The 67,460-nt window shown below is 56.8% G+C and overlaps 4 protein-coding genes across 5 annotated transcripts; 2 read left to right on the forward strand and 2 right to left on the reverse strand.

Annotated features, from left to right (window-relative positions):
• Positions 1-7,788: 7,788 nt before the first annotated feature.
• On the forward strand, positions 7,789-26,920 carry FAM131C (family with sequence similarity 131 member C). Of its 2 annotated transcripts, none has more exons than XM_058718956.1 (7): positions 7,789-7,896; positions 21,023-21,138; positions 22,132-22,167; positions 22,427-22,520; positions 24,673-24,855; positions 25,128-25,238; positions 26,044-26,920. In XM_058718956.1, the coding sequence occupies exons 2-7, from the start codon at positions 21,055-21,057 to the stop codon at positions 26,325-26,327; spliced, it is 792 nt and encodes a 263-aa protein (XP_058574939.1). In that variant the 5' UTR covers positions 7,789-7,896; positions 21,023-21,054; the 3' UTR covers positions 26,328-26,920. The 2 variants fall into 2 exon arrangements, with proteins under 2 accessions (XP_058574939.1, XP_058574938.1); XM_058718955.1 differs by lacking the exon at positions 7,789-7,896 and adding an exon at positions 8,188-8,513.
• A 505-nt stretch (positions 26,921-27,425) lies between these two features.
• LOC131505420 (chloride channel protein ClC-Ka) lies at positions 27,426-40,001 on the reverse strand. The gene is made up of 20 exons (XM_058718957.1): positions 39,931-40,001; positions 39,212-39,318; positions 38,367-38,495; positions 37,420-37,548; positions 36,679-36,818; positions 36,248-36,325; positions 36,070-36,148; positions 35,411-35,536; positions 35,011-35,095; positions 34,807-34,908; positions 34,138-34,222; positions 33,706-33,879; positions 33,186-33,255; positions 32,906-33,016; positions 32,349-32,562; positions 31,359-31,492; positions 29,275-29,363; positions 29,059-29,142; positions 28,213-28,299; positions 27,426-27,863 (listed from the first exon to the last, which is right to left on the reverse strand). Exons 2-20 carry the CDS (start codon positions 39,309-39,311, stop codon positions 27,816-27,818), a joined length of 2,064 nt encoding a protein of 687 aa, XP_058574940.1. The 5' UTR covers positions 39,312-39,318; positions 39,931-40,001; the 3' UTR covers positions 27,426-27,815.
• Positions 40,002-44,496: 4,495 nt separating this feature from the next.
• HSPB7 (heat shock protein family B (small) member 7) lies at positions 44,497-47,968 on the forward strand. Its single transcript, XM_058718958.1, has 3 exons — positions 44,497-44,778; positions 45,346-45,479; positions 46,756-47,968. Exons 1-3 carry the CDS (start codon positions 44,583-44,585, stop codon positions 46,933-46,935), a joined length of 510 nt encoding a protein of 169 aa, XP_058574941.1. The 5' UTR covers positions 44,497-44,582; the 3' UTR covers positions 46,936-47,968.
• A 7,261-nt stretch (positions 47,969-55,229) lies between these two features.
• SRARP (steroid receptor associated and regulated protein) lies at positions 55,230-58,314 on the reverse strand. Its single transcript, XM_058718960.1, has 2 exons — positions 57,758-58,314; positions 55,230-56,070 (listed from the first exon to the last, which is right to left on the reverse strand). Exons 1-2 carry the CDS (start codon positions 57,837-57,839, stop codon positions 55,643-55,645), a joined length of 510 nt encoding a protein of 169 aa, XP_058574943.1. The 5' UTR covers positions 57,840-58,314; the 3' UTR covers positions 55,230-55,642.
• Positions 58,315-67,460: the final 9,146 nt, after the last annotated feature.

Consider the following 67,460-nt stretch of genomic DNA (forward strand, 5'->3'; position numbering starts at 1 on the left):
CCTCTGTCAGCAACATCGTGACCTGGTTGCTGCCCCCACCCACTGGGGGGGAAAAAAAAAAAAAACAACCTTTCCCAAAGTGTGATTTCTTCCCCACCCGCTTCTAGGACTGGGAAAGCAGGAGTGGGCAGGGCCGGGCTGGGCAGGGCTGGGCAAGGGAGACCAGCGGCGTTGTGCTCGTTTTTAGGGGTTTTCCTCTTCGGCTGGTTCCTAAGCAGAATGCCTGGGTGACTATGGGGACAGAGCCTGATGCAGCCCCTCACGGGGCCCTCGTGGGGCACAATAGGAGATGATGGGGGTGCGGGCTGCATTTACGCTCCTCCCAGAGCCAGGTCAGGGCTTGAAAAATCTTTAAAGTCCCCTTCATGCAGGAGTTATTCCCCCATTTTACAGAGCAGGGGTCTGAGGCTCATCAGGGCCCAGGGGTGTGCTCAAGGGCACACAGCTGAGGAGGGGGTCAGAGAGGTGACTCAGCAAGGGAGTTTAATTTGGGGCCGCACAGGGGCTTGGCTGCTCTTTCCTCCTCCAAACTCCCTCCCTTGCTTCACTGTACCCTCCCCCAACTCTGCACCCCTCCCCCCAATCCCTCAGGCTGTGTGTCCTCTCCTCCTTCTTCCCTAGGCGGCCCCATCCTCAGCCCTGTCCTCATCACCCTCCCCCAAAGTGGACACAAGCCCCTCATGGCTTCAGCTGCCAAGATCCAAAGCATCAACCTGAGGTCAGAACAGCAACATTTAAGGAACTTGCGTGGATCAGACCCTGCCTTAGAGGTGTTCCGGAGGTATCAGCCAGCTGGTTGAACCTCACCACAACGCAGCGAGTAGATGCTGTTACACGAGGAACACGAGGCCCAGAGAGGTGAAGTAATTTTCTGTAGGGGGCAGAGCCAGGGTTCAAACCCAGGCATCTCCCATACTTCCCTTCCCCTTGTCACCCCTCTGACTTCCAGCCCAGTCCTCCCACCCTGGCTTCAGGCTGGACCACTCCTCCCAGTTTCTCTTGAGCCGCCAGCAAGGGGGTCACCAAGCCTGTCTGGCTCCTACCATAGCTCCCATCTCGGTGTCAAGAATTGTTTGTTCCAGGTCTCCCGCTAAACCTAGACTGGGAGCATCTCAGGTCCCCTTCAGTCACGGCCATGTCCCCACACTCAGCTCGGCAAGCTTGGCACACAGTAGGGCCTGAGTCCCTGTTCTAGAAGGAACAAAGGCTTTCCATCTCAGAATCTGGCCAGAGCCTCCCCACAGTGCCCTCTGCTGATCAGACCAAACACTGCCCTGGGGCCTTCCAAACATCAGCGCGCAACTGATCCCCATCACCCTAATAACCCCCTGGGTTTAAAAAGCTCCTTTCTTCCTCTGAGCTCAAAGCACTTTCCCATCTGTGATCTCCCTGGCTTGGGACCAGCTGCAGCATTTCTCTCCCCACTTTACAGAAGCAAACCGAGGCCTGGAGAGGGCGAGCCCCGGCGTGCTGCTGGCAGATCCAGAAAAGAGCTTGTAAGTTTGTTTCTCCGGCCCTCTCGGTTACAGGTGAACAGACTGAGGCCCAGAGGGGAACGGACTTGCTCACATGAGTCCTGGGAAAGAACCTGGTGTCCTAAATACCGTCTGGGGCTCTCCCGCGACATCGAGATCTCTGCAGCTCAGCAAGGGGTGGCCGCGTCATTAAACATGAGGAGTCTCTGATGTCCCATTTGTAAAAGGAACAGAACTTCCTGCTCTGTTCTGTCCGCCCCCCCCCCCCGGGGGGGATGGAGAACACAGAAGCTGTGAGGCGTGAGGCCAGGCGAGGCTGGGTAATGGGAGAATGAGGGCCGTGATCCAAGCCGCAGACATCAGCAGGACCCTCACCCCTGTCTGGCATAAACACAACCCAGGAGGCCACTCCTCTCCAAAACTTGACCTTCCGGTGGGCTGGCACGTTGTGTATGATGCCCATGCACGTCCTTCCCTGGATGACCTGGTCGGGGTATCAGAGGTGGAAGGTGAAAAGCAGTGGTGTCCAGTCCAACCCCACGTCTCAATTCCTGCCCCCCTGTTACACCCCTCCTGGCTCTTCTCACAATCCGTCAATATCTGTATTTATCTTAGTGACTTGTTAATATCTCTTCGCTGCCAGACTCTTAAGTCAGACATTGGCAAGCTTTTTCTGCAAAGGGCCAGATAGGAAATCGTTCTTGCTTTGAGGGCCATACCATTTCAGGCTGTTGGTTTGTTTTTTTTTTTTTAATTTTTTTAATGTTTATTTATTTTTGAAGGAGAGACAGAGTATGAGTGGGGAAGGGGCAGAGGGAGAGAGACAGAGACAGAGAGACAGAATCTAAAGCAGTCTCCAGGCTCTGAGCCGTCAGCACAGAGCCCGACGTGGGGCTCGAACTCACAAACCGCAAGATCATGACCTGAACCGAAGTTGGATGCTCAACCGACTGAGCCACCCAGGCGCCCCCCATTTCAGGCTGTTGTAAGGTGAAGCAGCCATAGATAGTAGGTAAACAAGTGAGCATGGGTATGTTTCAATAAAACTTTATTTACAAAAACAGGCCAAGGGCTGGATTTGGCCCAAGGATTATAGTGTGCCGACAACTTCTCTAATCCCCAAGACAGCTGAGACTTGCCTGATTCCTCCCAAGTGTATCCCATTGTTTGGGCAGACAACACATGGCAGGCACAGGTTTAATAAATATTGGATGAATGAGGGAGAGAAACAGGAAGACCTATGTGGTGACACCGAGGGACACGTGTGATGTGGACTGATCAAGCGGGGAGCAGAGCTTGTGCAAACATCACGAAGCAGGGTTGGAGGGGATGCTGTCCGTCCCCAGGAGTTACCAGGCTCAGAATCCCCCCAGAGGTCAAGGTAGAGGGGAAAGTGAGGGGTCTAAGGGCTGCTGCAGTGTGGCCAGGACTCGGATCCACCCCTAGGGTTACTGGGAGGATTAACAGGATGGAACCAGAAAGGATCTCGGCACAGCAGCTGGCACACGATTATGTTGTCGCTGTTATTAACCCAAGCACCCGAAACTGCCCTCAAGTCCTCACCAGTGGCCCCACTTGGGTCAGCGGGACTCTCCCCCACAGAGGATGTGATGAGCACGAGAAAGCCTGTCCGTGGAACAACTGGGGGATGTCTGTCCAAGTGCTAAGGACACACACCACCTGCTTGCTCACAGACCGGAAGCTTCTCCAGGGCAGGGTTTGGTCTTGCCCCAGTCTCCCCCACGCCCAGCACAGTGGCCGTGTCTCCTCCATCAGACTGGAGGCTTACCTTTCTCTCTCCTCATCCCACCTAGTCCAGCTTGTTGCCTAGGGGGAAGTGGGGTGGAGGGTGGGGGGTGACTCTGACCTGTCACCCCACTCCAGCTAGAAGCCCTCAGTCCCAAGCCTGTGCTGGGAATGCACATAGTCTGAGCTCAGCCTGGTCTCCAGAGGTAGCACCCAGCACCTCAGTGGGAGGCTGGAATCCCACTGGCTGTGGGGTTCCAGTCCTGGCTCTGCTCCTAACCAGCCTCGGTTCCATCTTTCCTGGGTCTCAGTCGCCACTCTGCACAGTGGGGGTCAGGACCAGGTGATGTCCGAGCTCAGGAGTGTTGCTAGCCTATAGGAGACTTTGTGCAGATCTGGGTGGAGACAGTGCTCCTTAACAAATAGGTGATACCTTTGTGTTAAGAAAAAGGCACCCCATATGGAGGCAGGCACAGCCTGTGCCAGAGCTCAGGGCTTGCTGACCAGAGGATGGGAAGGGTTCTAGTGCCCTCCCCCTCAGCTGGGCACCCTTGTGCAGGTCGCACAATGCACAGCCTTGAACTGTGGCTGGGTCTGAGTCGCCAGCATGATACTTTCTGGGTCAGTTGGCCAAGGGAAGATGATGAAGGCAATAAAGATGCTGTCTTGGGCTGCCCCCTGGTGGCCACCTCCTGCATGACACCCACAACTCAGGAAAGCCAGCTCCGGTGTCTCACCTGTCTCTCTTGGTCCAAACAGGGGGGCCTCCTCCCTGCCTGCAGAGATCCAATGCCCAGGGAGTCAGAATCTCAACTTCTGAACCCTGAGAAAGGGATTCTGTCATGAAGCAGCCACTGCGGACCAGGCCCGGGACGGGCACGTTAGAGATAAATTTAGCACACCTGTTTCCTCACCAGGCTGGGAGCGTCTCCAGGACAGGGGCTGGTCTCTTCCCAGTGTCCCTAGTGCCTGGCACAGTGGCTGTGTCTCCTCCGTCAGACTTAGAGCTCCCTGAGGACTTTGCCTCCCCAATCAGATGGGGGGCTCACCGTCCTCTCTCTCTCCCTCCCTCCCTATCTCATCCAGTTCAGCTTGTTGCCTAGAGGGTTACAGGGGGAGGGCTCGGACCTGTCACCTCACTCCAGCTAGAAGCCCCCAGGCCTGAGGCTGGAGCTGAGAGCGGCTTTCTTTCTCAGGCTTCCCGGAAAGGCCCCAGGCAGGGCTGGGCCTCCAGCGAAACAGGACTGGGGAGGCTGGTCCAGGTCTCAACAGCACCTGAGACTGGGAGACTGGAAGGAAGCTCGGTGTGCAGAGGAGGAAACAGGATGGGGCTTTCTGTTGCCCTTTGGATAAAGGGCAGATTTCCGTGTGAGACCCTGTGGAAACCGGCTCCTTTAACCCGCTCCTCCCGCTCTGTGCTCCAGCCACCACCACAGCCCTCTCGTCCTCCTGGGAGTCTGTCCCTCCTCCCACCTCCCGACCCTTCAGACTGTTGCCCATGCCACTCAGGCTGCCAGGCCGAGTCCCACTCCCCCTTCGGCTGTGGACTCGGTCACCATCTCTTCCCCCAGATGCCTCCTGAGGCGCCTAAAGCCAGATAAGGCCCCTCTCTTCCACAGCTCTTTCCTAGCACTTCTCAGGGTTGTGATTCTCAACTTACCTGGGTCATTACCGGATTAATGCCTCCCTCCCTCCAGCTCTTCTCCCTCCTCCAGTGAAGAGGAACCTCATCTGTCTCATTTATGCTTAATCAGTGCTACGCAGGGCTGGGCACATACTAGGTGCTCAGTAAACATCAGCTGGATGAAGGAAAGGTTGCTTGATTCAGTCCTGGCCCTAATCAGTTTCTAGATGTGTGACCTTGGACAAGTCTCACTTTCTGTCATTCAGTTAACGAATACTTACCAAGCACCCACTAGGCACTGTTCTGGGCATACCCGTCAAACGCAGATCTGCTGGGCTTCCAACTGCTTTCCTGAGAAACCAGTACTGAGATGTGTGAGGCCTGGAGATGGGCAACCCGGAAGTCTTGTCCGCTCCCACTGCCCCCCCCCCCACCGAGACATCAGAAAAGCCAGTCCCCCGTACGCCCCACAGTATCCCTGCCTCGATACCTTTGTGCCCACAGAGCACTCCCCTATCTTTGCCTGCCGAGGTCCCGCTCGACCTTCAAATTCCCACGGCAGGGTCACCAACACCTTGAAGGCATCCCCACGATCCTTGGCAGAAGCAGTTCTGTTCTTACAACACTTGGCTGGCATGGGGATACCATTGTCCACACTGACCCAAGCTCTTTATGCACATGGCTCCCCCCGCCCCCCCCCCCCGGCCATGCCACCCCCGATCCCAGAAGCACCTGGGCTTAGACTGAGGGTGATTCATCGCTGTAAGCCTCCGGTTGATTGATCTTTCTCTGGTCAGCCCCTGCAGCCTCTGCTCTCCATGCTCCAGCGCCCAGCCCAGGGCCAGGCACTCAGCGCTGGCTAGTGAATGTCTGTTGCTAAGAACAGCAGCGGCAGGCCATAGAAGCAGGGGCTCTGGATAGATCCCCAAAGTCCTGATGGGAGAATGGGATTCAGGGCACCGCCTGGGCACTCTCTCCCCTGGTCCCCTCACTCATGAGGGCCTCTTTCTCTCCCTGCTCTCCCACAGATGGTGAAGCAAGGAGGGGACTGGGGGGAGGGTAACAGAAGGTCACAGGGCAGATGGACTGTAGGCTGCTCTGGGAAAGGACAGCTTGCCCCCGGGGAAGGACAACCACACATCTTAGAGCTGTCTGGGAATCTGGGAATCGTCAGCTTCAGCAAAATTCCAAGGACTAGGAAGGTGAATGTGGGCGCACAAGGGGGAGCGGCCCATCCCTGCGAGGCCCTGTTTGCAGTGAGTGCCAAGCTGGGCCGACAGGCAGGCGACCCCGGTTCGACTCTCTATCAGTTTGCTGTGTGACCTTGGGCAAGCCTGTGCCCCTCTCTGAGCACCAGTCTGCACACGGACAGGATTGAGTCAGTGTGGAGCTGAGCAGCATGAATGCCAGAGGCTGGGATAGCCAGGGCCACCCCACCGCACCCTGGCCATATCTCTGAGACGGTGAGCGGGGGACTCTGCGTGGGGCCACTGTCCAGCCTCATCCACCTGTCCCTGTCTTAGGCTGAAGGGGCACAGTGGGCTCCCCAGGCGTCCTCTCCCCTGCGAACTGCCCCGTTCTCGGCTGGGGTCCCCCCCCCCCGTCCCTCCCGCCCCCAGAGCTGCTAGGCTGCCAGCTGGGAACATCAGGAGCTGTGACCAGCGTCCTGCGTCATGGTGAGTCAGAGCCATCCCTCCAAGCCAAGCCCAGTCACCCCACGACAAGAAGAAGAGAAAGGACACCTTGCCCCCCAGCCCCAGGCCATACAGGAAGGGTTCCTCTCTTCTTTCCTTTTCCGCACCGGGGCAGGCCCACACCTGGCACTGTGCAAGGCCCGGAGGCATCCGGGGTGACCTGGACAGACTGTCCCTTCAGAGCTATCCTCCCTCAGGCCAGAGTTGGGGGGCGGGGGCTGCTCTGACAGGGGCAGCACATGGGGGGCTCTGAGCACACGTGGCTGAACATAGCACTGACTCTAAGGCTGGCACATCTCTCTTGTTCACACCAGCACATAGTAGGCACTTCACGCACATTCATTGAATGAAGATTCCTCAGGCTTCCCGTGGGCGTAGAGAAACTTGGTGAGGCAAGAACACATCACACCTGTGTTCACCGTCACTGTTACTCATTTTTAGCCCTGACTACCTACTATGTGCCAGTCATTCTGCCTATATTTCTCATTCATCCTTACAGCAATCCTGTGAGGTGAGATTTTTTTTTTTTTACCCCCCAATTAACAGATAAGAAAACTGAGGCTCAGGGAGGTGAGGCAACTTGCCCAAGGTCACACAACTTCGTGTGAACTGAGCCAGCATTCACACCAGGTCTGCTGACGCCCATGGTTAGAGCCACTCTCCATCCACACCCTCCTTCAGACAGGGCGCCAGGCCTGGGGCTGGGGGGGGGGGGGGAGACAAAAAGGTCAGCGCCCTCCCCCACCCCCCTGGCAGTCCCGCCAGGCCCAGACCCTGCCCTGCCAGAGGCCTCCAGCTCCAACCCACGCTCATGCCTCAAACCTTATTCATGCCTCACAACCCTGCACGGCCATCGCCAGGTGTTGGAAGGGAGCCAGCGAAGCTGGCTTCCTCACCTGAAAAAGGTGCCCAGGTAGGTGTAGGTGTAAAGATGGGGTGAGATACGAGTGCAAGTCAGCGCTTCAGACACTGCAGTGCTGGTGCAAGGGAAGGTTCGCTCAGGAGCTGGGTGTGTGAGTGTGTAAGACGTGTGCAAACGCGGATGGCTGCATGTGTGTGCTAGTGTATGCGAGCTCGTGTCTATGAGTGGGTACGGACGCGTGGGACACGCGTGAGCGTGGGCGCGTGAGTGAGCCGCGGTTGCCCCATGAGAAGGGACCCAGGGCTGAGAAGAAGCCCCGCCCAGCCTCTGTGCCGCCAGTGGGCCCGGAGGAGGAGCTGACCCTCAAAGTCGCCTCCCAGCCTAAGGGACCTCAGGCAAGCCTTCGGTGAGCCTCAGTTTCTTCCCCTGTTCAATGGGCGGAGTGGAACTGGTGTTACTGCGCTGCGCCAGGCGTCTGGTCCCGATTAAGTTAAGGTTGTGTGCTTTGTGCCCCAAATCCTGGAATCTCCGCGTCCCCGCTGCCGGTCCCCTTCCCTGACCTTCAGCCCCGGTCACCAGGTGGCGACGGGTGAGGGTCAGAGGTTCCATCCCCTCTCCCCGGCTCCCCGCCGCTCGCCGTGGCTCCCTCCCTCCGTCCAGCCCGGGTCACCCCGCACCCCCGCCGCCACGCCGGCGCCGGGCACCCCCGCTCCGCCCCGCCCCGCCCCGCCCCCGTCCCGCCGACCCCGCCCCCCAGCCGGGGCTGCGGCCACAGGTGCGCGCGGCGGGCGGCGCCGGGCGCTGGGGAAGGGGCGGGGCGCCCTGCGCGCGGCTCTGCGCTCGCGGGCTCGGGGCGCGCGGTCCCCCGGGTCCCCCCGCCCGCCGTGCTGCCCGCGGCTGGCAGGAGCGGGCGCGGCGCGGGAGGCGGCGGCGGGCACGACCCGGCGGGAGCGACGGGGAGCCGAGCGGAGCCCCAGCCCCTTCCCGCCCGCTGCGCCGGCGCCGCGCGTGAGCCCCGGGCCCGCGGAGAGATGAGCGCCCGGCGGCCCGACGCACCCGAGGCGCAGCGGCCCGGCCCCGCGGCCCCGTGATGGGCTCCTGCGTGTCGCGAGGTGAGGGGGCTGCCGGCCCGGGTGGGGGGTCGGGGGCCCGGGGCCCCAAGCCGAGGACGCTCGCACGTCCGCTCGCCGGCTCCCGGGAACCTGGGGGGTGGGAGCGGGGGCTGGGGGGCGACCCGGCCTTCGCGACCGGTACCACCCCGCGCCACCCCACCGAACCCCAGGGGACGCGGTGCCCCGGGAGGACGGGGGAGGGGGGCAGCGCGGGGAGAGCACGGGGAGGTCACCGCATCCCCAGCCCGGCTTGGAACCACACCCAGGCAGGTGGCTCGGAGCGGGGTCGCTTCCGAGCCGGCAGCCACACACCCCCTGCCGTGTGCTCTGAGGGGAGGGAGGCTCCTGGTTGCTCCTGGCTTCTCTGGAGAGGCGGTGGGGACACCAGGAGAGCAGGCCGACTCTCCTTCCCACACTCCCCCAAGGCACAGGCCTTACTTGCCCGACGCGGGCACTTCTGCCCCTCACCCCAGGCCCCTGTCTTCAGGGTCCCGGAACCCCACGGACAGCAATGGGTTAACGGACATGCACAGGTTATAAAGAAGGTATCCCTCCCCCACCCTCATCCCTACGCCTCGTCCCCACCCCCATTCGTGGTCAGGGGACTGGAAGGGACAGAGACAGCTGATGTTCCCAGGAACCCCTGGGCCTTTCTTTCTGCCTCTGAGCTTTCGGCCCTGCCCTGGCCCCCTCTGCTCTCCTGCACTTCCCAAGGTGGTACCCCAGGAGTGGGGAGTGAACTGCCCGGAGGGGGTGGTGGTGAAGTTCTGCACAGAGCAGGGGGGCTGGAGATGGGGGAGGGGGGCTTAGGGGGGTGGAAGTGACTGAGGCCAAACCCACTGACCCCAACCACACAGCCAATAGCTTACTTTCAGGGGTTGAGGAATGAACATGCACTGGGGAGGGGCCGCACAGGCCCTGGAGGGGGTCTTGTCCTGGGGGGGGGTGGTGCTGAGGAAGGAGCGCAGCACCCCTCCCCCATCCTCTGGCCTCTAAGGAGCTCATCAGTCCAAGTGGGACGTTCAGATTAGTAGCTTGGGGTGTCTCAGGAGGGTGTCAGGGCTGGGATCGTGGGTGGGACTGAGGTTGTGCGAGGTTCACAAACTTATTCATTCATTACGCTGATGTCAGCGCGACACCTACTGTGTGCGTGCTGGGTGGGCATCTAGCGGAGATGGGTCCGGTACAGCGTCTGCCCTTGTGAGGCCTAAAGCTGGCCAGAGGGGAAGGTAGCTTCAAGGGTTCCGGGAGAGTATTTAAGATCCTTGAGGACTGACAGCCTCTCAGTGTGTTTCAAGAAACCAGAAGGCTCTGGGCAGGCTCTGGGTGTGGGGCAGCTGGGATCTAGTGCTTCCTTGGTGACTGTGTCCCTTCCGCATCACTTGGCCATCCCGCGCCAGGGACCCGAGTGGACCTGTCTGTGAGCTGGAAGGCTGCAGACCCACTGAACACAGCACAGGGGCCAGAGAGGAAGAGATTCCTGCCAAGGTCCTCTGACCCCCCCCAACCAGGGGCTGGCACCCTCTGCCGTGCCTGTCTGAGGTCACACAGGCACCCTTCCTTCTGCGGCTTGGGCTCCCCAGTGCCCCCGCCAGATCTAGTTGTGTGTTCTAACCTTGTCTGCTTCCTGGGGCTTACAGCCCCAACATGCATGGGGCCAGCTGGATGAAGGTCCGAGACCACTTGAGCAGAGGACAACTGTGGTCCCAGGGACCGAAGCACTAAGTGGAGGCCACCCAGCCTCTAATTGTCATTACAGCTTACCAGGTATTGGTTGGAGCATTTTAGGCACAAGTAGCTAATTTGGGGTGGGTACTATCGCAGAACCCATTTTGCAAATGGGGAAACTGCTCAGAGGGGGAGTTGCGTGACCTGAAAATAGCTGACCCTGTGCCCTTCGCCTCCTGCACCACACCCCCAACCCGTAGCCCGGGGGGCCTGGCCTGCTCCTCTCCAGCTACAGGCTTCCATGAGCTTCCGAGTGTTGTTCTCTACACCTGCACCCAGCGCCAATAACAACCACTGTCTCCAAGCACTTCACTGTGCCTGCTGCGTAGCCCTGAAGCCAGGCCAGGGATCGCAAGCCTCGTGCTATGCCCATACTCAGCCCAGAGCCTGCACCCAGGTGGGGCCGCCCTAGCCAAACCCGAGCCCCGGGTACAGGCCACACCTGGCAGAGCCTCCCCATAGCAGCATGGGGCAGCACGTCCCTTCTCTGTGCCAGGCCTGAGAGGTCAGGAGTGCAGTCTCTGGAGCTGGCCAGCCTAGGTTCCCATCCACACCATTCACTAGCTCTGTGACCTCAGCAAGTTATTTCACCTTGGATGTGTGTCTCAGTGCTCTCATCTCTAAAATGGGACTAATACCAGTATTGATGTCCTAGGGTTGCGGGGCGGGGATCAAATGACTTAATTCCTGTAGAGCACTCAGACCCAGTGCCTGGCAGGAAGCAAGCACTCATAAGTGTTACTATTTGTTTCATTTGAAATGTTTTGTTATCACCGAGATAACAAAGAGACCCTCTTGTCTGGGAAAGGGGAGGCCTCGGAGGCTTCCAGCCCCGTCCTGCCCTCATGACTGCCCTGTGGCAGGCATTTGAGGTACTGAGGACTTGGGGAAAGTCATGGGGACCAGAGTAAGGCAACAAATGCTATTTCCAGGAGCTACTTTGTATTCATCATCTACTAAGCTACCATTTATCAAGGGCTTAGCCTCACCCCGGCTGAGCCTTTACTCCTCTGACCTAGTTTGTCCTCATTCAACCCCGGCAGGGGAGACACGGGGCTCAGAGACAGGAAGTCTTACCTGAGGTCACACAGCCAGGACACTGAGAGGCAGGATTTGAATCCAGGTCCGTGGTAGCTGAGCACCTGAGGAGGGACCCCTTGCCCTTTGCTTTCTGATGTGCCCCTACGTGAGAGAGGTACCCAGTGCATGGCCAGTGCTTAAAAAAAAAAAACAACTCTCGAATAACTCACGTGGTTGGGGCTTTGCTGCCACCACTGGTGACAAAGTGTATGGAGCAGGGGGAGTTAATATCTACCTCCGTCTCTCCAGCTGCAGGTTCTCTCAGGGCCGCCCCATGCCCCTGGCGCCCCTCCGCCTGCCCCTCCTGCCCCAGCCGTGTCCTCCAACCAGCCCATCAGCCTCCTGGCCTCACCCTGGGGCTCTCAGTGCCCTGGGCCCTGGGGTGAGGGCAGAAATTGGAGACTGAAGCCTTTCTTCTGGAAGGTCAGACATCTATTATGTCTGGGAGAAGGCTCCAGCTCTGAAGGGGCCGGCCAGAGCCACCCACAGTGCCCAGGGCCCACTGACCACGCCCCCGTCCCAGCCCCTCAGCTCTTTCTCACCCTGGCCCTTGCAGAGCCAGTGAGCAGTCCGACATGGGCACTGGGGGAGACTGAGGAAGGAGTAGATCGAGCCTTGTTAGGAGCTCACTGTCTGAGGAAAGAAACACAACCTTGCCCGTGGAGTAGTCTAAGTGGGGAGGCAGGGCATGGGCACAGACACATACACACACACACATGCAGAAAAACTGCTTGAGGAGATCACCACTGGTTAGTGGTTTGAGCACAGTCTCTGGAATTTCAGACTGATCTAGGTTTGAACCCCCATCTCTGTTCTTATTAGCTGGTGACTTTGCAGAAGTGATTTAACTTCTCTGAGCCTCAGTTTCCCTGTCTGTAAAGTGGACATAATAGTATCTACTTTGCAGGATTTTAGTGAGGGTTAAACAAGAGATAATGGATGAAAAGGCCTAGGACAGTCAAGGCCTAGGCCCTGAAAAATAGTAGGTGTTCAATAAATAATGGCAGCAAATTACTGCAGGCCAGACTTTGCTCATTAGGGCTAATACAGCCGAGGCCAATCTAGGCAGGCTGCCTGGAGGAGGTGAGGCTAGCACAAAATGAGCTCTAGGATAGCTCATCAAAGAGACTGAGCCACAGGATGGCTGAGGAAATGGAAAGGAGTTGAGGTATGTGGGAGGTCCTAGAGAAGGGCCCGTTGTCTCCCTCCCATCCTTGGTTGGGGAATGGAAACGGACCCCCTTGCTCTGCATCAACTCACTGATGAAGTTACCGCTGTGGTCCTGGTGACCTATAAACAAATGTCCTGGGGAGCAGAAGGGCACTTTGTCCACTCGAGGCCAGGCCTCTGCCAAGCTCAGAGCGACAGCCTGCTGTCATGGCAGTGACTCACCAGGCAGAGAGGCCAAGGGCTCACTCCCGGTGGCCTCCCTCTGCACAGTCCCGACGGTAAGCTCCAGCCCTAGGGGCAGGACCAGAGGTCACTGGTGGTGACCGCGATCTGTCCACCCGCTCCGGAAAGAGGATCTCAGGTCTGAGAGGGGAGAGGGACAGAGCAGCCACCGTTTCCGGAGTGTTTGATGTGACGGGTGCTTCACCCTCGGCAACCCTTTCCTGAGGATGTGCGGACTCTCAGCTCACAGGTGAGAGCCCACAGCTCACAGGGGCTGTGACGCATCTGGGATTGGACCCGGGGCAGGGACTGTAAAAGTGTTCTCCTCAGAGACTAGGACAGGGCCTGGACCTCAGCCGGCCAGCAGCACGCACCCGGGGAGCCCCTGGCTGGAGGATTGCACTGTGCGCTCAGCCACAGGGGTCCTGAGGAGCTTAGAGCCCAAGCTTGGCGGCTGTGGGTGGGTGGGGGGCACGGTGAGGACCTTTGCACCCCGGCTGCGTATCAATTACTGTGTGCTTGCTTGCTTGCTTTTAAAGTTTATTTTTAGGGGCGCCTGGGTGGCGCAGTCGGTTAAGCGTCCGACTTCAGCCAGGTCACGATCTCGCGGTCTGTGAGTTCGAGCCCCGCGTCGGGCTCTGGGCTGACGGCTCGGAGCCTGGAGCCTGTTTCCGATTCTGTGTCTCCCTCTCTCTCTGCCCCTCCCCCGTTCATGCTCTGTCTCTCTCTGTCCCAAAAATAAATAAAAAACGTTGAAAAAAAATTTTTAAGTTTATTTTTATTTATTTTGAGAGAGAGAGCAAGTGGGGAGACAGAATCCCAAGCAGGCTCCATGCTGTCAGTGCAGAGCCCGATGCGGGGCTCGAACCCACGAACCGTGAGATCGTGACCTGAGCCGAAACCAAATTGGGCACGCCCCTCCTGTGTGCTTTCAAGAGGAAGTTTACCCTCTCTGGGCTGCTGGGAAAGAACGGGGTTACCTTGGGCCCTCCCTGCCCTCCCGGGGTGCAGAGCCCTGGGAGACACTCCAGGGGCAGATGGCAGCCACAATGACTAATGGGCTGGGACGTGAGCACCAAAGAACAGCTCAAGGGGCTAGATGGCTCCGAGGCATGTGTGAGAGGGAGCTGAGCTGCAGACGCACCCAAGGAGCAAGCAGAGACAACCAGGGTGGGAGCTTTGCAGCAAGAGGGGCTTAGGTTAGACATCAGGAGGAACTGTCTGCAGAAGATTGAGGAGCTGGTGTGAGAAGGCAGGAAGCATCCTTGGTAGGCAGGAGAGAGCGCTGGCTGAAGGCACAGGGACAGAGGACACGTCTGGATGACACCCCTCTCCTTGCAGGATCAAGATGGCCCCTTCCAAGTTGCTAGGGCAACCAGAGGCTTGTCGCTGCTGTGGCCAGGGGAGGTGGGGGAGGGGGCAGGTCTCCAAAGGGGCCTCAGGCCTTGAGGTCAAAGGAGTAGGGTGTGGACCCGGAGAGGAAGGAGGGCCCCACCACTGCCTCGGAGAAGGAGACGCCCACGGCCAGGGGTCCCCCCAGGCTGTCCCCAGCCCCCACCCCACATGAAACACTGTGTTTTTCCAGTTGCTGGTGGTGACGAGGCTGCCGGTCCCAGCTGGGCGAAGAGCAGCCTGTGACTTCACCCTGGGCTGCTCCATTACCTGACGTCTCCATGGCAACCAGCCTGTGACATCACGGGGCCAAAGTCCTCAGGGGGAGAAGGCAGCTTTGGAGGAGGCTCCCAGACGCCAACTGAGGCAGGGGGCAGGAGAGCCGGAGAGGGGCTGAGAGCCAGCAGCCCTCCAAGTCCACCTTGGCCAATGACCTTGCTCAAGCCATGTCTGCTCCAGGCCTTTGACACGGCCTAGCAGCTTCCTCAGTGCTCAGCTCCCCTTACCAGACCACACAGTTTTAAAACAGCTTCAGGGACGACCAGGGACCCCTAGAAATATTCCGGCACCTCTCAAAGTTCCCCGGGACAGCCTGCAGCCAGCACAACTCTGCCTGCACCCCGGCAGGCCCCTGCTTATGCACTCTGGAATCTTAGGAATGGCCACTCTCAGACGTTTTTGACTGGAACCCGTAGCAATAAATATATTTTGCATCACGACCTAGCACACACATAGACAATTCTTACCACAGGTGCGTAGGCACACTTGTGTGGGCACATGCGTGTCTGTGCAATTTAAAGTTTCATGGGGCGCCTAGGTGACTTGGTTAAGCGTCTGACTTCAGCTCAGGTCATGATATCACGGTTTGTGAGTTCGAGCCCCACATCGGGCTCTGTGCTGACAGCTCAGAGCCTGGAGCCTGCTTCCGATTCTGTGTCTCCCTCTCTCTCTGCCCCTCCCCTGCTCACACTCTGTCTCTCTCCTTCAAAAATAAATAAACGTTAAAAAAATAATAATAAACTGAAGTTTCATGAAACAGTACTTAACCTGACTCCTCCGTAGGTTCTAGTATTTTCTGTCTTATTTTATCACTTTTTCAACAGACTCTTTTTTTTTAGTTTATTTATTTTTGGGGGGGTGGGGAGTGTGTGTGAGCAGGGGAGGGGCAGAGAGAGAGGGAGAGAGAGAGAATCCTAAGCAGGCTCCATGCTGTCAGTGCTGAGTGAGACACGGGGCTCGATCTCACAAACCATGAGATCATGACCTGAGCTGAAGTCAAGAGTCAGATGCTTAACTGCCTAAGCCACCCAGGCACCTGTATTTTATTTTATTTATTTTATTTTTAAATGTTTGTTTAGTTTTTGAGAGAGAGAGAGAGCGAGAGCGTGCACACACAAGCAGAGGAGGGGGCAGATAGAGAGAGAGAGAGAGAGAGAGAGAGAGAGAGAGAGAGAGAGACAGAATCGGAAGCAGGCTCCAGGCTCCCAGCTGTCAGCACAGAGCCCGATGTGGGGCTCGAACCCATGAACTGTGAGGTCATGACCTGAGCTGAAGTCGGATGCTTAACTGACTGAGCCACCCAGGTGCCCCTATTTTATTTTATTCTTTAAAAATATGACCTAGTAAGTGGCTTGCATGACCCACTGAAGGATGTGCCCCTGCTTGAACGCCACCTTGGAACACGGTCTTTGTACCCATGGAGACTCTGAAACCCAGAGAGGGGCAGTCCCAGCTCAGGGACACACAGCCGGGACTCGGGATAAAGAGCAGGATGTGTGGAATGTTCCCGTGTGCAAGCACACGGCTCGGCCCACGCTGCTCTTGGCTCCTGGGTGATTGAGCTCTGAGTTCAGGGCGTGGGAATGTCAGTCCTGACTCTGCCTTCCTTTTCTCCAGTCCTGCTTCAGACAGGCTCATTCAGACCTCCCTCAGCTGCCCGCCTGCACCCGCCTCTGGGCCAATCTCAGGGGATCCTGAGTCCCGTCCAGCGTGGATGGAAACTTTCACCTCACACCCTACTTGGTGTTCCCTTTGGCCGTCCAGTCAGGACTGGCCGCACCTGAGGGCCACAGCCTGCTTTTTCCTCTGCTGGCCTCCCTCCTCTCTCTGGGTCCCATTCTCCTCTGACACGTTGGGGTCTGGCATGAGGAACTTGTAGAAAAGTGGCCAAGATATTTTTATCCATCTGGAGTTCTAGTGATCTCTGTTGGCTCAAACTGGCTCACTGTTGAGGCCAAAAAAAAAAAAAAATTGTTTTTAATGTTAATTTCTTTTGAGAGAGAGAGAGAGAGAGAGGGAGAGGGGCAGGGAGAGAGGGAGACAGGGAATCCCAAGCAGGCTTTGCACTGTCAGCGCAGAGCCTGATGTGGGGCTTGAACTCGTGAGCCATCAGATCATGACCTGAGCTGAAATCGAGAGTTGGACGCTTAATCAACTGAGCCACCCAGGCACCCCTGTTGAGGCAAAATTTAGTGAGCAATGTGCAGGCCCTGTGGCAGGTGCTGGGGCTGTGGTGGTGAATAAAGCTGACGAGGACCAGCCTGTAGACAGCTGATGGTCTACTGAAAGACTGTGAATAAGGAAAGGGACATATAATGTGTGGTGATGGGCACCATAAGATCACGGGGTAGGAAAGGACAGGTGTCATTAAACAAAATGGCTGGAGACCTCGCTGAGGTTCTAACATTTGAGCAGAGACCTGAATGCAGTGTGGGAGTGAACCTGCGGCTATGTGGGAGGAGAGAGTTCCAGCTGGAGGAACTGAGCAGCCAGTGCAAAGGCCCTGAGGCAGGAATGTGCTGGGCATGTCTGAGCCATCAGTGTGGCTGGAGTGCAAGAGGGAGAGAGAGGGACGTTGAGGTGGCAGGGGGACCACAGGTCCCAGATTAGCATGTGTGAGTTCTGCCAGGGGCCACCTGGGGGGCCTGCCCACTGCAGGGAGATCTGACCCGGTTTGACCTCTTCCATTCTCAGCCCAACTCCCTTGACCCCTAAAGTTGCCCACCTTCCAGCCTCTGAGGCCTGGGGTCCCCTTGTCCTTCATGCAGCCCTCTTAGGGGGCACCAGCAGAAGTCAAACACGGCCCCTTCCTCAGTGTCCTGTTGACCCTTGAGAAACTCATAAGGCAGGCTGTTCCACTGCTCTTCCCGGCCCAGCTGTCTCTCCCCAGCTGTGCAGACACCCAGCCAGGGGTGTGGCGGGTGGGTAAGGATGCCGGCCTCTGTGGTGCAGACATCCCAGATTTCTGAGAGCCCCCTCACTTCACTTGTGAAGTCAGCAGCGTCAGAAGGGTGGTGGATGGCTGGGGTAGAACAGCCTGTTTCAACCACCTTGAAGAGGGTGTTTGCTTCCCCTGCCCTTGACAGTGGCTTTCTTCCAAGTGGGGTACCCGGTACGTCTGTTCTGCTTTGGATCCTGGTAGGCAATACCTAGAGAACAAGAGCAGTCAACTGTCCATTCTACAGATGAAGAAATGGAGGCTCCAAGAGGCAAAGTCAAGGTCCCACAGGTAGTAAAGGGCAGAGTTGGGATTTGAACGGGGTGATCTGGCACCAGAGTGTCACCCAGTTGTCTCTGGACCAGCTCCTCAGGAGCAGACCCTGGAATGAGGATTTGGGTGCAACTGGTGTATGAAGGAGATCTTCCAGAGGAAACCAGTAAAGGAATGGAGAGAGCAAGGCGGAGGAGAGGGGCCGCAAAGGGTCTGCCGCCCTGCGAGGGTGGCTGCAGCCCCATCCCGCGGGGGGGACTCTGAGCTTTTCAACCCCAAACAAAGGGTCATAAACTCGCCTCCGGTTGCCAGAGAGTGGCTCACCCGAAGGAGACATGGTTGCTGCCAGTTGGGAGCCAAGCCCATGGGGCAGGGGCTGTGAATGCGCAAAAACAGGAGGAGAAAGCCATCCAAAGGCACAAGTGAGGCCAGTGGAGCACTCATGCTGTCCTCCGGCTCCCCATCCTCCCCTCCCTGCCAACACCTCCGAAAGCCCCCTAGTCACACTTCAGCCCACGGCCCAGCCCTGCCTCTGGGAGCACCTGATACCTTCCACCTCCGCTTCCTCCAGGAAGCCCTGCTTGCTTCCACGCCATCTGCTCTTGCAGACTAAGCCAGAGAAGGGTGGTGGGAGCCAGCGTCCAGCACAGGGACGCTGCAGGCTGGGACCAGCGTCCTGCAGAGATCCCCCTCCCTGCCACGGCCCAGACACCCCTGCTCCTCCAGTCTCCCAGACTCCAGGGTTTTGTGCAAGCTGCACACCCCTCCCTCTGCCCACAACACCTTCCTCCTGGCACCCCCTCCTGGCTAGCTCCCCCATCCGCGTGAGGAGTCCGTTCCATCATACCAGGAGAGGGGGTGAAAAACAGGAGCACTCGTGGGTGCTCCTGCTCCCCCCCCCCCGCCACCGCCCATCAGCCTTGTGTTTGAACGAGGGGCTTTGGGACTGGTTTCTATGCAACTGGGAGCTCCCAGAGGGCAGGGATGAAGTCTTAATCCCGCCTCTGTGCCCAGGCGCTTGGATGGTACAGACATGTATTAAATGGATGCTTAGTGGGAGAAGAAATGAATGGATGCATAAATGAATGAACGAATGAATGAATGAATGAATGAATGAACCAACTAGAATATCAGCTCCATGAGGGCAGAAACCATCTCCGTCTTGCTTGTCATTGTTTGTCAGTGTTCCTAGTGCCCATAACAGAGCCTGGCACGTAGTAGGTGCTCAGCTAATGCTTTGGAATGTATCAGAAAGAAATGCTTACTCAAGTGAATGTAAGGGTGCTCCCAGTTACCCTCTGGAGGTGGAGTCCTCTTCAGTTCAGCCCAAGAATTCAGTCCAGCAAATCCTGCTTCTTCTTCATTTCAGCCTGTCATCCCTTCAGCAACTTCTGCAAGCCTACTATGTGGCAGGCCCTGAGAATGCATCACGATGGGACTGGTCCCTGCCCTCCCACACATGCTTTTAGCAGACAGCCTGTGCCAACTGCTATGATACAGGCAGAGGTCATTCCACAGTGTCGACAGAACACCCTCTGGGTGCCAGGCCCTGTTCTCTGGTCTTTGCTATGGTCTCTGCTCTCAGGGTCTCGCATTCCCAGAGGCACCGGACACTTCAAAACACAAGAACGTCAAAGAGTGCCGGCTGCTGTAAAGGAAGCTTGGCCCGGGGGCAGGGAGGGCCCCCTGAGGAGGTGACCTTGAGCCGAGACCTGAGTGACACGGTTCAGGAAGATCTGGGGATGGTGTTCCAGGTGGAGGGGACAGCAAGGACAAAGAACAAGTGGGCCATTTGGGGAGCAGCAGGGAGGCCAGAGTGGCGGGAACAGGGACCAGGCTGGCGTGCAGGGTGAGGGGCTGGCTCTCCCGTCAGGTTCAATGGAAGGCAGCCAGCGGCAGGTTTTCAGCAAAGGTGCAGTCCGACCTGTAGCATCCCTGTGCGGCGGGGTGGAGAGTGGGCTGCGTGCCAGGAGAGGAAGCAGGAGGCTGTGGCCCTCTTGTGGTCCAGGTGAGAGAGGGTGATGCCCCCTCGTGGGCAGCAGTGGTGGGATGGAGACGGGTAAATCCGGAAGGGAGGTTGGAGAGAGAGCCAGTAGGGCTTGCTGGTTGGGAGGGTTGGGGGAAGGCAGCGCGGAGAAAACTGGATCTTTGGTTGGTACAGCTGGGTGGACCCTTGCATCATTTTCTAAAATTGGAGAAGTGGAGGAAGATGGGCCCGAGTTTCCTTGAGACACCTGCCGGGCATCCGTGAAGGGAGTTGGAAATTCAGTGTGGGGCTCAAGCAGAGTCAGGACCGTGGGTGTAAAAGTGGGCCGCTCGCTCTCCGATGAGACGCCCTGGGAGAGAGGAGGGAGATGAGGAGGGGCCGGGAGGGAGCGGAAGGGGAAGCCCGAGATGGGCGTGGCTTGAGAGGGAGGGAGGGGCTGAGAAGCCAATGAACCGCTGGGCTTGGCCAGGTAGTCAAGGGCTTTCTCCGGAGAGGCGACCCGAAGAGGGTGGAGGAGAAAATGGGAGTCCGGGAAGTACAGGTCGAATACAACTCTAAGCGTGGCCTGGAAGGGGTTGGAGGAGTGGACACGGAGCTGGCGGGAGCTGGGGTCGGGACCACCACACCGGCGGCCAAGAGGCAGACGGACAGACCGGACGATCACAAGAGCAGAGAGAGAGAGCAGAGCTCCTGGGTGGGGGGCAAGGCCAGGTCCCGGTCCCTGGTTGGGACGGCTGGTCTGGGCTCGGCTGGGCTGGGGTAGGGATAGTTCTTCCTCTGTCATAGGAGGGAGAGCAGATGGTGTGGGCAAAGTGCGGGCGGGGTAATGATTTGAGGTAGAAAAATGGGGCCAGGATGGAGCCTGCCGAAGGCTTCTGGATCTCAGTGAGGGACGAGGAAGAGCCAGAAGCAGGGCGTGGGGTCGGGGGTGCCAGGGTTGCCGGTTGGAGAAGGAAAGACGCCCGAGGGAGTCCGCCTGGCAGGAAGCAAACTTAGCAGTGATGGGAGACAGGTAGAAGGGTCCCCAGACGGTGTCTTGTGCGAGGCCGGTGACTTTCTCCAGCGACATGCAGGTCCAGGCACGGAGCAGGCAGAGGGGAGACTGAACACGGTTCGTCCGCGAAGGAGAGCTCAGTTCGCAGGCTGGGCCAGGGCTGGGCCGGGAGGGGAGTGAGGGCACCAGGGGCTGGTGGAAAAGAGGAGGGGAAATGGATTGGAGGTCTCCATGAGGTCAAAACTTCTGGAGTGTGGGTGCTGGAATTAGGGGAAACGGAGGAACAGGCAGATTGTCTCCTCATCTGCCATGGCCTTGGGTCTCTGTTTCCTACAAGATGACAAGGGATGATAATATCGTAGTGCCCATCTCTCGGGGCTTGAACAGGCCCCATAAGGGGGAGAGTGTGCGGTTTTTCTGAGTTCCTCCTGTCATTGTATTTCCAGATCTGTTCACAAGTGCCCACAAGGACTGCCCCATGCCCCAGGGCACGGGTCCTCTGAACCCAGACTTGCCCTCCAGCCATCCCCCTGCTGTCGCTCCAGACCATGTCACTGGCAAGGTAACTGGTCACCCCTCATCCCCACCTATGCCCTGGTTCCCGGAGTGTCCCCTACAGCTCCCCACGGGGAGCTGAAACCTTTCCAATCTTCCCTTCCTGCCGCACTTGGCTACTTCCTGTGGGATCAGAGCCCCCAAGGTTTGGTACTCAGTTGAATGAAGGTCTGGGTCACCCTGGGCATCCAGGACCTGGACCTGGGTTGTTTAGAAAAGAGAGTCCTGCCCTGGAGATTTTCCCACCCAAATTAACTCAGTCTTGCAGATAACAAGCCCCCCCCCACCCCCTACCACCAGCCCACCAGCCCTTAGCAGCCTGCATTGCCCTCTGGAGGGTAGAGTGCCATTCTTTTTTTTTTCTTTTTCTTTAAGTTTATTTAAGTAATCTCTGCATCCAACGTGGGGCTCGAACTCATAACCCTGAGATCAAGAGCTGGGTGCTGGGTGACTGAGCCAGCCAAGCGCCCCCAAGGAGTGGCATTCTTAGTCCGGATGCATTAGGAAGAGCTTGCTGGGGGTCTCAAATCTTGCTGCATAGTTTCCACCCCCACCCCAGAGGTCGTGGCTTGAACCTACCTGTTGATATAATTATTATAATATATATATTTTTAGGGCATACACATGCTAAGTGTCATGCTGGGCACTTTGCATCATGTCATTTGCCTCACGACACCCCGTGAGGTAACTGACGTTCTGGGATGTTAAGGCATTCGGCTGAGCGTTCCCAGGTGCAAAATACAGAGTCAAAACTCGAACCCCGGTCGGACCTAGGTCCTGCACTCGCTGCCTTGCTGGCAGAGCCACCATTGCCTGCCCCCCGCCCCCCGTCTTTCCCCGCACGGCAAGGGAAACCAGGGCACGACCCAGGAGGAGGCAGACCCCGACCTCGGAATACCAGAAGGCTGACCAACACCACCGCCCCGGGCTCCAGGACCTGCGCCTTCTGCTGGCACTGTGTGCCAGGCCCTGCCTGACCCTCTTTCTCCTCTCGTTTTAGGACAAACAGATGGATTTCTGTTGGGATCCTTGGCAGGTCAGTGCGTTTGCCCTTCCCCCCGGTCCAGCCAGCCGCAGCTGACACCATTGCCCCTCACTGTGCAGTGCCCAGCCTGAACACCCAGTCCTGCCGGCCCTGGGGGAGGGGGGCCCTGACGAGAACGGCGGGGTGGGATGGCCCTGTGGGGGTGGGCACAATCGCTCAGGGAGGATGCCTCGTGGGGATGGAAGTGGGGAGGGGGGTGCCCTCTGGCAGGTGCAGGGGGGATGTCATCTGGCACCTCTCTTCCCCGCAGAGGTGCTTCCAGACCACCAACGGCTACCTGTCTGATCCCAGGTCCTGCTCCAGCAACTACAATGTGGCGGCTCTAGCCACCTCGTCCCTTGTGGGTAGGCCCCGACTGCCCTCTCCTGCCTTGGAGTTAGCATGTCCCCCACCCCTGGACACTAGCCGTGGGGAGGGCAGGGCTGGGCCGCAGAGGGAAGGATCGCAGCCCCGCCCGAGTCACCATTTTCCAGATGCCACGCTCCGGGCCGGGTTCGGCCAGGGGTGGTGACTTGGTGCTCCTGACCCGCCCCCCCCCGCCCCCCGGCCGGGTTAAGTTGTTGGGGTCTCCCCGAAGCCCTGAGGAGCGGGCCCCGAGTCTTCAGATCTCTTCAGCAGATGCAGTCTGCCCGTCACCCCCGCCTTGGGTCGGGTTCCCTAGAAGCAGAGCCCCGGACGAGGATTGTGCGAGTGCTTTATTGAGGGGTAGTTCTCGAGGGCAGTGTGTAGGAGTGAGGGCAGCAGGGCAAGGGGAGGGAGCCCAGCAAAGAGGGGGCTGCACGAGAAACCGTTCTCGGCCTGATACCCCCGGGGAGCTCAGGAGCACAGAGGGAACCGCTCAGGTGCTGGCGGCTGCTTGGATATTACCGCCCCCCCCCGCCCCCGCGTTGGTCCCTTGTTGCCCCTGGGAAGGCTCTCCAGCCTCCAGGGCGGCTCTGGGTGAGGCCGCTCCCCTCAGCCAAGGGCAGGCTCTGGGGAGGGCTGCAGGCGGGAGGCAGCGGCAGCGGGGAGGTGGGCGCACAGGCCAGCACGGGGTCTGCCTCAGGTCGCCCAGAGCACACCTTCCAGGCCGTTCTCAGCGGGTCAGCCTCTTTGCTCACAGGTCTGTCCCACGTACCTCAGGCTCACGTCTCCTTAAATCCCTCATGGCCCTCACGGCCCTCACGGCCCTCCCTCCATTTGCCTGGACCCTTTGCCACCTGAAACCCCTTCCCTCTGCAGGGGCCCTGCAGGGGCCTCTCGAACCACCTCCTGCAAAGACCTTCACCGGTTGCCGGCACATCTAGCTTGGGGAGGGGGGGCTCCGCCTTCTTCCTCGCCTCCGTCCTCCCCATTTTCTCAGTCTTATGGCTCTGGTTTCCTTGGTGGATACCCCGTCTTGCTTAAATATTGCTGTTCCTTGCGTCTTGGCTCTGAGACCCCAGCGACTGTGTGCTCGGCCTTGGTTCAGAGAGATGCTGAATCATGCCTGACAGCCCTTTCTGTCAACTTCCACATCCAGCCAGTCTCCTCCTGAGAACCCCTCAGGCCACCCGCACCCCCCCCCCAACACTGTCCTGTCTCTTGCTTCCCTTCAGTGGTATCTGACAGAGCCTCATCTCCACCCTTGGCCCCTCCCCTAACTAGGATGCTCTTCCTAAACAGCAGATCTAACCTGTCACTCTCCTGCTCATTACCCTGCTGTGGCTCCCCATTGCTAGAAGGAAAATGTCAGAGTCCTAGCCCCTGAGGGGCTCTCCAGCCTCTTCCAGTCTTAGTGTTGCCCCACGTCTCACCCCTGGTAACCCTGGAATCATGCCAGATTCTTCCATGCCTTCCTTCTCATGTCATCTCTGAAATAGCCTCCAGTCTTGCGTTCTTCTGTCCAATGCACCTACAAACCTACCAACCTACCTGTAAGGCTCAAACCCCAGTCCACCTCTTCCAGGAAGCCTACCTGGTGTACGGCATCCCACGCAGGTCTCCCCTTCAGCAGAGCTGGCACTGGGCTTGGCACAGGGGACGCTCTCTCAGCACTTATTAATTAATGCATAAAGGGAGAGGACCAGGTGGATCTCAAGTGGATCTTTGGGTGGATCTTCGGGTGGATCTTCTGGGGCAGAAGGGTCTAAACCTGGTCAAAGGGAATGAAGGGTGTGGCAGGTCTGGGGAGGAAGCACCAAGTGGAGGGGAATATTGCCTGAAAGCAGGATGCTGGTGGGGGGGGGGGCGGTGCATGAGACCTCCACATGAGTGGGGAGCATCTAAGTGAGGTGGGGGGCCTTGGGGCCTGTGGGGTACAGAGTGGGCAGGGGGACTTGCACAGATAGGTACAGGGCTTTGTGGGTATGAGGCTGTGAGGACGCGGGGCGCTGGATGAGTACACAGCGATGAATGATTGTAGGGCATAGGTCATTGGGTGGGCCTGAGGCACTGGGGGGCCCGGGGTAGCGGGGGTAGGGCCCTGAGCTGGGTTCTGTGTCAGAGCGGTCACCCAGCTGCCCTCCATGCCCCCAGGGGTGGTGCAGAGCATCAAGGACCACATCACGAAGCCCACGGCCATGGCGCGTGGCCGCGTGGCTCACCTCATCGAGTGGAAGGGCTGGCGTGCCCAGCGGTCGGGCTGGGAGCCATCCCCTGCTGAGGATGAGCATTACTGTTGCCTGCCAGACGAGCTGCGGGAGGCCCGCTTTGCTGCAGGTCAGAGGTTGGGGGCGGGGGAGCATGGGGACGGGACCGTCGGGTCTCTGGTCCTTAGGGGACCGAGGGTCACCACGTGGGCAGTGTCTAGGCAGGGCAAAAAAAAAATGCCAGGGGGTGGACGGGGCATCAGGTGGGCGCTCTGATCACCGGGGCCTGGATGGACAGCCAGCTCACTGCAGAGTGCCAATGTGGCCTGGCACCGAGGCCCTGCCCCCATCTTCTGCCGTGTCCCTGCTGAGCTGAGTCCCGCTGTCCTCCGCCTCCCCCAGGGGTCGCCGAACAGTTTGCCATCACAGAGGCCACACTGAGCGCCTGGTCCTCGCTGGACAATGAGGAGCTTCACCCCGAGAACAGCCCTCAGGACGTCGTCCAGCTACAGGGTACCTCCTGGGCCGGCGCTGGGGCGGGGCGGGCGGAGCAGAGCAGGGCCTGGGTGCCTGCCCTGCCACCAAATGCACTGTGACCTCGGACAACCCCCCGCCCCCCTCCCCTCAGCCTTGGTTTCTGCGTCTGTCCAATGGGGCTGGGGATCCTTGCCCTGCCCACTGCCCAAGGAGAGCTCTAAGTGTAAAGGAGAGAAGAATAATAGTAATAATGCATCGTGGGGATTAAGTGATTACTGTGTTAAGTGCGTTTTGTATTATCTCACTTAATCCTCACGACACCTCTACGAAATAGGTCCTGTTATTAGGGAAACCGAGGCACCAGGAAACTTGCCCTAGGTTACACAGCTAGAGGCATCAGAGCCAGGACCTGAACCTTAATCCCTAGCACAACCAACCAGTCTTCTAGAACCCCAGGTCACCCCCCCAGTTACTGCTTCAGCAGGGCTTGGTCCTGGGTGAAGCCTGCATACCAGTTACTTCATTTAATCCTTCCTCTGACAGCGAGGGGAGGGAAGGGAACGGAGGCCCGGGAAGAACACTGTCCCAATTTTCAGAGCGCAGGATGCAGATTCGAGTCCAGGCGGCACGGCCTGCTTTTAACTCCTCCACTCATTCCACCACCCCTGGAACCCCCAGGGAGAAACAGGGGCTCAGAGAGGTTCAGTGACTTGCCCAAGGTCGCACAGCTCAGCAGTGACAAAACACTGGCCTTCACCTTCCCTCACACACCAGGAGAGGGTGAGGAGGGGGTCCGGGACTCCATTCCTCATGCCTCCTCCCCCTCCTGTTGGTTTTCCAGACCTAGAGAACGTCTACCTTCAGGACAGTCTTCTGAGCGGCCCCTCCCAGGATGACAGTCTTCTGGCCTTCTCTTCCCCTGGCCTCTCCCCCGATGGCTGGCCCTCACCCGATGAGCCCCCCGTCACAGCTGCCGACCCCCAGCCCCCCAGCCCTGAACAGCAGCATCGGAGGCGGCTGCCTAGGGGCCCGGGGCCTGAGGGTGGGGCCCACCTGCAGGGCTCCCTCCCCTCGGTGGACAGCATCTCCCTCTCGGAGGAGGAGGACGAGGTGTTCTACAACTGAGGTGGGGGCTACATGGCTCAGAGCCTCCTCATACTGTGACCTTGCCTGGGGGGGCAGCCCAGGCATATCAGGATGTCGGGGTCCGGGCTGGGCGACTCTTGACCCCTCAGGGCAGGCAGAGGGTGGGTGCAGAAGGGATGGGGGGGGTCAGCACTCCTTGTGGACCACTCTGTGCCTCCGTGGACCTGCCCCAGCAGTGGGAGCCATAATCCCCCTTCTCCCTTCTTTACTTGGCTGAGGTGGGCACCTTCCCCCGCAGGGTTTCTGTCATCAGTGGGCTCAAGGACTCTCAGCAGACACCAGGGCAAGCTGCCCAGAGGACCCTGCAGCTGGGCCCCCAGGCAGACAGACGCAGAAGGGCCTAGGAAACCCACTCGGAGTGGGACCTGGGGCCCCTGCCCTGACCCCGGGGCTCAGTCCTTCCCCCTCCCTCTGTGTTCGTGCCCCCCTCCCTCAGAGGTGGGACAGCCTCTCTGGTAGCTAAGTGTCTGTTCCTCAGCTCCCTTCTTGAGAATCTGTCTCTGGAGGGTCTGTTCATCCCTCACTCTCGGAACCTGCTCCCTGAACCCCTTCCCTGCACCCTGGAAGGTTCTCTGCAGACAATTAAAGTGGTGGACTCACCCAATGAACTTGGCCTGGTCTCTGGGGGAAGGTGTGTCCTTGGGCCCCTGGGATAAGGGGGTTTTAGAGGGATTCGGGGGGGGGCCCTATGCCCTGCCCCTCCCTCCCCCCCCCCCGCCCCCAACAGGTGGTTCACCCACTGCCAGCCGGCCCAGAGAGGCCCCACGGGAGATGCCCAAGATTCTGCGGAGCACACAGGAGCCACACCCAGGGACGCTGCTTTATCAGCCCAGACTCAGCCAAGGAGGAAGCTGGGGCTGGGGTGAGGGTAGCTGGACCACAGGGTTCTTCTTATTCGTGAGGACGAGCATCGTAAGACCCGGTGAAGGACCTGCTCTCCTTATTTAGCAGCAGTGGGAGGCCAGGAACCCAGGCCTGCGATGCCCACAGGTGGCCACCAGGGGGCCCCCAAGAGCTCACTCAGGGCCCGCACAGGTACATCAACGCCCTTGGAGCTGAGGTGAGGGGGTCTGCAGCTCTGGGAATCGGCTTTATTTTTCTCAGGAGCCTCTGGTTGGGAGTCCTACAACCCCCAGAGGGCCTCTGTACCTGCCCTTGGTGACCGCATACACCCCTGTCTTCATTGTAAATTTGGTGACTTTTCGATGAGCACCCACTGTCCGCTGGTTTTCTGCGGTCTCCATTTCTGCTCTGTCCAGGGTGGAACTTGTCCCTTAAGGCATATAGTGCTTGCGTCACCCAGGATGGACCATGGTGACCGTGGGGCCCTCTTTGGTGCTAGGTCAGAGCTGCCCGCTACACTGAGCAGTTGAGGTGTGCCGTGATGGGGGAAGAGAGGCAGGGTCCCTTGCCCAACCTCCTTCACCAGGGCAGCTGAGGCGCCCTGTTTCGTCTTGCCAGGCTGGCTCACTTTGGGGCTGGTGGGTTTGTCAGGCTGGAAATTGCTTTCTTCAACTAGAACAGAGAAAGAGGGGTTGGGGGGAGGGAGGATGTAGAAGAGGCTGAGAGTGGGGGTTCCAGTATTACCTGACTCTGCTCGGGGTTGATTCTGGGGTGAACGTTGAAGCCAGTGCCCCCCGCCCCCCGCCACTGCACAGATGGAACCACTGAGGTCCAGAGAATGGCAAGACTGGCCACTGGCCACAAAACAGTGGCCAGCCACTCTGGGCCAAGAAGTGGGGCTCATCAGGATCCAGTGAGACCCCTCTAAATTTAGATGGGAGGATACTGGTGCCCCCCCTTGCCTCCCCAGCCTGCTAGGGCATGGCTCCTCTGCCTTGCTCCGCCCCTGGGACCCTCGTACCTCCACCCAAGACACGGAGCCTACAGCTCTGCCCCGAGACGTCACAGGGAGGGACTGGAGGTGCAGCAGCTCGAAGAGGTTGTGTGCCTGGAGGAGGGGTTGTTAGGAAGCATTGGAGGACATGTGCTCGGCCCACCCCTCTAGCTTCAATCTCGCCCTGGCCTGGGGGCTGTGAGCTGAGGTGGAGCCCTGGCCAGGGCTCCGTCCCACTGGTGCCCACCCGCCTGTCTCTGAGCCTGGGAAGGGTAGGGCGGCCGCGTGCATAGTGGTGGGTGGGAGACAGGGCCTGGGCCTGCAATACCCACCATGACCACCAGAGGTCTCCAGAGTCCGCATAAGGGACCAAGGGCAAGGACGGGTTTATTTAAAGGGATGCAGGATCATCCAGCAGCACAGAGGAACTGAGGCCTCCCCCAGGCTCCCAGCCCCATGTGCCAGGCTCTGTTTTGCAGGGTGGGGGGGGATCAGCACTCAGAGTGATTAAGTAACGTGCCCAAGACCACACGAGGAGAATATGGTGGAGTCGAAACCGAGACCCACGTGTGTCTTTACGCAAAGACACATTTTTAACTACTGTCTCTCTCCACCCAGAGGCTTCTGTTCCCCCAAGCTCTCCCTCTTCCCTTAGTCTTTGCGTCATCCCCAGAATCCTAGCAATAAAGGCTGCAGAGGACAAGGACTGCTGTGTCCATTCCGCAGATGAGGAAGCAGACCCAAGAGAAGGAGACGGAGCGTGCCAAGAAAGCTGCAGCCTAAGTTCCCCTCTTGGGCTCTTTCCCTCTACCCCACAGTCCTTGTCTGCCCGCATGCCCGCATGCCCCAACCCTCCCCACTGTCTCCCACTACCTGGTGCAGGGAGGTCTCCGGAGACAGCTGCAGGGTCACTGGCTCCACGGGACAGCCCCCAGCCAAGATGTCCTGGAGACATTGCTGGGGATGGTGGAAAAATCACGGGGGGCCTGGGCCAGCCACCCCTTCCTCCAGGCCGGCCCCCTAGAACCACCTTTCCCAGAGGCCCCCTCCCCTCACTACCCTGCTGACCACTCCCCATCCTGTACCCACCTGGTGTCCTGGGGCCCAGGAAGGTGGCTCAGCCTGGAGTGCCTGCACCAGGTGGGCCCTTTCCATGGTGCCCACCAGTATCTGGGACTCTGCACAAGTGGAGAGGGAGAGAGCCACATCAGGAAGAAGAAACTTACATCTGCTGGGCACCGACTATGTGCCAAGAACTGTACTGGGTGTTCTCGTGTCTCTCAGGAACCTACAGCAGCCTATGGGTCAGGAACTATTACCACTCCTCTTACAGAAGAGGAAGCTGAGGCTCAGAGGCACAGAGAGGTTGATTGTCTTGCCCAAGGTCACTCAGCTTTTGATGTGGAGGCCTGGTAGTTGAGGGCAGCTGGGTGAGGCGGCCAGGGGGCCGGGAGGTTACCTGCCCACCCTGACTGCCCCTGTGGCAGGGCCTCAAGGCAAGAACAGGTTTGGGAGAACTAGCGTGAAGATATCTGTACATCACGGCCGGGCTTTGCCCCTCATTTCCCACAGGAAATGCACTGTGTGCTGAGGGCTTGGCAAGCCTCACTCCAGGCCATGACTGGAGCGGGCCCAGGTTTGAGGGGGCAGTCCTGGTAGTCTTCCTTCTTGCCAAGCAAAATTAAAACTTTACAGCTAGAAAAAACAAAGACAAAAAAACTTTACCACCAGAAAAACAAAAAACAAAAAACTCTACAACTAGAAAAAAAAAAAAAAAAAAACCTTTACAACTAGATAGGTAAATACTCTCCCTTTAAACAACAGCAACAATTGGGCGCCTGGGTGGCGCAGTCGGTTAAGCGTCCGACTTCAGCCAGGTCACGATCTCGCGGTCCGTGAGTTTGAGCCCCGCGTCGGGCTCTGGGCCGATGGCTCGGAGCCTGGAGCCTGTTTCCGATTCTGTGTCTCCCTCTCTCTCTGCCCCTCCCCCGTTCATGCTCTGTCTCTCTCTGTCCCAAAAATAAATTAAAAAAAAAATAAATAAAAAAAAATAAATAAACAACAGCAACAATAAATAGCAACAACAGTAACAACTAAAGCTGTGTCCTAGGTGAGCGCCAGGGTCCCACAACCTGCGCCTGTGGCTCTAAGGGTAGAATTGGAGTTTGTCTTGGAGGCCAGTTCGGACTTTGTTCCAGGAGGTGAAGCCTCTTCGGGGAGTCAGACATATGCAAGTGTTTTCAAACGGGATATTTGGTGTATTCTGTGGGATAATGTTAAAAGTATCCCAGTTTGAGTGGGGAGAGGGCCTGGCATTTGGGGTGAGAACCTCCGACAACTCCATATTGCATTGGTCCCTATCTTCCAGGTCGGGAAACTGCAACTCTTAGAGCTTGAGGGGTTTGCCCAGGCTTCTGTTGCTCATAAATGACTTCATGGTCTCTGGGGGTGGGTATGGGGGTGACCCATACAGTTGTGCAGGTTGCTTCCTGAACAAGGCACCTGCTGAAAGGATGAGTGGGCGTCAAAATCCAGCTGTGCTGTGCTTGCCAAGTGTGTACCTTGCCTTGTTTGCACATACGGGCTGGCGGTGGCCCGAGTGGACACAGCTGCCTCCCCCCGGCATGTCTTTCCCACCCTTACTGTACTTGTCCCAGTGGGAAATGATGCTCTAGCTAGATCCTTCCCCAAGATTCAGCTCGTGTGTCTTTTAACAGAGGTGCCCATCCATTTTCCTCCAAAGAGATGTCTTTCTCATGGCAACGGGGTTTCAAGAGAGGTGACTAAGCCAGGGAATGCTTGAAGGGGAGAGCCTGGTAGTGTTCCCATCGTTTTATCCCCACTCCCAAGCACACGAGGACTGGTTTCTAAAATTCCTAAAGGTATCCACAGAGTGCCTTACAAGCCCCCTCTCGTCTCTCATTTAAACATGTCAACCACCCCAAGTAGGGCGGTTGCTATCTCCATTTTACCAGTGAGGAAACCGAGGCTCAAAGAGGTGAAGTGACCCACCTGAGGTCACACAGTTGTAGAGAGAAGATTCAGATTCAGGTGCCTGACAGGTCCCATGCCCTGCTTTCCCTTTCCTGGACCTGAGCCTCCAAGGCTGAAGAGAAAGGTCGAGGGAATGTCCCCCCCCTCCCCACCCGCGCTCCCCCCTTCCTGCCGGGCACCTGTGCTTTCCACCAGGAGGTACTTGGCCATGTCCGTGGAGGTCACGGCCTTGACCACTTCCTCCAGCGGTGTGTCCTTGGCCACCGTGGTGATGGTAGTGTTCATGAAGTGCTCCACAGTCACACGGTGAGAGCTGAAGGCAGAAGGGCGCTCCCTTCAGGTCCTGGAGTGGCAGGATATCCAGACCCCAGGACGAGGCAGGGGTACCTGGTTCTTGGCTGTGGGCAGGCGCTGAGACATCCCTAGGTGGGGAGGAACTTGGGGACCGGCTCACCTACGGCCTGACTCTGGATTCCTAGCTCTCAAACCCCTGTCTCCCCGCCCAGACTGTCTCTGCTTCGGTCTGTTTTACTCGGAAGCCTTCCCTGAAAAATTTCATTTGAAGGAAAGTTTTGTGGCAAAATGAAAAAAAGGCTTTAAAGTTTGAAAATCACTGGAGTAGCCACCCCCGTTTTACAGATGGGGAAACTGAGGTCCGGAGCAAGGTGGCAGCTTGCACATGTTGGGAGCTGGGCCTTGGGTCTCAGAGACTCTCAGTCCTGCTTCTCTGGGAACAGAGGCTGCCAAGTGAGGACCTCAAAGCCTGATTCCAGCCCCCTGTGTCCCAGTCAGGACAGCAGAGCAGGAGTGGGAGAGAGGAAGGGACCTCCCAGATCTGGCACCGATTCTCTGTGGGACGCGAGCAAGACAAGGCATCTCTCTGAGCGCCAGTTTCCAGCAAATCAGCAATCTCTGTCCTACCATCATGAGGACAGACTGATGGCTAATGAGACGCAGAGGCCCAGGAGGCCAAGGACTTGCCCAAGGTCATGCAGGGAGCTGGAGAGAGTGGGGACGAGGTGGCTGTGTGTTGGCCTCTTCCATACCACCCAGGTCCAAGGTCAGCCACAGTGAGGGTTTTGTGGGTTTTTTTTTTGGAGGTGGGGCCTCACCCCAGCCCACCCAGACCCATCACCCCCATCAGCCAGCCCAAAGTGGGCACCTCTCACCTGATTTTCCGACCTCGGATCCACGGAAGGTATGGCAGCTTCTTGACAATGATGGTGCCGTCATAGAAGGAGGGCTGGAAGCTCTGGGCGATGGCGTTCGCTGCCAGCACGGCCATCAACACCGGCAACGCGTGCACTATCTGGCCGGTCAGCTCGAAGGCCAGCAGCGCCGTGGAGATGGTGTGGGTCACAGCCCCTGAGAAGGCCGCAGCCCCTGCAGGGGGCAGACCCAGGGCGGGGCGGCTCAGGCCAGGGGCCAGCCTCGTGCAGAGCGCAGAGCCACTCGGGGCTAAGGCCACGTGCTAGACGGCAGCAGTCCAGAGGCCACACGCTGGAGGTGCCCCGGTGGCTGGGCTCGGTGAGGGGGGAGCGTGGTAAGGGAGAGTGTGGGGCACCAGGGACAAGACGGGAGCCAGAGAGAGTCACGGGGGCTCAGGGAGGGGGCTCACGGGGAGGCGCAGTGACCGCCCCATGCCCCGCAGAACCACCGGCTGACCCCCCAGGTCCAGCCCAGCTCCGTCGTGTCTCCCCGCCCAGGGCGGACTCAGCGCACTCACCTGCCAGGGCGTACCCTCCAGGCATAATGGGGTTGGTGACCCCTCCGGCTACGATGCCCTCAGGGAAGGCAACAGCCAGGGCCTCCCCGATGAGGCGCCCGATGGCAGCTCCTGGCCACAGACAGCAGGGGGAGGGGGAGCCAGGCTGACCCGGCTCCCACAGCCCTCCGTTCCTGGGGACCAACCTCAGTACCCTCGGAGGAGGGAGGGGAGGGGCCAAGAGCCACAGCCCTGCCCCAGTAACCCTGAACCTCTCAGACCCTCAGAACCCCAGACTCACCGAAGATGAACAGGGGCATGAAGTAGCCGGCAGGCATGGGGATTGTGGTGGCCAGAATCAGCATCCAGAACTGTGGGAGGTGGGAACCCAGCAGGGCAGAGGTCAGGGGCAACCGGACAGGAGTGGGCGAGAAGAGGGAATGGATGGGGGCACAGGGGAGTGTCCCGGGGGGAAGGGGGTCGCCCGGGCACGCGCCCACCGCCGGTGTCTGGTGTTGACCAGGAAGGCGCTGACCGAGGGCAGGAAACCCGTCCTGACAAAGTGCCTACTGTGTGCCTGGCACCGTGCCGAGGGCTTTCCTCTCTTCCTTCTCAACCTTCCCTCCGAGGCCGACACAGCAACCGTTTTAAAGACGAGGCAACCGAGGCTCAGAGAACTGAAGCCACTTGGCCAGGGCCGCACAGCTGGCGGGAGTCAGATCAGGCGGGCCGGGCGGAAGAGGCCCAGGCCACGGACAAGCATCCCCCTCCCAGGCTGGTCTCCACTCTGTGCGCTCCCCTGGGGGCCCCCTGGCACCCACCTTCATAACCAGGAAGAAGGCGAGGGTCCCAAAGATGGTGAACCGTGGGTGGTACCACTCGAACCACAGGTTCTGGGGGTCGAGCTCCTCAGGCCAGGGTGGGGATGAGTTCCGGGTCATCAGCGCCCATGAGTTGTTGTCGAACAGTGACTCCAGATGCTGCTTCATGGACAGCTGGTGCAGGGGACAGGTCGGTGAGGGGGCTGGGGGGGCCCCTTCCTGCCACCCCCCCTGCCCTGCCCCTGCCCCGAGTCTTCCTCTGCCCTGTCCCGCCTCGGGAAGGGCTCTGACGTCCCAGAGCTGCGGTGTCCTCGTCTGGAACTCGAGGATGACCCACAGGCTTCCCCTTACGGGTGTGGTGGGGATTATGCGAGATGACGGGCACAAAGTGGGTGACGGATGGCGGGGGGTTCCCAGCCCTGCACCCCTTACCCGAGAAGCGATGAAGCGGCCCACGCCAGGGGGGTAGGTGATGGAAGCAAGAACCAAGGCGGCCAGGGCGGAATACAGAGGCTTGCTGTGGGGTGGGGGCGGAGGGGGCGGGTAAGCTCCAGTACTGGCCCCCCTCTTCCCTCACCCCCCTGGAAGGGGAAAAGGACAAGAGCGGGCCCCACCACCACCCTGGGGGCCGGATCCACTCCAGGGGAGGAACCCTGTGGGGGTCAGCCCCACCCCGCCCAGACGGAGCTCCCATCAGGCCACAGGGCCACGCGTGGCAGGCCTGGGGCAGAGGAGGCCGACTCTGAGATGCCAATGCCAGGGGGCGGGCAAGGTTTGGGGAGGAGAGGGGCTCAGTTAGCCCTTCCGGCTCCATGGGAAAGTGGGCCTTCTGTGGGGGGTGCAAACTCAGTGACAGAGTGAGGGGTTGGTAGCCCAGCAAGCTGGGGGTGGTGGAGGGGTGGCTGAGGGGACCCGGAGAGGGGGTGTTAGGAGGGAACCAGGGCTCCATAAGTGGCGTGTGGGCTAGGAAGGTTTGGGGGGCTCTGTAGGAGGACGACAGTACAGAGGGCAGGGCTCTTTATAAAACAGACCAGGAGGCTGAGAGTAGGGGCCAGGGGGTTGTTCCCCCTGAGAGGTCCCCAGTCCCTGCCCAGAGCCTACCTGGTGGCCAGCAGTTTGGAGGTGACCCGGTTGGTCTTGACAAAACCAAGGAATGTTCGCTGACAGAAGAGGTAAGCGCAGCTCAGGATACCGCAGATGGCCCTGGGGAGGGGAGGGGGGTTCTGGAGCCCCAGCCCGGAAACAGGGTGGCAGTTCAGGCCTTGGGGGGGGGGGGGAGGCCCCCAGTGGGGGGCACTCACTCACCCCAGGGCCACAAAAAAGAAGATCTCTGGCAGGTCGAAGGGGACATCCACCCTGAAATTGGTCTTGTAGAGGGAGGTGATGGTCTCTGGGGAAGGAGGGGAATGATCAGGGACCACGCTCCTACCCCAGCCAAACCCCAGTCCCAGCCTCAACAAACAGGCGTGGGGGTCGTGCCAAGTCCTGCCCCCACGAAGTACCCTTTCCTGGCATTCAAGGCCCCAACAACCAGCCTTTGCCTCTTTGCTCACTGTGCCGTCTTGTACTCTCAGGGCCCCCATCCTTCATGCCCAGTACAGGTCAGGAAGGAGAGGGGAGAGGGAGAAAAGAGGGAAAGAGGGGAAGGGGGGAAGGGACGAGGAGGGAGCCAGGCCTGGGGTCAGGTGGTCTGATGGGGACTCACCCTGCTCGCTGTTGAAGACTGCCAGGAGGCGGAACATGAAGGCCCCGCAGGTGGCAGCGAAGAAGCCCCTCCAGTAATCCCAGACAGAGAAGTGGGAAGACATGACCTCGATGCTGAACAGGACGCCTGAAGGTGATGCTGAGCTTAGAGCCCCACCCCCACCCATCCCAGCACCCTGACCCCGCCCGTCCTGCTCTCCTCTCTCCTCCAGGCCTGCCCTCTCTCTTCGGTCCTGACCTGAGGTGAGGGAGGGCGGGCAGGAGCCCAGGGAAGACGCCTGTGTGGGCCCTCCCGGGCCATCTCAATCCCTCCAATAGCCCTAGGGGGTGGGGCCATTATGGTCCCCATTTTATAGACAAGGAGGTGAGTCTCAGAGGGCTGACCCCACCAGCCCAGGGTCACGCAGGGAAGCTGGATTTCAACCCCGGGTCTGCCTGGCGTAACCCTGAAGTGTCTCAATAAACATGTCCACCCCACCCAGGGGTGGCCGTGCCCTCAAAAGTCTGCTGTAAGAACCAGGATCTCAGCTGGCCCCCCCATCCCTCTTGCAGGTCCCTCAGCTGGACACAGGAGTGAACGGATCAGTCCACAGCGGTAGGGGACAGGAGCGGTGTGTGGGGGCCCCGGGGTGCAGGGAGGGGTGCGAGGGAGGGTCTCACCGCTGAAGGGCGCTGCAAACACCGTGGCCACACCCACCGCGGCCGCTGCCACCAGCATCTCGTTCTGCTTGCTCTTGTTCTGGGCGAGAGGGGATCCGGGGGATCCGGGGCTCAGAGTCAGCCCCCACCCTCCCCTCCTTCTCGTTCCTCCAAGGACGGCCCTCCCTGACTCCCTTACCTCAGGCTCCCCAATGGCCTTGGTGTGCACACGGCCCAGGTAGGCAGCGATCATCACAGACAGGTGCACGAAGGGGCCCTGCGGGGGGGGGGGGGGGGGGGGGGGCGGGGAGGGGCGGGCGTGGGCACAGGGGCGGGGCTTGCCTCTGGTGGGGGGCGTGTCAGAGTCCTAGCCCCTCCCCCTCGGGGCCCAGGGTTAGGGGGAGGGGGGGCTCAGAGAGAGCCTCATCCAGGCCCGCATGGATACCCGTCCACACCCTTCTTCGTTTCCCCGGTTCTTTTGTCACACGCTGGGGACCCAGCCCGTCTCCTCCCCAAGACTGAGCCCCTGAAAGCAGGCATCGGCCTGAGTCCCCGCTGACCCGGCTTCTGTGGGGCCCTGGGGGAGAAAGGCAGAGGGGGCGGGGCGGGGTGGGAATGTTCTGCCCATACCACTTTGCCCAGGAAAAGGGTGCTGCCAGTGGCCAGGGTGCAGGTAAGGCCCACGACCTTGGCCCCGAAGTTCTTAATATCCAGGTAGTCCTCCAACACCACGCCTGACAGAATAGTCTTCAGCTCTGGGATTCCAGAACCTTGGCAGGGGATGGACAGGGGGGCAAGAGGAGGCACAGTCTCCAGATTAGACTCTTAACACTTAACCCTGCGCAAAATGTTCCACGCTGTGAACCTGTCGGGTCCTCCAAAACCCTGAGTTGGGATTTGCAAATTCATTTGCAGAGGTGAGGGTCAGAGAGGGGGACGTGAGCTGCCCGTGTCGTTCCAGCTGAGCCTGGCAGACAGCTCTGGCAAGGTGGGGGGAACCCAGGACAGAAGCTCAGGCCACCCGCAGATGTGCCCCTGGAGCTCCCCAGCGCTGGCCTGGAGCTGGAGGCAGAGCTGAGAGGCCCTGGGGGAGCTGTGCCCCTCCTCCCTGGGGAACCCGCCACCAGGGCTCCCCGTCACCACCCAGAAGAGCCCTAAGAAAGGAAGCAGAGCCAGCAGTGAGCCAAGAGTCCAGATCTGGCCTTCTCGCTGTGTGACTCTGGGGCAGTGATACGACTCCCCTGAGCCTGGCCTCCCTGGCTATGAAATGGGGTCACTGCTTCTTGCCTCCCCCCATCAGAAGCCGTGAGGGACAGGAAAAGGCTTTGGCACGAGGCTCCGCGGTACAAACCACACAGGCAAATGGCTCACCTCCGGAGAAGGGTGTGATGCTCTGGCTGAAGCCAGAGGAGAAGGAGACCAGGGCCACAGGGTACACAGTCCAGGAGAGATACCGGAGCAGGTGGCTGTCCCCAATCTCCCGGTAGAGCCACTTGTGTGCTGGGGACACCCGAGAGTCAGGGAGCCATCACAGCCCTCAGGTGTCCCCCGACCAGGAAGTGGAGGCTCAAAGAGGGGAGGCCCAGGGCCACCTGGGGAGCAGCAGATCCCCAAATGGAGGGAGACGTAGGACCCTGGGTCTATATTCCAGTGTCGCCACTCCCTAGCTGAGTGACCTTGGGCAAGTGACTTAACCTCTGTGAGCCTCTGCTTCCCCGTCTGTCAGATGGGCTAGCAGACCCCTCCACGTCTCCAGACCCGTGGGGCCATCCTACAGGCCGCACCAGGGTCACTGTGAGAAAGCTCTCAGATGATGGCCGGGGCATGTGCATAGCAGGTGCTCAGGAGAGCCCCTGAGCAAGTCCACCGGAGGGGTGTTAGAACCTTCCTGCCCCCTTATCCCGGTTCCTGGGAGATCTCAGGGTACAGAGAGCCTGCTGAGGCGTGGGAAAAGAAAGGTCTGGTAGCCTGAGCAAGTGCCCTCGCCCGGAGCTACTGAGCCGAGAGCAAGGAGGGAGGGAGGAGAAGAAACAGGGGCAGCAAGAACAGGTGGGCAGAAGCTCGGAGGACGAAGGGCTCTTGGGCACATGTGGGCCTCTCTTGCTCATCGTGCAGATGAGGAGACTGAGGCCCATAGAGAGGCAGGAGCCTGTCCAGGGTTGCACAGCAAATCAAGAGCAGCGCCTGCACAGACCCAGGCCTCCTCCCTACCCGGAGCCTTCCTCCACCCGCGATGCACCTGGCGGCCCATGTGGCATCCCGAGAGCGTGCGTGGAAGCCTGTGTCCAGAGCAGGAGTGCGTGCCAGGGAGGGGTTACCTCTGACCACGCGCCCGATAGCGAAGTTCATGGCGTAGCTGATCAGGGCCATGAGCACCCCGAGGGTCATCAGGAAGTACCAATCCTCCCCGACGCGGAACAGCTTCTGCTTCAGCCACTCCAGGCCCCCTGGGGCAGGGGCACTGGGTCATAGCCCGGGACAGGGGTGGGGCAAGCACGGCCCCTTCCCTGGAGGCCTGCTCAGGCTCAGGGCAGGGAGGCCAGGGGCAGTGTGGGGCTGGGGCCACGTGGTCAAGCCCAGGGTAGCCCAGAAGGGGGTCTGCACACGAGGGGCAGAGCAGGAACTTGGACAAGTGAAGGTGGCCGCACGGTGGGCCCTGGCGGGGTACGGAGGCCTGGCACCCTCCCCACCCACCCCCCACCCACACTGGACACTCATGGAAGAATGATGGAGCAGCAGGGGGTGGGGAGTGTGTGCTGAGAGCCACAGCCTTCTCCAGTGTCTCCGCAGGGCCCACAGCTTACAGAACACAAGGGGCTAGCAGGACCCCTCCACGTCTCCAGACCCGTGGGGCCATCCTACAGGCCGCACCGGTGTCAGACCAGGCAGCACCCACTGGGCCCGGAGCAAAGCCCCCAGTATAGCCGTCAGGCCTTGGGACCTGCTCTCCCCAAAGGCAGACAGCAGACATCTAGCACGTCTGACCCATGGGCAAAGGGACAGGCAGACAGATCCCTTCCCTCCCGGCCGCCCAGTGATTGTGGGCACATCAAGGCAGGGCAGCTCTTGGACTTCAAGGTGGGTGGGGGAGGTGGGGTCTGGGTAGGTAGGGGTGATGTCCTGAGGGGTCTTCGACAGGGAGAGGAAGGGACCTAGCTCTCACCTCGAATGCCTCTGCGGATGCGGGGACACGGGCCCCATAGCTCCTGAAGAGTCACAGGGCTCCCCGAGGAGCCCTCACGCAGCCCTACCAGCTCTTCCATCGGGTCCCTGAGCAGACAGACAGACAGACAGACCCTTGGTAAGCTGCTCCAGTGGCTTTGCCCTGCCACTTGGCCCTTCCAATGCCCCTACTTCCCAGATAAAAAGGAAAAGCGTTTTCCTGTTTGCATGTGTGTGCATGTGTGCGTGTGTGTGTGTGTGTGTGTGTGAAGTTACCAGGAGGGGACATAGGTCTGCTGTGCCCTCATCACTAAGGGGGTGCCACTGAGGGTGTGGGGTGGGAACCGGGGTTCCTAACTGTGCCCTCTGTGTCCAGTGGCATGTTGATCAAGGCAGGACCCCAAGCCTCAGAACTCCCTTCCCCTGCTTGGACACAGCTCCTGCTTGGCTCCTTCCACTGCTCAGAGCAATCTCCTTGCCCCGCGGAGTCACTCTGTGGGGTCCCCAGGGGCTGCTCTGACTCCCCCTGCCCATCCCTGAGCCCCCCTCTCCTCTGCTCAGGCCACAGAGGCAGGTAAACCGCAGGTGCTGAAGGAAAGCCCGTGAGGATTGAAACGAGGTGCTGGCCCCCTGCCCCCCAGCCTCCTGCCCCAGCCCGACCTGCCCTGGCCCAGCTTCCACCCAACCCAGGCCCCGGCTCCACACCCAGCAGCCCCTCACCTCTATCCGTTGGCCCTGCTGTGGCCCCAGCCAGCCCTCCTCTAACAGAGACACCTCTGCCTGCAGCCCAGATGCACCTGAGCAGGTCTGAGTTCCACCAATCAACATCCTAGGCCCCCCTCCCTCCCCCCCCGCCCGGGTTTACCGTGGCCATTAAGAATGTCCTTGACAAACCAACCAGAACTGCCCAGGCCGGTTGAGCCGTGCAGGCCAGAGCGGCCAAGGGGGACCAGGAGCAGGAGCTTCCCAAAACCCAGGACAGCCACACGGAGGGTGGCACTCAAGCACGCTGCAGGTGCCTGCTGTGGGATGGGGGACATGGGAGAGAGAAACTCCTGAACACCAGCAGGACAGGGAGGGGTCATCTGCGGGGGGCTGAGGGTCAGGGCCCTGGATTCTCAGATCGGGGCATGGAAAGGGTTTAAAAAAGCAGAGAAGAGGGGCGCCTGGGTGGCTCAGTCGGTTAAGTATCTGACTCCTGATTGGGGCTCAGGTCATGATCTCATGGTTCGGTTGGTGAGATTGAGCCCCGCGTCAGGCTTGGGGCTGACAGCATGGAACCTGCTTGGGATTCTCCCTCTGCCCCTCCCCCACTCGCTCTCCTCTTTCTCTCTCTCTCTCAAAATAAGTAAATAAACTCAAAGAAGCAGCAGCAGCAGAGAAGGGAGAGGGGAGAAAGCCAGTGGAGCTGGAGGAAGACCTTGGGCAAAGGCGAGGGGCCCCATTGCTGCTGTCCCCTGGCTGTGTGCCAGGCTCTGTGCTCAACCCTCCCCCAAACCCGTGAGCGCTCACAGAAACCCAACGAGGTGGGAGGTATTATCCCATTTTAAAGAAATTGGAGTCTCTGGGGGGTGATGCTTCCGCTCCAAGGTCACAGACACTGAGGGCAGAGCCAGAATTCCCAACCAGGTTGGTCAAACTCCAGCCCACACACTCTCCACTGCCCACCTTGCTCGGAGATCGGGGGTTGGGGACAGACCTCCAAGCTGGAGCAGGGGCAGCGATTTGGGGCACCACAGACCCCCGAGGCCTGGGGAGGAACTTGAACTCGATCCTCACATCCGGCCCTTCTGGTCTCAGAAAACTGCCCTCTCAAACTATAATGCTGAGTGAAAGCCACAGACGGTCCCACCCCAGCAGAGGGTAGGACTGAGGGCACGAGGGACATGGTGAGGGAACAAGGTTATGTGCCTGCCACATGCCAGGCCCTTCATGTTTGCAACACTGTTCATCCTCCCACGGCCTTATGAATCAAGGGCAGTATCACCATTTCACAGCCTCTGATCGAGGATCAGAGAGGTGCCAGCACGTGTCTAAAGTCACACAGCAGAGGCTGAACCCAGCCCTAGACTGCCTGGCTTCCCCCCTCCCTGGTGTTCCTTCAGTCCCTGTGGCTTTAATCAGCCAGGGCAAGGGTTTGAGCACAAAGCAATAGATTTGGGTCTGATGCCGCTTTTGGAAAGATTTGGGCAAGAGATTTGGGGTAACTGCCCTCCCTCCCCCCCCCCCGCCCCCCCGCCAGACAAAGCTCCTCTGTGAAAATCATCATGGCCCTTCCGCGACGTGTTAAAATCCTGGCACCCTGAGCTGCTCTCTGCCCCCGGATGCCTGGCCAAGTCCATCCAAAGTAGGAGCGCGTGTGCCTGTCGTGGGAGGTGGTGGGAGGTGGGGTGCGGGCTTGTTGTTCTGCCTGGACCCGGTGGGCCTGGGCCCGCTGTCACCTTGCTGCCACAACCTGCTGACTGTGTACAGTAACAGGAAAACTGTTGAATAGGCTACAATCCCACAGCCGGCATCGGCCGGGCCAGCCTCACCTCCCAGCCCTGGGAGCACCAGGAAGCTGGGGAAAGGGCAGCAAAGTCCCTCCAAAAGGCATTTTCCTGCATCATGTCCCAGCAGCAGGTGGGGGTGCCAGAACAGCTCTGCCACCCCCATTGGTCCCTCACCACTCAGAGCCTCGGTGTCCTCTTCTGCCCCAGGAGGAGTCATGGGCGCAGGGGGCTCTCTCTGCCTCATTCATCGTGAGTCCCCCAGAGCCTAGAACGGTGCCCCCCACATAGTAGGTGTTCAATAAATACCTGCTGAGTGATGAGTGGTTTCCAAACACAGGCCTGAGGGCTGGCTGTGTGGGGACCTGATGGGAACAGATTCCTCGTCCCTTCCCAAGACCCCAAATCAGAATCTTGGCACACAGAGGGAAGAGTCTGTGTTTGTCAAACGTTCCCCCTGCCCCCCCCGGATGGTTGGGATGCCCTGGTAGGTTTGGGATTCGAGGTTCTGGATCATCTCTGAAGTTCCTTCTATCCCTGTGATCTGGAGGGAGAGCATTGCCAGAGACAGGGGAATAGCCTTGATGACCTTTTGAGGTCCCCCCTGGCCACTGAAGTCAGTAGATCCAGTACATTCACGGGCGATGCCTCAGAGATAGGAGGAAGGGGAGGAGGAACGGTGGGCGGGGGTGGGTAACGAGATCTGAGGTCCAGGAGCAGTGACTCAGGCCCTCAGCACCATGACCGTATGTCTGCATTTAGCCACTGGCTCCTGTTCCCCTGGCGGGCGGCAGGCTTCTGGGCCCCCCACCCCCGCCCCTACCCTCTTTCCATCTCTGCCTCGTGCCGGTAACTTCCTGGCAGCCCTACTGGAACCCCTCGGACAGGATGGGTGACACGGGCCCAGCAGTGATCTCCACCACAGTGACAGACCCCTCTCGCCCCAGCCGCCACTCAGCTCCCGGCTACACCCTGAGCCCTAGGCTGCCCCTGCTGCACATACCCCACCAGCAGCAACAATCACCCCTAGATGGAGCCCCTCCCCCAAAACGGATGATGTTCTGTGGGAGCCAAAGCAAAGGAAAACAGTCGCCACCTTCAGGAGCCCCCAATCTGGTGGGGAGAGAGGCAGACCCCTGCACCAGGGGAACCACCAGTCTGATGGCGGGGGGTGGGGGGGGGTGAAAACACAGCAGAGAAGTCACAGCCCCAGGAAGACCATATCACAGTGCCAGGCGCTGGGGTGGGCATCTGGGCAAGGGCCCCAGTGTGGCTGCAGCAATCACAGAGGCCTTCACGGAGGAGGAGGAATCCGAGCTGGTCTGGGCAGGAAAGGCAGGATCTGGAGACAAGAACAGAAACCCCACACTGTAGCCTGGGCAGTGCCCACCCCCCCCCCCCCCCCGAATGGCCTCTCCTGCTTCACCTACTGGCCCTGCATGATGTCAGTCCTGGCTCGGCTGAGCCGTGGGTGGCCAGAGAGGGGTTTCTGGAGCTTCTGGGCTAGCCTGTCTCCATACACACACGGTCAGGTCACCCCAGCCTCCTAGAGGGCTTTGAATCAGACCCATCTGGCCAGCTCTGCCACTTACCCACGTGCAAGCCCCACCCTCTCCGCGAGGCTCCGCTTCCCTGCCTATAAAATGGGAACAGCACCTCTTTCCTGAGCTGTGGGGAAACCATATGGGGCCATGCTGGAAAGCTCACAACCCGGAGGCACTCCAGAAGTCAGAGCTAGAAGAATGTCTTCGGGAATTCTCGTTTACCTCTAACCGAAACCCCGCCCACTGCGGTCCTCAGCATCTCCATTGAGCTGGAGGTCAAGTGAACAGTTCCCGGAATACAACATGATAGAACTTTTTTTTTTTTTTTTTTAAGCAGGGTTCATGCCCAGCACGGAGCCCAAAACAGGATTTGAACTCACGACCCTGAGATCAAGAGTAAGATGCTTAACTGACTGAGGCATGCAGGCACCCCAACCTTCTAAATCTTTAAGGACAATTACCAAATTATCCGCCCTCCTCCCCTGAGTCCCAGCCCAACACCCCACCCCAGCCAAGGACCGCCAGCTTTCTCCTCTTGGGGGCCCAAAATGTCCTGAGAGTAGGGGGAGGGCAAGCATGGAATCTGGGTCCCCATGGGAGCGGGCAGGGGGACAGCTGCACATTCTACTCCCCCCCCCCAATCAAGGGCTGTCTCAGTCTTTCCTAAGAGATGGCTGTAAACATTATCTGCCCTGAGGGAAAAAGTCACCTCACACAAGGGTCCAACAGGTGGGGGTCCTTCACCTACCCCTACCTTCTCACCTTGCACCTCCTACTGTCCCCAGAGCCAGGGGCTCGGGGCCCCACCGCCCTGACTGCCCATCACCTAGATCCCCTCTTGCCAAAGACTGGGATGTTGGGGGAGGGGGGACAGGAAATAGAAAACCCTGTCCTCAAGCAGCTTGCAGTCTGATGGGGGAGGCACAGTCCTTAGAGAGCCCCAGGCCGATGGGGGCACGCGGAGACTCAGAAGCACCACACCCACAAGGTCCTGGGGTGGGCACGGGGGGTCCGAGTGGCAAGGGGACAGATTGCCCCCGGCCCGCTGCTGCGGAGGCCCCTGGGCTGGAGTTCTCGGCCTGGAATGCTGGGCTGTGAGCTCAGCCTGGGCCTGCGTGTGCCGGACTGTCAGCAGTGCTGCCTCACCGGAGAAGATTTCCAGCCCCCTCCGGGCCGTGGCAAGGCCTAAATTTAGCTAGGAGACAAGGGGCTGGCCCCAAGCCCAGGGACGGTCGGGCCTTATAAAGCGCCGGCAATCAGGGCCCAGCACGCTCCCCCAGAGCCCACACCCTCTGCTGTCCCCCTGCCCGCCTGGCCAGGGCCCGGCCGCCCGCCGTGGATGAGCCACAGGACCTCCTCCACCTTCAGAGCGGAGAGAAGCTTCCATTCCTCCTCCTCGTCCTCCTCCTCCTCATCCTCCTCAGCCTCCCGTGCCCTCCCAGCCCAGGACCCGCCCATGGAGAAAGCCTTGAGCATGTTTTCCGAGGATTTTGGCAGCTTCATGAGGCCCCACTCAGAGCCCCGGGCCTTCCCAGGCAAGTTGTCAGGGCTTTGAGGGGAGGGGCGATGCACAGGTAGGGGACACCTGCTCCTGGCCACCTCTGGAGACGGCTGCCGAGCTGCCAAGAACAGGTGCTGTACAACCATAGCCACGTGTGGCCACCAGGACAGATGTGGCCAGGGACAGATGTGGCCAGGAGAATAGGCTGGTCTCCAAGGAAGAGTTGTGGCCCCAGGGGTCAGCTATGATGCCAATGGCCACACATGGCCCGTGGCCAGGTCCTCGCTGGAGATGTAGGGGGCAGGACAGGGTTGAGGGGTGGGAGGCATCCCCCAGCCTTCAGGCCTGGGGGGGGGGCGGGGGGGCTGCCACAGACACGGTCACATACACATAGTCCTCCCACCTGTGCTGGGTGAGGCCTGGCCCCACCACGGAGAAGGTGGGCTGCGAGAGGTGAGGACAGGTGGGCTGGGGGGTTGGGAACAACAGCTGAGAGGGAGGCGAGGCCTGGGGGCCTGCCCCTTTCCCCAAGAGGAGCCAGAGACCCGGGTTCTAGACACAGGTCTGCCTGGTGCTCAGCTCACAGCAGCCTCCTCCACAGCCCGTTCCGGGGGGCCGGGCAACATCAAGACCCTCGGGGATGCCTATGAGTTTGCAGTGGATGTGAGTGACTTCTCACCTGAAGACATCATTGTCACCACCTCCAACAACCACATCGAGGTGCGGGCTGAGAAGGTGAGCCTGCCCACCCTGTCTGGACCCCGGCTCCACGTCTGTACCCTCTGTATCCCATACTCCATGCTGGGACCCCAGACCTTGTCCAGTGCCCCTCCCCCGAACCCCCCCCCCCCAGAACAAACTAGAGACCTTGCTTTTATTACTTGTAGGCCACGGGACCCCAGCCTCTGCCTCTCCCTGCCCCAAGACTCTGAGGTCCTTTCTTTAGGAGCCAAGGGCAGCTGAGGGAGCCACAGGGGAATGGGAGAGGGTAGAGGGATGCAGGGAGGCGGCACCTGAGGAGGTGAGTTGAGGGGGGCCCAGAGGATGGACATAGTGGCTGAGTGGGGACAGCTTTCCTGGCAGGCATATGGGTAGGTAGGGGGCTCACCTGGGAAGCTGGCCGGGAGGAGCTCCCCCACGTGACATTCCCTCCCCTACCCAGTGGTTCAGCCCCCATCCTCCTGGGATCCTTGACCTGGGCCCAAGGCTGGCCAGAGGCCCTGCAGTTCAGGGTCAGACACACTCTGGACCCACCCCGCACTCCCTCCACCCATGGGCCTCAGGGTCACTGGGTCACTAGGGTCTCTGAGTCCCAGCTCCCAGGAGGCTGAGACCCCGGCGGAGGGTGTGGCCCGGCCTGCACAGGAGCGCTGCACCCTCCCCACCCACACCCCCAGGGCCCCAGTCACGATTGCCCATCAGAGAGGGCCTGCCAGGCTGCCTCCAGATCCCCCACGGCCTAGCTTCCTCTCCGGAGCAGGGGAGGCTACATGCCCTGGCACCTCTGCCAGGGAAGCTGAGGACTGTGGGCACCAGGACCAGAGGGCAGCACGTGCCAGCCCTGTAACCCCCGCCAGTGACTCAGCCGCCCCAGCCTCCTCTGGACGCGATGTGCCGTCCGAGTCGTGGGGGCGGGGCTGCCGGCCCAGCCCAGGCCCCGGACGCCCAGTGCGTCTGGGCATCCCAGAGGGCACGGCCCTGCTGTGTGCTGTCTTCTCTTTGTCCCCTGGGGGCTCTGGATTCTGCCACCGAGCTCCCTCTCTGAGCTGCACCCCCCCTCCCCCCGCCAAGCCCCTTGCCTCCCCCTGGGAAGCACTGGAAGGCCTCCGAGCAGCTCTGAGGCTGGCCCTGCATACAGCCCTCAGCCACCGCCACCCCTGGCCAGCCCCTCTGCTCCCGAGGGTAGAACCCCTTGGCATGTCGGGGCCTGGCTGGGGTGAGAGGAGGAAGACTTGATGTGAGCAGGATGGGGCTGGGGGCATCCGGCCCTGACCCATCACCCCTCCCCTAGCTGGCAGCCGACGGCACAGTCATGAACACCTTCGCTCACAAGTGCCAGCTGCCCGAGGACGTGGACCCCACTTCCGTGACCTCAGCCCTGAGGGAAGACGGCAGCCTCACCATCCGGGCCCGGCGTCACCCACACACGGAGCACGTCCAGCAGACCTTCCGGACAGAGATAAAAATCTGAGGGCCTCCCCTTTCCTGTCCCCCCCACTCCCCCCTTCTCCCCCACTGGCCTGCCAGAGACATTTTCCTCACCTCTCATGACAGCTCAAGTTCCAGGCCCTGACACCATCAGACCCCGGGTGGGTCAACCCCGCCCCCCGCAACTGAGGCCTTCTGCCTCACCTGTGGCCTCCAGATTCCAGATGTGGCCTCTTTCCCTCAATCCAGAATAAAGGGATTGAGATTGGAAAGGGAGACCCCAAAGAACCCACTTTGGGGAAGGGGTCTGGGACAGGCAGGAGCACTAGGCAAATAATCTGCAGGACAGACAGATGGACAACTCCTTTGATCTATGGAGTCCCTGCGGGGGGACAGGGACCTGGGACCCCCTTGGCCAAGGGGAGCGGGCGGGGAAGAGGCAGATATTAGCGGAGGTGCTGATCCCCGGCCGTGGCGGGAACCTTCTTCTCTGCCATTCCCCGAGCCCCAAACCAGCTGCCAGGCTCCCTGCTCCCCGGTGTCCCCACCCACCAGCTGTGCCAGGGCAGGGCCACACAACGTCTGTACATAGATGGGGTTTTTCCGATACAGAGGGTTCACGATGAAATTGCAACACTTCTGCCCTCTGTTACCTGCTGTGCCCTCAGGCGAGGCCGGGCAGAGGGGTGGGGCTGGTCCCTCCTCCCACCTGGAGACCTGGGCTCCCGGGGCTGCTTCCGCAGACAGGTCCCCCAGATGAGGTGAGAGGGAGAACATGGATGGGGCCTTGGGTCTTCAAGGTTGGACCCCGGCTTCTTGCCAACCTTCCCCCGCGGCCAGTCACCTCCCCCACAACCCTGCCCCTTCTTCAATCAATGAATCTATAAGGCTTGGTGTGTGTACATACCACACACACGCCTATTGTCCTGTCCTTCAAATAGTGAGCATGACCATTGGTTGAGGCTGAATGCAGAACATTCTAAAATCAGATTTTACAATCTCTATTTTTATCAATGGGGAAACTGAGTCTCTGAGTGGTTGAATGCCCACCTTACTCATTAAAGGTTGGATTTGAACCCAGGCTGTGAAAGCTGCTCTCAAACGGCCCCACCCCCAACCCCTCTGTGCACTGGGGAGTAGTTCCCCTCATTTTGTCCCTTATGGCCTATGTCCCCCTGCCCCACATCTTCCTGTTGGGAGAGAGGGCCCAGACCATGGGAAGAGCCCCCAGCCCAGTTCCCTCCTAGTCTCCAGTCCAGGGCAGGGACCCCCAATCAGCCTTCATGCTGAGGAGCCCCAGACACCTGCAGTGACACTGGCTCAGTCTCCAACCTACAGATGCAGGGGTGGGGGAAAAGGGGGTAGTTCACAGTAGTTGAGGCCCCCTGGGGCGAGAGGTGGCGGGGGGGCAGCTTCTGACTTCTGCACCTCTTGGGTCAGTGTTCTATAGGATGGCCTCTGACGTGACCCTGCCATTCTGGGGCCCTTAAGGGATGGCTGGGGGGTGGGAGGGGGCATGGGAGGACCCCAGCATTGTACCCTGCACACACAATAAACCACAGAATCACAGACTTCCAGAGATCACCTGCCTGAAATTCTCAAACTTGGGTGGGGGCTGGAGGCAGCCAGGGGGAGAAACCCCAGGATAGACAGATCTGACTTCCTTGAGATTTGGGGGCAGGGGTGGCACCTCAAGTAAACTTCCAGGACCTCACAGAAATGTGGGTGGCCTGTGGTCTCCTCCCTCAGCTCCCAGACCCACCTGAGCGGGAATCCCAGAATTATTGCCCGGAAAAACCTTGCGGTGCTTTCTCTCCCAACCGCCAGCCCCTGCTGCTACACGCCGAGCACTGTCCCAGGCACAGGGACACCGACGGTGGGCCAGCTGCACTGTGTCACCTGCCCTCTTGAAGCCCATCTGGTGTCACATGGGCACTGAGGACCAGACTGGCTGAGTGACTGGGCTCGGGGTCACGCAGAGCCAGGGGCAGAGCAGGGCTGGAACCTGGCTGGAGGGCTGGCTGGTTCGGGGAGTCTGCGTGCTCTCCGGAGGGACCCCACCCCACCCCCAACACCAGCAGGCGCTACTGAAACCCGAGTGCCAGGCAGTCTCCGGTGCAGCTCCGGCTGGCTGCGGGCCGGAGGAGGGGAGAAGGAGAGGGGGCGCGGTATTTCCAGCCTCCGTGACTCACTGATTCCACTGGGCTATTTGCAGCCCCGAAACTCACCGGCGCGGGGGTTGGGGGTGGAGCCGGGCCAGCTTCCCAGTCTCCCTCGACCCCCACCCAGGGTCAGGCTCACCTTGGCTTCCCGACCCCAGCGATGCCCCTCCCAGGGTCGCGCGAAGGGGGTGGGGACTGGGGGCTGGGCCGCTGGCAGCCCGGGCTGAGAAAAGGAGAAGTTTCTCCAGAAGCGGCCAGTGGGGCCGAATACCATCCCCCCGCCACCCGGGCCCCAGAACCATCCCCCCGCCCCCGGCCGAGGTTCCGGAGCTGAAGATTTTGCCGGGGACAGAGCAGAGGCTGTCTGAGAGAGCCCTCCGACCAAGGTGACCCTGTGGGAGAGGAGGGCGGGGAGATGGGGACAGCGGGGCCCTCTTTCATGGGCTCCGCCCCCTGGGCGCCTGGGCTGGCCACAGCGCTTTGTCTCCTCCGCCCCCCACCCTTTCCAGGCTAAATATAGGCCTGGCTGCGGGCCCTGCGCCCCACCCCCACCCCGTGAGGGATAATTTTAGCAGCCCCATTCAATGAGTGCCTAGTGTGTGCCCAGCATGCTGCTCATCCTTGCAAGGATCCTGCAAAGTAGGTACCGAGGAGGTTGGGAGAGGTCAAGCAGCTGGCCCAAGGTCGCCAGCTTGGAAGTGACTTGGCTGAGATTTGAATCCTTGTCTACACCGAGGGGGAGGGGCAAGTCAGCTCCCCCGCCCCTATTCTGGCATCTTGCACCGGAAAGGCAAAGTTGTACATCTATAGTTTTTGGAGTGGGCCTGTGCAGGAGGGCAGGGGGAGTGGAAAAGATACAGCCTCCTGGGGCCGGAGACCTGTGAGAAGCCCAGGTGCCGGGGACCCCCAAGGGTGCCAAGGACCTAGAAGTTTCCCTCACTTTTAGGCTCAAAGCCGCCTCCTCCAGAAAGCCTTCTAGAACTACCAGTTCAGGGGCACAGACAGAACCCAAAGAACCTGAGGCCCAGACTTTATGTTCGAACTTGCCAAGGGGGAAGGCAGACCCACTTGCTTGGCCAGCCCAGTGCCCTTAGGGAGTCACTCCACAGTCCTCTTGGTGTGGTGGGGAACCCAGGCCCAGGGAGGCCCAGCGCCTCGCCCCAGGGTCACACACAAGTCAGTGGCCGAGGTGAGATAAAGACCCAGGCCTCCAGACCCTCCGGCCAGGGCATCTCTTCCAGACCAACCCCTTCATGCCATGGCCACCTTTCTCCCGGGCCCAGAGACAACTCCCACCTCCCACATTGTACACCCCGCCCCCCCCTCCCCCCTCCCCAATCTGCTTGCGATCCTAGTTCCGCAAAGGCAGAAGATGTTTCACTCTGCCCTCTTGCTCCCAACCCTGGCATGGGAAAGGGGCTAAGCGCGCGTCTGTTGGGTGTTTGAAAAAGCTAACGAGCCTCGGTAAATAGTGGAGGGTCAGCCGCAGACTCTGGAGCTACCTCACCTGGGTTCAAATCTTGACTCTGCTGCTTCTGACCTGTGTGATCCTGGGGGAGTCACATAGTCTCTCTGTGCCTCAGTTGCCCCATCTGTAAATGGTGCTCATAGAATCTACTTGCTAGAGGTTTTTTTCTTTTAATTTTTTTTTTTAGTCTATTTATTTTGAGAGAGAGAGAGAAAGAGAGAGAGACTGTGAACATGAGTGGGAGAGGGACAGACAGAGAGGGAGAGAGAGAGGATCCCAAGCAGGCTGAGAGCTAACGGCAGAGGCCACATGGGGCTCGATCTCAGAACCAGGAGATCATGACCTGAGCTGCAACCAAGAGTTGAAACCAACCGAGCCACCCAGGCGCCCCGCTAAGGTTGTTTTGTAATGCATGTAAGGGACCCGGGACTCGTGTGTGGTGGCTGGCTGTAGCTCACGGGTGCCACACACTGAAAATGCTACCGTTATTGCGTTTACGTTTGGATCCCGACCTCCTCAGCTTCACCCACACTGTGGCTCCGTGGAGATCGAGACTCAGGCAGTGGGTTCAGAGGAGTTGCCGGATTGCTGCAGCCTTCTGTCCATGAAAAGCAGGTAAGGGCAGAGCTAAAATGTTCCCTGTCTGGGTCCTGGGGGTGGAGATGGCAGAGAGAAGCCTCTGGAAGCCTTAGTTTCCTCATCCCATAAGCAAAGATCAGGCACCACCTTCCAGGGGCTGCAAGGATGTACCAGAGAGAGATGGTGTTTTTGTATAAGCTTAGTAAATGGTAAACTCTTGTTAAAATTGTGCTTGTTTGCCGAATAACAAAAACCAAGGCTCCGCCCACCTGGCTTTGCCCTGAGATAACAGACGGTCCTGAGTGGGTGGTGACTTGAGTACCAGCAGGACTGGTGGTCAAGGCAGGAGCCTCTGGGCAGGGGAGGCAAATTGTTTACAGTCAACACAGCTGGGCTACCCCACAGCTGGCCTGCGGCTCACTGTCACCAGCCAGCTGGGCCAGTCCCCAGCTCTGAGGCCTTCCAAGGCCCAGACCCAGAGACAATCTTTCATGGAAGTCTGGGGGCTACTAGACAGGGCTGCTGGCCCTAGGGAGCCCCAGAGGGGGGAGGCAGGACTGCAAATCTGCATCTTCCTTCCATTCTCTGTCCCCTCCTTCTCACACATTTTTTTTTAAGTTTATTTTATTTATTTTGAGAGAGAGAGAAAGAGAAAGACCAAGCATGAGTGGGATAGGGGCAGAGAGATAGAAAGAGAGAAAATCCGGGGCGCCTGGGTGCCTCAGTCGGTTGAGCGTCCGACTTCGGCTCAGGTCACGATCTCGCGGTCCGTGAGTTCGAGCCCCACATCGGGCTCTGGGCTGATGGCTCAGAGCCTGGAGCTTGCTTCTGATTCTCTGTCTTCCTCTCTCTCTGCCCCTCCCCCGTTCATGCTCTGTCTCTCTCTGTCTCAAAAATAAATAAACGTTAAAAAAAAATTAAAAAAAAAAAAAAAGAAAGAGAGAAAATCCACAAGCAGGCTCTACACTATCAGCATGGAGCCCAATACGGGGCTCGAACCCACGACATCAAGAGTGAGACGCTCAACTGATTGAGCCCCCCAGGCGTCCCCTTCTCACACAGTTCTTGACCACCCCCTGTTATATACTGACACTTGAAGGCACTGGGGACGCAGTGCCTAAGCATGGCCACCAACCTGGAAACACATGCATTTACTCACACTTTAACTCACTCACTGGTTCAATAGTCTTTCATTTATTCATTCCCTCAACAGAATTTCGCTAAGCTCCTACAGCGTGGTTGGTAGGCAGAGCTCTGAGGTCAAATACCTTAATTTCAACCCTGGCTCTGCCACTTGCTAGCTGTGTGACCTCGGGCCAGTTGCTTAACCTACCTGAGCCTCAGTTTCCTCATCTGTAAAATGGGATAATGCCGCGCAGGATTGTGGGTGGCGAGACTAACTGAGCTGCTCTCCTCCACCTGTGTGTTCCACCTCAGTGAGGGCCCTGCTCACCTGCTCAGCCCCACACGCTCCCTGCACACTGCCAGGCCCCAGGCTGGGTCCTCGTAAAACCGTTTGCTGCTGGAACGGATGTGAACGCAGTGCCTAGCCGCATGGCTCAGGGTCATGATGCTGTGGCTTATAGTCACACTCCCTGGGGTTTGGATTTGGGCTCTGCCTCTTTCTGCATCTGTAAAATGGCAATAAAAGTCATACTCACCTCTCCCAGGGGTGATGTGTGATACATATAAAAATATACACAGTCACGGGGCTCCTGGCTGGCTCAGTCAGAAGAACTTGAGACTCTTGATCTCAGGGTTGTGAGTTCGAGCCCCACGTTGAGTGTAGAGATTACTAAAAAATAAATAAACTTAAAGTAGGTATACCCACATAGTCATCGAGACCAAGCGGGTGTTGGTTAGAATGAAGGTTTGGCTTCCGAAACCATGGGCCCCACGAGGTGCCCCATGCCCTACAGGTTCCAGCTGTCCTTGGCCCGGAACCTATGGGGTGCCCTCGAGTCTGGTGATAGGGCGACACCTGCTGTTCCAAAGTAGGATGTGCAGCCACAGGCCCACCCTCTCCCTTGAGGGCCTCAAACTCCTCCTTTGCAGCCATTTCTTTGGGCTCTTCTAATTCAGTGATTCTCAACCAGGGGAGGAGAGAGGAAGGGTAGATGTCATCCACATTACTCTGTCACCACCTCTCTAGTCTAAGTCGTCACCTCCCTTTGCCTGGATTAGGGCACAGCCTCCAAAGCTTCCCTACCTTCTGGTCCCAGCACAAAAGCTAGAGAAACTTTTTTTTTTTTTTTTTTAAGTAAATGCAACACCCAACACCCAACACGGGGCTTGAACTCACGACCCTGAGATCAAGAGTTGCATTCCCAGGGCACCTAGGTGGCTCAGTCAGAAGAGTGTGTGACTCTTGATCCCAGGGTCCTGAGTTCAAGCCCCAGGATGGTTGTAGAAATTACTTACATAAATAAACATTAAAAAAAAAAAAAAAAGAACAGTCGCATGCTCTACTGGCCCTAGAGGAACCTTTTTTTTAAAGGTGGGTCTGGGCCTGTCACTGCTCACAGTTTCCAGTGGAACCTATCTCAGAATAAAATCTAAAGACCTCATCGTGGCCCACAAGGCATCGCGCGATGTGGTCCCTGCCACTTCTCTGGCAACTGTTTTGTGTACATATGCACACGTCGTCTGTCCCGACTGGAGAATAAGCTCCTTTAGAGGGGGCCCTGTCTGTCCTATCACTGCTCCAGTGCGGGGTCTAGCCCAGAGCCGGGCACTGAATGAATGAATGCCCTAGCTAGACTGAATGACTCTGGTCCCTTTTCCTGGAACACTCCCCATCCTGGCTCCCTTGCCTTTGTGTGGTTCACTCCACTGGTCAAAGCTTAGTCTAGATATCACTTCCTGCAGGAAGCCCTCCCTGATCTCCTCTCCCCAGAATCGACTGGTCACCCTCCTCCAGCCCCAGCATTATCCTGTATACCCTTACTGTTGCACTTATCAGAAGCTAACAGTAATATTAATAGTCACTTCCTTTCCTGGCTTCCCACCAGGCTGTGAGCTTCTGGAGGACTGAGTTATGTCTGTTCTCTCTGGATCCCCTCTGCCTAGGAGGGATTCTGCTGGGACGAGAGGCCATCAGCCCTCTGGTTAGGAGCAACCCGGGCTTGCCTGGGTGCTAATTCCAACTATACCAGTCTGTGGGGCCTGACTACACCCCTCAGCTCTTCGGACCTCACCTCCCTAATCTGTGCTGCCTCACACTGGCTCTGCAAGGAGGCCGCTTCCCTGGCCTAGAGCAAATGGCCAACACAGGTTTGTAGAAAACCGATAAAATAGCCATTGAATATCTAAATGGACATTCAGCGATCTTAATCAGAAAGCCTCGAGCCACGCTTCCTCGGATGAGTTGATTCAGCATTTCACGCAATGCTGTGCCTCTTAGACCTACACACACCCTCACACGCACTCCAGTGACCCCACTTCCTGCGGGGTAACACGACTGCCCTGGGAGGCGGGGACCACCTGGTCCCTTGTATCCCGAGGGGCACATGAGGCTGGCTGCTGAGTAAGTAACCGCTCCTGTTTGTATCTGTTCAGACATGATACCCCGTCACCTTTCTGGGCACCTTCTGCCCCCTCTTGAGAAGCAGTTTCCCTTATTTCCCATTTTGGATTGCCTGGGAATTTCCCCCACCTGGTATCCATGCCTCCCGGTGACCTACAGACTTGCACGAGAGTGACTTGCCTGTCGCACTGGGGCATCCTGACCCCGCTCTGGCCGGCCCTGGGATCAGATGCCAGCCAGGTGGCCCTGGGGAGTGTGGATTTTCACAGTGCTGGCTTTCTCATCTTTTACTTAAATTATTTTTGAGAGGTAGAGACAGATCATGAGTGGAGGAGGGGCATAGAGAGAGGGAGACACAGAACGTGAAGCAGGCTGCAGGCTCTGAGCTGTCAGCACAGAGCCCGACGCGGGGCTCGAACTCACAGAGTGCGAGATCCCGACCTGAGCCGAAGCCAAACGCTTAACTGACTGAGCCACCCAGTCGCCCCTCCTTCTCATCTTTTAGATCACACTTTGCCACTCACGGTGTCAGAAAAGCTTTTTTGCCCCAACGGCTTCCCATCCCAGCACCCCATTTCCCTTCCTACATAGTCATTAGTTCATCACTATTCAAAATCATCTTTATTTGGTTACATATTTAGCCCTTTCCCTCTCCCCCACCCGGAGGAGGAGCTCCAAGAAAGCTGTGGCATCTTCCCCAGTACTTTCCAGAGCCTGACGTGGAAGCCGCTCCGTTAGAATTTGCTGTATGAATGGTCTGGTCTCTTTCCACGTGCAGGTGCCTGATCTTGCTTCCGCTGAAAGGCTCGCAAAGATAGGAAGGAGGAAGGTGGATACCCTTGAGTGTGTACTTGGTGGCTGTTTCAGATGTCCTTTGTGGATCCAATGCCTTTCCTTGGCTCAGGCACAAATGACTTCTGCTTGGCTGGGGAAGGGGGGTTGGGTTCTGGGAATTGCAGTTCCTGAGCTCGAGCCTGGTGTGCCAACCCCCTCCTTCATGGCCAGGCTCTTCCAATTAATCTGCCTGCCCACAGACACAGGAGGAGAGGGCTTTGAGGGAGCCTATGACAGTTCCCCAAGCTGAAGACCTCGAGGGCACAGACTTCAAGGGGTTTCCCTTGGCTTCAGGAGCCTCCTGCGGGACCAGTGGACTGACTGGGGAGGAATCTGGGGCCCCAGTCCCTCTGCAGGGTGGCACGGCCCCCCTGGCCTGGGCAAGGCGTCCCCTACCCAGGGGGGCCTCCTGAGTCAGGTGGGGCTGGTTTTCTCCACAGAACAAGATATAAGTCTTCATTGGAGGGGTGACGGTTCCTAGATTAGGACCAGGGGCTCGGGGCAGCACTGGGGGTGCTATCAGGGAGATCTGTCTGCCACGAGCACAGTCGATGACAAAAGTCAGGTGAGCGGGGGGGATGGCCTTCTGATGGCAGCCCGGCTTCCCACCTAGAAGGAGGGAAAAGACCAAAGGTCCGTGTTAGCACAGTGGAGTGTGGTTTCCATTCATGGTTTGGTTTTCGTTCCCTGGTGCCCTCCCTTAAAGGGTTTAACTTCCCCTTCCCTTCCCTTCCCTCCCCTTCCCTTCCCTTAAAGGGTTTAACAACCCTTCCCTCGAAGGGTTGGCTGACACACAAAGAGGGGAAGAGAATGGGGTCTAAAAGCATGGATTCCTGCCCCCAGGGAGACCTGAGTTTAAATCCTGGCTTTCCCCATATCAGCCATGTGAGTGGCTGGAACAGAGTCCATTGCATCAGGGCTCCTGGTAACAGACTCTGATACACTGGGGGAGGGGGAGGAGTGAGGTTCTGCATTAAAAAACATTTCTTTTTCTTTATTTAAAATTTTTTCAATGTTTATTTATTTATTTATTTATTTATTTATTTATTTTGAGAGAGAGAGAGCAGGGGAGGGGCAGAGAGAGAAGGAGACACAGAATCCAAAGCAGGCTCCAGGCTCTGAGCTGTCAGCATGGAGCCTGACGCGGGGCTCGAACTCTCGAACTGCAAGATCATGACCTGAGTTGATGTTGGACGCTTAACCGACTCAGCCACCCAAGTGCCTATATTTAATTATTTTTGAGGGAGAGAGAGAGAGAGACAGCAGGGAAGATTTTTGAGAGAGAGAGACAGAGACAGCAGGGACGGGGCAGAGCCAGAGGGAGACAGAGAATCCCAAACAGGCTCCAAGCTGTCAGGGAAGAGCCTGATGCAGGACTCAAACTCACTCACGAACCATGAGATCAAGACCTGAGCAGACATTAAGAGTCGGATGCTCAACAGACTGAGCCACCCAGCCCCCCAGGTTCTGAGTTTTTAACAGGCTCCCAGGGGATGCCGGTGCTGCTGGTCCACAGACCACACTGTTCAAGTAATGAGGTCCTCAAACAGGAGGAAGGTCCTGTCACCTTTTGCAGACGAGGAAAACTGAGACTCCAGTTTGTGCAAATGCTGGTCCTCCCCTCCCAACACAACCTTGTCCTTAGCCTCAGAGCACACCAGGAGCACCTGTGCTGTCGGGCCTGGGAAGGAATTCCTGCCATCTTTCTTTGGTACCCTTCCCACCCAGGTCCAGGATAAGCCCTGAGCCAATCTGCCCACTTATCAACGAAGAAAGTACCAGAGCAGCTCTCTGTGAATCCAAAACCTGTACTCCTTGTTTTTTTTTTTTTTTAATTATTTTTTCAATTAATTATTTTTGAGAGAGACATAGCACAAGTGGGGGAGGGGCAGAGAGAGAGAGAGGGAGACAGAATCTGAAGCGGGCTCCAGGCTCCGAGCTGTCAGCACAGAGCCCGACGTGGGGCTTGAACCCACAAACTGCGAGATCATGACCTGAGCCTAAGTTGGACGCTTAGCCGACTGAGCCACCCAGGCGCCCCTAAAGCCTGTACTCTTAAACAATTAACTTTGGAGCTACCGAAACAGCACATAAATCCATTCTCTCAACTGTATGCCCTTCATCACGACACAGGCTCAGAAGGAAGCTTACGTTCTGGTAGCTTTGCTGACACAGGAAATAAATGAAGCCCACCCATGGCTTGAGAATCCTGGCGGCTCTGGGGAGCCTATCTGCCCTCCCCAGGCCCCCTTGGCTGGTCTTTGGGAAGTGCTGACGCCCCTCGGCCATCTCTTACCTGATCTGGTCTCCACGTCCGTCTCCAGGCCCGTGACCTTGGGGCTGGCCTTTGGGTCGCTGGGGTCTTCCGAGGGGGTCATTGCTGCTTTCCACAGGGCCTGGATGGAAGAGCACTTCTCGGCGGCCTCTTCCAGGATGAGGCTCCCCACCCAAGGACCAGAGCTTTTATATTTACCGGATCCGGATCCGGATCTGCAGAGTGAGTTCCACCAAGAGCCACAGGAACTGGCCTGGGGCAGCTAGGGGATCGCTTTGATCAACAGGGTTATGTCAACAGAACTGCTCTTGGGTCGCTGGGAGGCTGGCCTTTTCTACCAAACAGATACTTTTGTCTTTCAACTCCAGCCGCTTCCCACACGTCCTTTGTCTTAGCCTGTCCGGCGTTAAACAAGAAACATGTATTTCTCTCGATCTTAGAGGCTGGGAAGCCCAAAATCAAGATGTCCACAGATTCCGTGTTTGATGAGGACGCACTGGTTTGTAGATGGCTGTCTTCCCCACGGTGTCTTCAGGTGGCTGAAAAGACACAAGTACTCTCTGGGGTCTCTTTTATCAGGACACTAATCCTACCCTGAGGGCTTCCTCCTCGTGATCTAATCACCTCCCAAAGGCTCCACCTCCTAATACCATCACACCGGGATTAGGTTTCAAAATATGAATTTGGGGAGGACACATTCAGTCCACAGCATCCTTTAAATCAGCTGTTTTTACTGAAAAAAAAAATATATATATACTTTATTATTTTTCGAGGGGAGCATAGTTAACCTACAAGATATATATATATATATTTAATGTTTGTTTATTTTTGAGGCTGGGGAGAGACAGACAGAGAGGGAGACACAGAATCTGAAGCAGGCTCCAGGCTCTGAGCTGTCAGCACAGAGCCCCACACGGGGTTCGAACTCACAAACCGCAAGATCGTGACCTGAGCCGAACTCGGACACTTAACTGACTGAGCCACCCAGGCGCCCCGACATAAAATATTATATTAGTTTCAGATTTGTGACACAGTGATTTGACATTTGTGGATAAGAAGAAATGCTCACCACGGTAAGTGTACTTACCATCTATCCATCTGTCACCGTACAAAACTATTACCGTATTATCAACTACGTTCCCTATGCTATACTTTTCGTTTTTTGTATTTCCTTTTTTTTTTTTAATTAAAGATTTTATTTTTTAGAGGTGCCTGGCTGCCTCAGTCCGAAGAATGTGTGATTCTTGATCTCAGGGTCGTGAGTTCGAGCCCCATGTTTGGTGTAGAGATTACTTAAATAAATTAATAAAAAAAATTTTTTTTAATGTTTATTCTTGAGAGAGAGAGACAGACAGAGACAGAGTGTGAGTGGGGGAGGGTCAGAGAGAGAGGGAGACACAGAATCCGAAGCAGGCTCCAGGCTCCGAGCTGTCAGCCCAGAGCCCGACGACGCCTAACCGACTGAGCCACCCAGGCGCCCCATAAATAATTTTTTTTAATTGACTTTTTAAGCTCTACACCCAATGCGGGGCTCAAATTCACAACCCTGAGATCAAGAGCAGCAGGCTCTACTGACTGAGCCAGCCAGGCAGCCCTGTTTTATAACTGGAAGTTTGTAACTCTTAATCCCCTTCACCTATTTTGCTAATTCCCCACATCCACCCCTCTGACAAGCACCAGTTTGTTCTCTGTATTTATGAGTCTGTTTCTGTTTGTTTGCTCATTTACTGGAAATCTACTTTAAAAAGAAAATTAGTATTGCTACATTAAATGGAAACAGTATCACTTCTATACATCACAAGTAACTCTGTATGGTGTAAGAATAATGGTCCCATGCCTTAGTCCCCGGAACCTGCGATCATGTGTGCTGGCACAGCAAAAAGGACTCTGCATTTGTGATTAAGGGTATTCCACTTTTAACATCAGTTCTGATGTATGTGGGTTTTTCCCCCACACCACCAATTAACTCAATTCTGACGCCACCTTGCTGGACAGAGCGTCAGATCCCCCAGGTTAAGAGCTCAGTCCCACGTGACTGCCAATTTCCCCCACTGCTCAAGCCAATTGCAATTCCACGTTGCCATCTGTGCTCCTGATTTATAAATCAGAGGTTCCCACAACCCCCTCCTTGGGTTGGATTTATTTCCTAGAGCTGCACACAGAAGTTAGAGAAACATTTTATTTACTAGATTACCAGTTTATTATAAAAAGATACAACTCAGGTGAAGCCAGCTGGAGGAAATGCACAGGCGGGGCATGGAAAACGGGGCGTGGAAAACTGAGTGCCCCACTCTTCCCAGAATCTCCTCCATGTGTTCACCAGCCCCAAAGCTCCCTGAACCCTGTCCTTTTGGGTTTTTGGGGTTTTGGGTTTTTGTTTGTTTGTTTTGTTTTGTTTTTTGAGCATCGTTAACAGTGGTGTCATTGATTAAATCATTGGCCATTAGTGACTGAACTCAACCTCTAGCCCCTCTCCCCTTCCTGAGATCACTGGGTGGGGCTGGAAGTTCCAACTCTAATCACTTTGTTGGTTCCCCTGGCAACCAGGTGCACCCTTAAGTGACCTAGGGGCTTTCCAAAAGTCACTTTGTTAACATAACAAAAGACACCTTTCTTGCTCTCTTTCACGAGGGCAATTCCAAAGGCCAAGAACCAGAACAGTGACTGGAATATATTTCCAGTTCATCCAGATGAGCCACCCAGGCGCCCCAATGGTGTAGTCATTTTAGAAAACCATTTGGCAGTGTGAAAACATATGTCCAAACAAAAACTTGTATGCAAATGTTTAGAGTAGTAGTATTTATAACAGCAAAAGTAAGAATATATACAATAGAAGGAAACAGCTCAAATGTCCATCAACTGATGAATGGATAAACCACGTGTGGTATATTCATACGACACAATATTTATTATTATTATCATTATTTTAAAGTTTATTTCTTTCTTTTGAGAGAGGGAGGGAGAGGGAGGAGCAGAGAGAAAGGGTGAGAGAATTCCAGTGAGCCCTGATGAGGGCCTCAAACCCACTACCGACCGACCGCAAGATCATGACCTGAGCTGAAACCAAGAGCTGGGCACTTAACTGACAGAGCCCCCCAGGTGCCCCAACGCAGTATTATTTGACTATAAAAAAAGAGTGAAGTGACCTGCCACCGCAGGGATGAAGCTTGAAAACTACTTGAAAGAAACTACATGTTGTTTGATTCCATTTATATCAAATGTTCTAAATAGGCAAGGTCATCAACACAAAGTAGATTAGTGGTTGCCAAGGAGCTGGGGCGGGGGAGAGTGATTGCTAATGGGTGTAAGGGTTTCTTTTTGGGGTGATGAAAGTGTTCTGAAATTAGTGGTGATGGTTGCATGAGTCCGTGAATATACTAAAAACCACTGAAGTATACGCTTGCAGAAGGTGAATTGTATGGTATATGAATTAAATCTCAATAAAGTTATTTCTTTTAAAAGGACACGAGCTCTATCCTACTTCTCTGAATGAACTATATATATATTTTTTATTCTTTATTTTTGAGAGAGAGACAGAGGGCAAGCAGGTGGGGAACGAGAGAGAAGGAGACAGAATCTGAAGCAGGATCCAGGCTCTGAGCTGTCAGCCCGACGCAGGGCTCGAACTCATGAACCATAAGATCATGACCTGAGCCAAAATTGGACGCCTAAACGACTGAGCCACCCAGGCACCCCACCGAATGAACTATATTTCCAGGTAACTTTGGCCCTAGTTGATGAGGGAAAAGTTCTTGTTTACACAAGAATTCCAGCTGGGGCACCTGGGTGGCTCAGTAGGAAAGAGCACGTGACTCTTGGTCTCGGTTCCTGAGTTCAGGAGTTTAAGCCCCACATTGGGGGTAGAAGTTACTTAAATAAATAAATAACTTGAAAACAATCCAGCTAGTAAATGTGGAAAAGAATAACATCAGAAATGCATCATTTTACGACCTCTAATGAAATCATTGACTCGAACGAAGAAACTGTTACACGGGAGGTCGATGGGGAACTTTCCAAAGAAGGAATCCAGCTGCTGTCATCGAAACCTGCCAGTGGTCTTAGCACCACTGAAGGGGTCTCTGATGGGACTCAAGAGAAGCACTCAGCAGCACCTAGGGACATGTTCTTATTAAAAATGTCGTATCCAAATCTACTCAGGCCTCTGTAGCTAATTTACAGGAAATAGGAGGAGAGAAGAGGTAGTCAGATGACAGCACAAGGAAGCAAACGGAGAAATCCAGAATGTGGGACTTTCTACGGGACGTGCTTCCAAAGAATTTTCTCCTCCTCCTCCTCCTCCTCCTCCTCCTCCTCCTCCTCCTCCTCCGCCTCCTCCTTCTCCTCCACCTCCTTCTTCCTCTTCCTCTTTTAATGTTACATTGTGGAAATATAAGATGATTTTTTAAGAGTTGCACACTGAGGGGCGCCTGGGTGGCTCAGTCCATTAAGTGTCTGACTTCCACTCAGGTCATGATCTCGAGGTTCATGGGTTCGAGTCCTGCGTCGGGCTGTGTGCTGACAGCTCGGGGCCTGGAGCCTGCTTCCGATTCTGTGTCTCCCTCTCTCTCTGCCCCTCCCCTGCTCGTGCTCTGTCTCTCTCTCTCTCTCTCTTTCTCTCTCTCAAAAATAAATAAGCACTGAAAAAAAAAAGTTGCACACTGAACTATATAAGGATGGAATGACATATCTGGGTTTGCTTTATCTTATTTTATTTATTTAGAGAAAGAGAGAGAGGAAGAGAGGGGCCAAGAGGGGGCGGGGAGAGAGAGAATCCCAAGCAGGCTCTGAGTGTGGAGGCTGTCACAGGGCTTGAACTCACCAACCATGAGATCATGACTTGAGCTGAAATCAAGAGTCGGACATTTAAAAGACTGAGCCACCCAGGCACCCCTAGAGATTAGACTTCAGAGATTAAAAAAAGAAAGAAAAAGGAAAGGAAGGATATATTAGGTACCTGTAGCAAAATAACTGTTGAATCTGGATGATGGGCATATAGAAAATAATATTTTTTCTAGATCTATTATTTTATTCTTTTATTTTACCTAGTACTTTATTGTTTTTTCCTTTTCTTTTTATTTTTTTAAACTTTAAAAAAAATTTTTTTTAACGTTTATTTATTTTTGAGACAGAGAGAGACAGAGCATGAACGGGGGAGGGGCAGAGAGAGAGGGAGACACAGAATCGGAAGCAGGCTCCAGGCTCTGAGCCATCAGCCCAGAGCCCGACACGGGGCTCGAACTCGCAGACCGCGAGATAGTGACCTGAGCTGAAGTCGGACGCTCAACCGACTGAGCCACCCAGGCGCCCCTTTTCTTTTCCTTTTAAAGTAAGCTGTACACCTAACATGGGCCTCAAACTCATGATGCTGAGATTAAGGGTCACGCGCTCCACCAACTGAGTCAGCTGGATACCCTTATTTTATCTAGTACTTTGTAATATTTCCAAAATGGAGATGAATTAAAACGTGTGTGTCAAGGATGTATGCCAAGGATGCCTGTGAAGTGTTAAGAAAACTGCTTCATGACAAATAAGCAGAGAAAAAAACTCATTGCGCTTACAAATTAATATACTGTTATTTAACTTGTGATTTTCAACCTGTGTGTAATCAAACTGATCAACTAAATTGTATAAACAGACATTTGTCAGTTTCTCTACAACCCTTCGAGTTTACAGCCACAAGTGTTGGTCAACCACTGAGGTTCTCCTCATGGGGAAATGGCCCACATGTAAACAATTACTGACCTTTGGGAGGACATTAGGGTAGGGAGTGGATGGGGTTTTGGTTGGAGACTCCAGAGATGGCGAAGAGCCCTGTGTGTCCCTTGGATAGCTAAAGGGTGGGGACAGTGGAGAGGGAAGCCCCGGGTGGAGGGAGTCCCTTAGCTATTAATAGACTAAACAATTGTCCCTAATGAGGAACCAGGCAAGTCACAAGCCTTCACTCATTCCATCAACAAATGTATACTTAGCTCCTGCTCTCAGCCCCGTGGCCCAAATGTTTCAATCCCTTCTTGGATATTATTCTAAGGAGTTTCTGGCATCTCAGCTTCACTTAATAAAGACCACGGTTGGGTCGAGATCTCAATCAACCAACCAACGGTGCCGTTAGAACCATTCTCAGCTGTTAGGGCTGGGACAGTAAAACTCAAAAGTCTGCAATGTGCACTTATATTTATAAATTTGGCCAAATCTAATGCTATGTTCCTTCCTCCCTGACTTAGCATGTCTAAATTTCATGGACAGTCTCTAGGTTTCGGCTCATTTATTAGCTAAGGTTTGCTCGCTCTTTCTTTTCTTTTCTTTTCTTTTCTTTTCTTTTCTTTTCTTCCTTTCTTCCTTTCTTCCTTTCTTCCTTTCTTCCTTTCTTCCTTTCTTTCTTCCTTCCTTCCTTCCTTCCTTCCTTTCTTTCTTTCTTTCTTTCTTTCTTTCTTTCTCTCTCTCTCTCTCTCTCTTTCATCACCTCTCTGGCCAGACCATGTGCTTGTTCCCTGGGGCACTCTGGACTGGACTCAGATCTGAGGACAAATAAAGGATGGTGATCTCGGAGAGGAATCAGCCTCTCTTTGTAAAATAACTTCCTCAGATAAGGTCAGTACGTGCTTCCCAGGGAAAGCAGGGTTACTCTCATTCAATGGGAGGAAGGGGCTGCATCTCTCTGCAAAAGAGTTTCATTGAATTTCAAATTTGGAGAGGCGGGGCATTTAGTCATCTGTATCCACCCAAACACCCCTATTTTGACTCCTAACTGCCACTTGTTCCCATTCAACGCACTTGGCCAGGCTGTGAATACAACTTTATTGGAATTATGTTACAATTCAGCAACCTACAGGATCAGCTCGAATTTTTGGTTGCATAAGCCCTGTAGCTACAAGAGAGGAGATCAAATTTTTAGAGTAGTCACGAATGGCCCTTGCTTCTCTGGTCCTGTCTTGAGCTGAGAATTTAAACCCTAATTTTTTTTTTTTTTAAAGTCTTCAGTGAAATTATGAATAGCCAACCTACCCACGAGTCCTCATTATCCTCATTTTCCCCATAATGTTCAATTGCAGTAACTACTCCAACTACCAAAGCATGTCTTTATTAGGCACTTTCCCCCAGGCAACAATACGTATTGTGATAAGTGATAACTTATGTAACTATTTTTTTCCCTGCACAAAATAGGCTAGATTTGCATCACCTTCAAATCTAATGCCCTGACCCCTTGGGGGTCAGTTTCCTGCAGAAATAGAAACCTTGCTGGGCTTTCTCTTTAAACTTTTTATTTTGGAAAAAAAAAAAAAAAAAAAAGAATGTAGGTTCACATGCAATCTTTTTTTTTTTTTTTTTTTTTTTTTTTTGAGACAGAAAGAGACAGAGCATGAACGGGGAAGGGTCAGAGAGAGGGAGACACGGAATCTGAAACAGGCTCCAGGCTCCGAGCTGTCAGCACAGAGCCCGACGCGGGGCTCGAACTCACGGAGTGTGAGATCGTGACCTGAGCCAAAGTCGGCCGCTCAACCGACTGAGCCACTCAGGCGCCCCTCACATGCAATCTTAAGAAACAATACAGAGCAATGCCACCACCTCCTTCTTTACCCAGTTACCCCCACGCTAACATCTTGCAAAACTATAGAACACTATCTCGACCACGATATTTACATGGATATAGTCAAGGTGCCCAACATTTCCATCACTACAAGGATCCCTCATGTTGTCTCCAGTCTTCCTTTAACCTAAAAGGGATTCAATACAGAAAATTAAGTGTTTATAACATTATTGGAGGGGCTGAAAGAATGGTCTCTAGACCGGTCCCCTAGTAATGGCTCTCAGAACACCATGGAACTCACCAGTCAGACGCTTTTACTTCTGCCACAGTCAGGAAAATGAGGAATCAAGAAGCCACCACTGAGATTATTGCATTCAACAGATCACCAGCAGGAATCCACGGATCTAGATTTGGGACTAGAAGCTGGTTCCCAGGCACTGGAATGCTGAGTTTGGCTGTCACCATCTCACAGATGGCTTCTGAACACTAGCGGAGCTGGAGACTGGCCACCATGCCCTGTTGAAGACCCTCACATGTGCATGACCTTGCTTGCCAGCCGCAATGAGCTAACATCGGTAGGACAGTTCTTACCAACTTGCAGAACTCATCTGTATCTGGAATTCTAACTGCAACTGAGTGTGGGAAATGGTATTTGAACTTTTCGATTCTGGAAGGAGTGGGTGGACTATACCCAACACAGATGGACACAGAGGTAGATCTGTGTCCTTCATACTGGGAGCACAAGAGGGGTCCTATCAGATTTGCTATGATTTTCTTTAAAAGAAAGAGTGAAGTCAACCTGCTACTGAGTCCTTTTAGTTTTCCTAGTTGTTGTGAAGGGAGGAGTGGTGACTTGGCTGACCCATGTTTGCTGAAGCTCCTTTTCAGGCTAGCCATCATGAATTTGTAGGTAACAGTCTGTCCCTTTGGGTACTTCTTCCAACTGTGCTTGGCTGTGGGTGCAATCAAAGAGAAAAGGAGCAGCTGGATTTACTGAGGGTTGGAAAGCTTACCAAACCTGATGAGGGAGCGTGGGGCAAGCTGAGGGCAAAGTACAGGCTAACAGCACCCCCCATGCCCACCCCGGTTGAACATGTGTGATGTTTCTGGGACACTCCTGGCTACCCCAAAACAAAGGAAAGCAGTTCAAGTGCTTGCCATGGTGATGTGGGAAACTAAGACAAGTGAAAAATCAAATTCCTAATAGGCCCATAGCCCACTGACAAGTCCTTGAAACAAGCACAGTGACCTCCCTCTAGGATCCCAGCTGCCTCGATGACACTTTGCTAGGGGCAAAAGAGAATCTTAACATCATCCCAACCTTGAGGATCCTGTAAGTCTACTTCCTTTATCTCAGCTGCCCCAAAACATGTGCTGGCAATCCTACTCCAAGCTTATGGCCCCCTGATATACATCTGAAGGGTCTCATGACTAAGGTTTTATTAAATGGTAATAAATGGCATTTCCCTAGCAACAGCTAGCCCCTCAAGGTCCCGGAAAACTTGCTTACAAAAATACCTTAGGGACTCACTCTATCCCTGACCGCCCCCCCCCCCCCCCCAACCTGAGGGTATATAATGAGTTACCCGTCAGGACCCCGGTGCAGCTCTTCCTGCCCACGGGTCCAGTCCCCGTGTTTTAATAAAATCACCTTTTTGCACCAAAGATGTCTTCAAGAATTCTTTCTTGGCTGTTGGCTCTGGACCACCCCACCATCACCCCAAAACCTCATCAAAATCCATACGACAAAAAGACAAGGGAGCAAAGGAGTTCAGGATGGTGACAAGAGTGTGGTTACCATTCATGGGAAATCAACAGGATCAGAAGTGAGGAAAGGAGAGAGCCCGCGAACTGTGAGGAAATAGAGAAGTCAACGGCCTAGAGGTGCTTTAAAGTTGGAAAGAGGCCAGAGAAGGACTGTTCACGTCTGCAGACACTTTTTTTTTTTGTTTCTAGCACCCTCATTCACACCCGGGCTAATCCTGGCTCTGCCCTAAATAGAGAACGGGGTAATGATTGGCTCAGAAGGTAGAAAAAACATAAATGGGGATCTGCTGCTTTGGAGCCACACAACTGGTTCACATCTCTGCTCCACCACTTGTAAGATACGTGACAATGGGCAATTCGTTCAACCTTCCTGGGCCTCCGTTTTCTCTTCTTCAAAAGGGGGGAGAAAAAAGCCTAACCCCACGGTTAGTG

This window comes from Neofelis nebulosa, chromosome 2 (genome assembly GCF_028018385.1).
Source record: "Neofelis nebulosa isolate mNeoNeb1 chromosome 2, mNeoNeb1.pri, whole genome shotgun sequence".
In the NCBI taxonomy this organism is placed as follows: Eukaryota; Metazoa; Chordata; class Mammalia; order Carnivora; family Felidae; genus Neofelis; species Neofelis nebulosa.

Bases quoted from the DNA above. Each gene is read 5' to 3' on its own strand.
- FAM131C (XM_058718955.1), top strand. From the start codon at position 8,492: ATGGGCTCCTGCGTGTCGCGAG. The intron at 8,514-21,022 runs GTGAGGGGGCTG...TTGTATTTCCAG, and splicing joins GGGCTCCTGCGTGTCGCGAG to ATCTGTTCACAAGTGCCCAC. The intron at 21,139-22,131 runs GTAACTGGTCAC...CTCTCGTTTTAG, and splicing joins CAGACCATGTCACTGGCAAG to GACAAACAGATGGATTTCTG.
- LOC131505420 (XM_058718957.1), bottom strand. From the start codon at position 39,311: ATGGAAGAGCTGGTAGGGCTGCGTGAGGGCTCCTCGGGGAGCCCTGTG. The intron at 37,549-38,366 runs GTAACCCCTCCC...GGGTGTCCCCAG, and splicing joins TATCGGGCGCGTGGTCAGAG to CACACAAGTGGCTCTACCGG. The intron at 28,300-29,058 runs GTAGTGGGAGAC...CCCCTCCTCCAG, and splicing joins CGGAGACCTCCCTGCACCAG to GCACACAACCTCTTCGAGCT.
- HSPB7 (XM_058718958.1), top strand. From the start codon at position 44,583: ATGAGCCACAGGACCTCCTCCACCTTCAGAGCGGAGAGAAGCTTCCAT. The intron at 44,779-45,345 runs GCAAGTTGTCAG...CCTCCTCCACAG, and splicing joins AGAGCCCCGGGCCTTCCCAG to CCCGTTCCGGGGGGCCGGGC. The intron at 45,480-46,755 runs GTGAGCCTGCCC...CCCCTCCCCTAG, and splicing joins TCGAGGTGCGGGCTGAGAAG to CTGGCAGCCGACGGCACAGT.
- SRARP (XM_058718960.1), bottom strand. From the start codon at position 57,839: ATGACCCCCTCGGAAGACCCCAGCGACCCAAAGGCCAGCCCCAAGGTC. The intron at 56,071-57,757 runs GTAAGAGATGGC...CCCTCCTTCTAG, and splicing joins GGACGTGGAGACCAGATCAG to GTGGGAAGCCGGGCTGCCAT.